The sequence below is a fragment of the Glycine soja genome, chromosome 18, assembly GCF_004193775.1.
Source record: "Glycine soja cultivar W05 chromosome 18, ASM419377v2, whole genome shotgun sequence".
In the NCBI taxonomy this organism is placed as follows: domain Eukaryota; kingdom Viridiplantae; phylum Streptophyta; class Magnoliopsida; order Fabales; family Fabaceae; genus Glycine; species Glycine soja.
This window is the reverse complement of record NC_041019.1, coordinates 54387655-54445956: the sequence shown is the minus strand read 5'-3', so window position 1 is coordinate 54445956 and position 58302 is coordinate 54387655. Positions and strand designations below refer to the sequence as shown.

Genomic DNA, 58302 nt, shown 5'->3' with positions numbered 1-58302 from the left:
AGTTCTAATTAAACAATATACAAATGATATAATACAAATCGTGTAATTAATTCATTCTAAATGACGCGTCTTCCCAACAATTTGGGGTTAATATTTGCATATTCGACTTCTTACTACCTATGGATTAAATCAATGACTAGTATGACACGAAATTAAAATAAGCAACGCTAAACAGGAATTCAGGAACCCAAAAATTACTAGAAGGAAAGAATCACACACTTAGGATAGGAAAGTTATAATTATTAGCTTTTAAAAATCACATCCAAAATTATATATATATATATATATATATATATATATATATATATATATATATATATATATATATAATGCAATCAAACAGGCTAGTAATCCACATTTTTAGTTTTAGAAGACAAAACCATTTATTATGACATTCCATGCCTAAAGGCTGCACTGCTACAGGACATGAATATAGGTTTTTCCTTTCAAAGTTACTTACATATACAGTTACATAGTGTTTGACTCCATTGTTTAATATAGAACTTTTAGAAGCTCCTTTTTTGCATGTGTATATGATGACTATTATGGGTCTTTCTTCATCATTATAGCTTCAAGTTGCAGAAATTGACAAAGGTTAATATTATTGGTCGGGTCTCATGTTGTCCAGTGCCAAGACAGGCTTCTCTGAGTTCTAACCTTTGATGTTACGTTGTTAAATAAAAAACTGCTAAGTATCTTTTTTGCTTACTATTATGGTAATTTATTGTGATAGCAGGAACATGAATGAATCCAACCAAAAAAGAGACTCATATTCTTATTCTTTAATTATATTTTTACTAGTCGGAGGGAAACTAAAGAATCCAAATAGAGACAGAGGTAATCACAGCGGGGAAGGAAACGTGCAAAATGAAAATATATAGCTGTGGAAGAGGGATCGGGTTATTTAATTATTAGCTAGGTTTAGCAGCAACCAAATTAAACCAATTGATAAATTGTTCATTATTTTCTAAACTTTAAACTCATCGCCAATTTGATCACTATAAAGTATAAACTGTAAAGCTTTGACACATACTCCAATTGACACAGTTTAGCGACAGACAATGATTTCATAACTAAATATGGCACACTCCAACTATACAATTTAGAGATCGACAATTGTTTAGTCCCTAAATGGTACAAAATCATACGCTATTTTGAAACCGACAATGATGACATAGTAATGAGGAAAGAATGGAATGACAAAACTGTATAGGGTTGGGGTTTATTATCATATACGTGTCAAAGGTTCATTCGGTGGTATAAGGAAACCATGATTATTTTGTAGGAAAAAAAGTCTTTTAACACTCAAAATCAATTGAAACCTTAAAAGAAATAGAAAGAGATGAGAGAAAAATATTGATATAATAATTGATGAGATGTGATGAAAAAAAAAATAGTGAAAAATTAATTAAGATTGTTGGTGAGGTATTTAATATTTAGAAATGTTTGATATTGTGTATTATGTTAAACGACATATATGTAAATACAAAATATAAGCAATTAGTTGCGGAGTGTTTTGTGAAATTTTATTGCACAAAACACTTAAGGGTTTGGGGTACTTGGTTGGAGTATAACTCATATCTTTAAGGAGGTTTTATTGCAGCAGCCGATATGGGATAAGACTATGCATTTTTGCTTCGTATTTGGTCTAAAATATAACTAATGCTCAGACAGCTAAAGTGGTATATATTATGTATAGCATAATTACCTTAGTTTTTTCATAGATATTTTATTTGGAAGATGTGTTGAATAAGCTGCATGTCTAGGTAGAAATAGAAAATATATGACTCTTTTTCTCATCTAAACTTGGCTCCTCAAATTTCATCAAGAAATTGCATGTTTTCCTTTTCAACTTTTTCCTTCTACCTTTTTAAATATTTTATGTAAATGAAGGCAAGGTATTGGAAAGATAATGTTAATTAGTGATTTAGTTTTGGTTCCTCATTGAAGCATGTGTATGTCTTATGAATTTCATTTACAGTATATTTGTTTCTTTATTTGAATTTCAACTATATGTGTTGCTTACTTTGTTTTGGTAAGCTACTTTTTATGTATTTTCTGAACCCCCTCTTCTTTGGCTTGATTGAAAAATGAACTATCAGAGTCAATTTTTGTTTATTCGTATGTGTTTGTGTTTCTTCCCTTATTCTTGTGTATCACCATCAGGGAAGTGCCATTTTTGCAAGTGGGAGCCCATTTCCTCCTGTTGAGTATGAGGGCAAAGTGTTTGTGCCTGGCCAGGTCTATAATATAAGCCCCTGAGATTTTAACTAAACATTTAAAAAAATAAAATTACCTCAGCAACAAGGTCCAATTTGGACATTTTGCTTGTTTGTTCATCAGGCCAATAATGCATACATATTTCCTGGATTTGGTCTTGGTTTAATAATGTCTGGGACCATTCGAGTGCATGATGACCTGCTTCTAGCTGCCTGTAAGTACTCATGACACTTGTGAAGATTAATTTTAAATCTATGTTTGGGACAGGTCAAAATGGGATGATGGTAGGAATGAAATATACATTTTATTATAATCATTTGAAATTTAATACAATGTCATATTATTTTGTGATGGACCAGCTGAGGCTTTGGTTGCACAAGTGAGCCAAGAGAACTTTGATAAGGGACTCATATACCCACCATTCACCAACATAAGAAAGATTTCAGCACACATAGCTGCCAATGTTGCTGCTAAGGCTTATGAGCTTGGTAAGCTATTAAGTTTAATTACCTTTTTTAGCTATTGGAGGTTCTATGGTTGCACTTTTTTTTTATTTTATGTTAAGTCTTTTAAAATTTTGAAAAAAAAAATGTTATGACTTAAAAAACTGAGTTTGTGTTTTTGTGTCAGGCTTGGCCACTCGCCTTCCTCAACCTAAAGATTTGGTGAAGTTTGCAGAGAGCTGTATGTATACCCCAGCCTACCGAAGCTACCGGTGAAGCGATAATAAATAGCCTATTTTTCTTTTTCCTTTTCGTTTTATCATTTTATTGTCAATTTTTTAATTTTTTTTACCTTCTTTCTGTTGCTGTTCTGTTCTTGTAAGTTATTTGTTGGGTTAGTAGGTTAGGACGGTGGTAGTTGGACTAAAACGGTAGCTTGAAAATTTGTGTTATGCTATAAATGTTATGTGACAGTAATCTAAATTAGAAAAGGAAGCACCTTCTCAATCTATTGCTGCAACAAGATACTCTTTGGTTATGAATTTTGATTGTTAGTAAGTTTTTTTAATTTTGTATTCAATCACATAGCTTTTGTCTGTTGTCCCCTTTGTTCTATAAGCAAAAGTATTCACTTTGTATGTGAAGTTCTGTTATTTGATATGGAAAATCAATAAAATCTTCTTACACTATACATCTAGTCCTTTTTGAATGGAATTGTGACAAATATTGTGTACTATGTTTTTCTCTCAGGTTCATGAAATGGCAATGGTCTCTGCTGTGTCCAAGAAGCTCAGAAGGATAATCTCAAGAGTTTCAATGATTATATGATGAAAGTATTAGAGGTTAGTGTAATGATGTCTTTTATGGTATAATCGTTTGTTATGTTTTCTATTATCTTCTTGTAATTTGAGGTTTGGTTTCTTTTCATATTTTACTGGAGATATCTTTTGCAATAGGCCTTGGCTAAGAATCCTTGGCATAGTATTAGTAAACCATTTTTTTTTTGCATATTTGATGTGTTTTTACATTTCCCTTGCATTGCTGAAAATAATAAATTTCTCCTATATAGTTATATTTGCTTTTCTTTTATTTGTTAAATTGTAGTAAAATGCCTTGAATAAAAAATACCTTTAGATTTTTATGCCTTTTAGGACTTGATTATGACAAAGGGATTGGATAGATTTATTGCACTAATAGAATTGTTTATTTAATTGTTATTTTTTTTGTTTTGTTTTTGTGTCTTTGTTAATGAGGATATCTCCTTTTTGGGTGAAGTTAACCTTCTTTGTAATCCTTATTTACCCTTTCTGTTAAAATTTCTCATTGCTGCTAATAGCAACATGGGTACCCTCTCGGGTCAGCTTGCATTTGAGTCTTCTACTTCACAAGTCTCTTCTGGTATGCCTAGCATGGAGATTGTTCCTCTGACTGGCAGACCTATTGGGGAGAAAAAGGCATCTGTCTATGCTGAGGTAATGAAAAAACTGAATAAAGCAAGGGAGTCTGGGTCACCATTTAAAGTACGTCCCCTACTTTCTCCATCTCTTAAATTTATAATAAGATTTCTATATCAGATTGAAATCTATATTGTGTCACCTGTTTAAAGGTCAAGCCTTTACTAATCAAATATTAATTGACATGAAACTAATGTTTTCAATTTTTAATTCAATATCATGTCGAGTCTTCATTTTGGACATAAAACTAATGTCTGCTGATAATTTTTCTAGTACTTTTTGTTTTTTTTTTTTTTGTTAATTCTTGCTTTGTTGATTGTTGAGTCCCTGCAATTGCATGCTATGCTTTTGAGGGATCCTTTTGAGAAAAGCTTTGTCAAACTTTGTTGACTGCTACTTCCCATTGGTTGTTCTTTATTAATATAAGACAACACATTTGGATTTCTTATGTTTGCATGCCATGGTTTTGAGGGACATGCTTCAAGAAATAATGAAATACTTTGCAAGCTTCTCTCAATTTTTTTTGTTTATATTTGTTGTTCTTTGTTTCATAATTCATATAAGAGAGCAAGCATGAATTTGTTTTTGTCATCAATACTTAATTTATGCTTGCTTTTTTATCTAATGGTAGGCTGCTCTTGGTGTTGGGAATTTGCAAAGAATCCGTGCCTTCCTTCGGGTTTGTCTCATTTTGAAAAATGTGTCTTATAGATAATGCCATGCATTTAATTCTCAAAAGACTTCTGATTTTAGTTATTGCTGTTTAGATTCGGTTGAGGGATTATGGTGTACTGGATTTTGATGCTGGCGATGCTCGGCGGCAGCCTCCTGTTGATACCACATGGCAGCAGGTCTCAGATGCTTTATCTGATTATAAAATTAGCTATATTAGATTATTTATTTTCTTTTGATGTTTTTTTCCTTGGTCTGGCTCAGTTCACTGATATATATACTTGTTTTTTTGTTTCTTGAAATCAATATTGATGATGGGCTAAGCTTGCATTATTTTATTTATTTTGGTAACAAATATATTTTTGCCTGAGGTCTGGTTATTACCATGAAGCAAGAAATGTTGCCCAATCATCACATCAATTTGCTCCTTTGGTACATACTGTGGTCACTACTTATTTACTAATTTATGATTTAATCTTTCTTAATAATTTACTTATTTCTGACAGTTGACAGAGTGGATTAATAAAGGAGGGATGGTACCAGAAGAGATTGCAGCTGCCGCAGCATCTGAGGAATGTGAAAGAATATTGATTCTCATTACCCATTGACTTATGAAATTCAAGTACATAAAAAATTTAAACAAAAAATATAGAAAATAATGTTTAATTTCCAACTTTCAAAGTGTATAAATTGTTGGTGGTTTCTTATATTTTAAGTTTCAATAATCCTTCTTTCAATTATATTATTTTTTCAAAGAAAAAAAATATATTTAATTAAAAATTATAATCAAGAATGTAATTAGGAATTAGTTTATTATTATTATATGATATTTACTTACAGAAGACCGTAGATTTAAGTAAATTGACTCTTACCTACAATTAGAAATTATAGGTATAAATTAATATCTTTTACCTACACATTTGAAATTGTAGGTGTTATTTATAGTGATGGTCAAATTTGACTGTAGGTAAAAATATATCCTTTAATAAAGCCTATAATGACAGATTATTAATTGTCATTATATATCCCCTCAAAATTAATGTCGAAAATGTCTGAAGAACAAAGTCCTTCATACATCTATTTACTTAGATTTTAGACTTTTAATGATAGATTTTGTCTATTGATAAAAGTTATTTTCCTTGTAGTGAGAGATAGACATATATAACTAGTGATATGATAGATAAAAACAGAAAGAGGAAATTAAAGAGAAGTGTTAATAGAGTATTTGTATTATTTGAGTGAGTCCATGACTTTTTTTATGATATAAAGAACTCTCTAGCCCACGTATGGATTGGTGGTTTTGACAGTAAGATACGTGTTTCTGTTTTGTCCATAAATTGTATATATACCGGTGCCCTACATGTGCAATTAAACACCTGGTCTCATGGAAGGACCATCAGGTGTGAGGAAAGGCGCATGGAGTAAATGTGAAGACGACCTTCTCAAGCTTGCGCGTGCAACTTTATGGAGAAGGAAAATGGCACCTTGTTCCTCAAAGAGCAGCTATATATAATATTAGGGCATTTATTAAGAAATTAAAAAAAATCATTAGAATTTATAAAATTACATTATTCTTGACTTTTTTTATACTTTTCAATCATTTTTACAATAAATATTATGATTAGCAAGACCCATAATATTAATATATGCATGTGTTTCTATTTGTTTATTTTCTCTTTTCGTTTTCTTGAATATGCTTGTGACTTGCAATGATATATATATATATATATATATATATATATATATATAATAACTATGACATATATCCTCATAAGTTGTAATAAATAATAAACATTAATATGCGTCTGGTATACGTATAGGGTTGAACAGATGCCGCAAGAGTCGTAGATTGAGATGGCTGAACTATCTAAAACCAAATATTAAGAGGGGAGATTTGAGTGAAGATGAGGTTGACATGATGATAAGAATGCATAAGCTTTTGGCAAACAGGTCTGTATATGCTATTAATTACTATCACACTGAGTGTAGTGACACCTCTTGCAAAAAAACAGCACGATGAAAAGCAACAATAAAGAAAGATGCTGTATATTTATTTGATATCTGAATTCACATTATATTTTAAAAAAAGTTGGTTTGTAATTTGTATATGCTATAAAAGAGTTATTTAGAGACTTTAAAGAAGAGCAAGGAAACAAATTTTTTTATTTACTCTTTATTATACATCAACGTATAGAATGATTTTAATTTTCAACCTAATTATCTTACATATGAGGCATGACTCTAATCATTACAGAAGTCAACAATCAGATTGTATATGATAAATTTATTATTAATTACAATAGAAAATATTATTACACAGTAAGTATCTGTATATCCTAACTAGATTTAATTATAATATGATATTACATGAAAGTAAGTAACTTTTCAATAGCATTTCATTAAACAATAACTTTTTGTCGATATAGATGGTCCCTGATTGCAGGTAGACTTCCAAGAAGAACTTCAAACGATGTGAAGAATTACTGGAACACCTACATGCGCCGTAAAGTATACTCTCACAAGAAAGACAACAACGTAGAGAAGCAAGCTGAGGCCAAATCAACAGTGAAACATCACGAAGTGATAAAGCCTGTTCCTCGAACTCTATCAAAAACATCCCCATGGTTGCAAGGGAAATTTTTTAATAGTTCCAAAGTTGGTGCTAGTGGAGAAGGTGCAACTTCTATATCAGGGTCTGGGAATTGGTGGGAAACTTTGTTAGATGACAAGGAAGACAATGAAGGTAACATTAATAACACGTGCTTCTTTGGTGGGGTGGAGAGCTTGACCTTTGGGATGAGGAGCTTAATCCAATTGCTTGTGACTTTCTTGCTGAAGGTGAAAATTGGAGTGAGTTTCTTCTTGACCTATAGTAGATTAATGTGTGTGTGTGTGTGCTTGTGTTTTGTGTCTTTGTTTTCACAGGTTGACATCAAGTTCTAAGATCTTCAAACTTCCCTAGCTTTTGAGTTTGCTCAGTAAATATATTCTTTACTAGCTTTCTGTTCGTGAATGTATACTCATCTAGTTATGCATAGGTAACGAGACAAGATGGATATGATAGTAGTGGGTTTAAAACCCTAGATCAGTAGCGACAATTTATTTTTAAAAAGTTATTATTATTATTATTATTATTATTATTATTATATACACATGAAAATAAAACGGATCGAGATGAAATGAAATGAGTAGTTAAATCAAGTATAAAAGTATCTAATGAGATGAAAAATAACAAAACTTAAGAAAGAAATTATTTAATAAACTGGTTTAGAACAAATAAAAATCGGAATTGAACCAATATAGAGAATCAATCTTGAACCGTTTTTTTTTCATTTTTTTAATTTTAGTTTTTGAAATTTTTTATTTAATTTGAAAATTTTAAAATAAATAAAAATACATACTTAAATATTTCAAGCAAGTATCAATTATAACTATTATTAATTTTTATCTTATAAAACATAATTTAATCATTTATGCTTATATTTTTTATATCCGAATTTTTATAATTTTATATTATTTCATCCATTGATTTTTTATATCCGGTTTTTAAAATATTAAGCTAAACTCTCTTGACATTTTCATCCATTGATTTTTTGATATTTTCTTATTAAAAATAATTCTTAGTGAAATTCTATTTACCTTCCAACAAAACTTTATAGATTAGTTAGAGTTTCTTTCCCTCGATACACAAAATAGTTAAGATAAAAAAATTGTTTTCTAAAACATTTTAAAATTCAAATACTTAAAGGTATTGTTAGAAGTTTAAATGCTTCTTTGGACTAAAAACTTGGACACTTTACGTGTCATTCTTTGACTTTTTCTCTTCGTGCCAAAAAAAAAAAAAAACTTTAACCAAATAAAACGCTTGTTTTTTGCGAAAGATTTGATGTTTAGGAAATTTTAAAAATGTAGAAGTTTAATCCAATTATAGCAAATATAGTACTATTCCTAAAATAGAGAAGACGAGACAATGTAAAATTCCCAAAAGAAATCCTCCATAATTATATTTATTTATTAAAAATAATTAAAAAGTTCATTAAAAATATTTAAAAATTACTAAATTAAAATTTGTATCCTATGAATTAGCGTAAAATAAACTAGTATAGAATATGTATTATATGGTTTAATTTTACTTAACAACCACATAAGTAATATAGCAACTAACACTTATACAACATCTATGCAAAACTATCAATTTATCATCACATTTTATCATTATTGTACTCCAAAATTAACATTTGATATTTCAACTTTTTATATTTAATATATTCATAATTTGATAATGTTCATCACAAATTATAATTATTTAAGTTGTTAGATTAAAAATACTGAGAATTTAACAGATTTTCTTCATCGAATAGAAACCCCATAACAATTTACCAAATTTTTAATATGTATTATTATCATTCATCATAAATTTGCTGTACTACATAATGTAATTATGAATGTAATTTTAAGATACTTTCATTTTATATTATTAACTAATTAAAAATCTCAAATTCATAAAAGAAAAAATAGTATAAAAATCAATAATTTTACCTCGATGTTATTGTGTTGGTCCCTTATATAATATTTTGCTAATGCCATAGTAATAAAAATAAAATTATTTTAAGAAAAAATAATTTTATTTTTAATTGTATAGAAAATTATTAAATACTATCAATTTATATTAATTTCCTTAATATATAATTAAAATTTTATTCAGTTGATATCAATACCAAAATGTAGCTACACTTCGGAACAATAAACTTTAAGACGGTATCTTCAACTTCAAGTCACCAATCCAAATTTTGAAACCCCAGTTATTTCCAATTCCTGGTTTGTAATGGACCATTTTAATTTTTAGGTGTAAAAATGGTACCATATTATCCAAAGAGCACCACAGCAACACGCTAAATATGCAATTCGAATTCGGTACGAGGGATTACTTTTTGGAATATTAGACGCTTCAGATATTTTATCCATAAATTAAACAACAGTCACAGACATGATATTACCTAATCACGTAATCAACTATGAACAGAACATAGCAAAAAGGAAAGATTGAATTTGGAACAATTTGCAACTACTTTGAAACAAAATTAAAACAGCTCCAATGGACCAAGGTAAATATAAAGGACAAACACCCCCATTTTTACCAGAAAACATGATCACAAAAGCTTCAAAAAGAAATTCTCTTATATATCCTGCCTCAAGAATTCATTTTTCTTTTAATATTTGTAGGAAACGCGGGAATGAATATCAATAGAGGTTTCAATTTCAACCATTCATCACAAGTTTCACAACATCCAAATTAGAAACCATTCATCTAAACACAATTCCAACAGAACATTAGACGATCAAAATTCAATTGAATCGCCAGATGCGATAACGAAAAGGAACATATAACACGATTATTAAAAGAAAAAAACATGGGTGAATCAGGAAAACTGTCTATATAGCTTCCAGAGCTTGCAGGACATCAGCCTTCAAATCCTCAAAATCTTCAACTCCAAAGCTGAAGCGAACCAGGTTGTCATAAATCTTATACTTGGCCCTTTCTGACTGAGGAAGATCCCTGTTGCACAATATGTTGAAAATTAAATTAAACATACAACAACCACCACCAAGCCAAATCTAAAAATTAACAAAAGGACCAGCTAAAGATGCTTTCACTACAGGGTCACATTCAAGTAGAGGACCATTCCCCGAGTAGTGTCAAATCATCAACATGACAACTTAAAACATGGAATAAAAATGAGTACCAGTAAGACAAAATAGCAGGTTGATCCACAATGCTCTCACAGCCACCAAACGAGGCCGCAATATAAGGGATTTTCAGTGAATCAATAAACTTTATTGTGGTATGTAGATCTCCATCAATCTGCATTATTGGCAATTTAATTATCAAAAATATGCCATATGATGGTATCCAATACATCATTCTTGATAAAAGAAAAAAAAAAGTAATTGTGTTATTAGGAAACCACATATTTGAATCGCAACTTAGCAAATTCCCACCTCAAAACTGACAACACCACCGAAACCAGTCATCTGCCTCTTGGCAAGCTCATGTTCAGGATGACTCGGCAAGCCTGGATAGTAGACCCGCTTCACCTGCCAATAATAGTATGTAATTAAAGCCACATCAGATACAGGACTCAATCATGAAAATGTTTACATACTGAATCTGTAAAATGATAAAATGGTATAAGAATATGCCTTTGTTAATGACATCAAAAAGAAGAGAAAAGATACAAACAACTGATTTGACAATTCAAAAAGTGGAAAAAAAAAAAGGAAGAACCTAGAGAAGAATACAGTTTTGTTTCAAGAGAAATTTTATGCCACAAAAATACTTAGGCTTCCATCCTAAAAGCTACTATCAAAAAAGTAATAATACTTAATTACTTATTATCATTAATATACAAGATAATAGCAGATGAAGGGACTCCCATTTAAGAGCATCACAACAAAAAAAATTCAAAAGAAACCAGCATCTGCTCTCTTGGCACAGCTTAGTAAACATTATCCATTATGCTACAACCACATACATTTTAGAGTACATAGGGAGCAGTGCACAATATTCCAACATAAGTATGCTGTTGATGAACAAGATATGACATTTAACCATACACTTCATTTTTGCGTAGAACCCCAATTCAACCATCATTATACACAAATATACATAGGGGAAAAAAAGTTTAAAAGACAGATCAGCAACAAAAATAAGCTGTCGATGAAGAAACAAGTCATGTGTTAACCATTCATTTCATTTTTTATATATTTGAGTTCAATTGAATTATACACAATCTCATTTGACAACTTTAAAAGTTTCAATTAACAAAATAATAAATTATATTAAATAGCATGGAGACGAGGCATGACAGTGTGCATGTCAAAATGCCATGATACCTTGGGATGTGCCTCTAAAAGTTCGGCCATCCTCATTCCTGTTGAATTCTGCTGCTGTACACGGAGATGCAGCGTTTTCATGCCTCTGATGAATAGGTATGCAGCATTCTGCGGAAAAATTGGCACTATGTTATCCACAATAACCAATTACGATATCCTTCCATGGAGGCTCAGCTCTATAGAAAGCACTTACCGGGTTAAGTGTACCACCCAAAACATGGTGCAAAGTCCGAATTTGCGAAACCACCTTAGTTGAACCACTTATGCAACCACCAAGGGCCTGAAAGAGGAAAAATGCTCCTTGACGCTTAACTCTGAACAACTGAAATGTAACATATTTGTGTTGTTTTTCCATCAAACTAAATCTTGAACATGCCAACTTACATCATGATGTCCACCCATGTATTTTGTTAAGGAGTGCAGAATCAGATCAGCGCCAAGGGCAAGGGCCTTCTGGTTCAATGGTGTTGCAAATGTACCATCAATACAGAGCAAAGTCCCCTTCTTGTGGCAAAGCTCTGAAACCAGCTTAATGTCAACACATCTCAGGAATGGATTGGTAGGCGACTCAGTGAAGAATAGAGACACCTGAATGATTGTATCATACCATGTTAACTCAAGACCATCTATTAACTACAAATAAATCAGAGAAATCCATAAAAGAAAACCAACTACTTTCTCCAACACTAACATTGTGCTGCTCCAATGCAGATTCCAAGGCTCCAACATCTGCTGGATCAATTACAGTGGTCTGTTCATCAAAGGGAAAATATGTTACATATATTGCAAGCACCCAGGACAACAGTAAAAATCTACCAGAAATAAAAAATTGAAAATGTCAAAAGTCCACCTTATGTCCTTACTCAATCAACTGACAAGAAGATTCACATTTAAGATATCCATTTCAAATTTCCAGTTGAAAACCAAGCAAATTTTCAGCAAGACATTTATATCAGGTGTCTCTATTAATCATTATATTCCAGGAAAGACTACAACAACATCAATAGCCTCATTCCACTAGGCGAGGTTGGCTCTGTGGATCACACATCGCCCGCTATTAGACTCGGCCAAAAACCATATTCTCGGCAATATTATTCACCATGAGATTTCTTTTAATAATTTGAATAAAATTTATGTATGCACAAATATAATTTTGAACAACAGGAAAGAAAATAAGCATTCTTACAACAGGAAAAACTACTTCAAATATATCATGTTCAATGTAAAAAATTCAAATTTTAAATAAAAAAAATAAAACAAAATTATTAGTTATATATGAGTTTGTGAAGGCTTTATTTTAGATGAATAAAAATGAAGCAATTAAATAGGTAAATAGAGTAGTGAGTACATACATTGAATAACTGTGTGACGGATAAAAAGTAGTGAAATAATCAAATAGGATAAATTCCGAAGTGCTCCTTCAACTCCTTTTCATTTAACAATTTAAACTTATGACCATTCAATTTTTCATGAGAATTGGAGAAAGAAAAGTTTAAAAAATAATAATAAAATAATGAATCACATGTTGAATGTGTGATTCATATCAATGATAATTCATTCATGTACCGTAAGATACAAACTCATTTAAGATTCATCTTATGATATGATTTGGTAAGTAGCCAAATAGCATTGAATCATAAGAAAATAAGCATTCTTTCAAAATCCAAACAAGTTAAATAACTCTTTAAGCTAAAGAAACGTGACAACATAAGAAGCAGTTTCTGCCCCATGCAACAAATACAAAATACAATTAAACCACCAAAAGAATGGGATAGTAGAACATTTACCGTGATCCCCATCTTTGGAAGAAAAGTCTCAATGAATATTCTAGTCTTCCTGTAACAATCCGTAGTGGTCACAAGATGTCCACCAGCTGGAACCAGTGCCATAAATAGGACTACGCTAGCACACATTCCAGATGCCATTATCACAGTTGATTCAGCCCCCTCCAATATACTGGGGTTAATAATGACAACAAACCTCATCAAATGACCACCACACTTAAAACACATTACAAGTTAATAGTAAATAACAAAATCAAAACACACAAACCTTATCTTCTCCTCCAGAACCACAGTCGTTGGGTTTCCATAGCGCCCGTATTCATAACTCACTTGACGATTCTCCTGCCAAATGATGGAAAAATTTAGCCACACCAATAACTGACATTTATCCACTCATTATGTCATGAGGCGAATAAATCTTTTAACAATCCAACCTTGAAATCAATGAGATCAGCGGTTTTCTTAAAAAAGTAGGCAGAAGTGTTCAGCACAGGGGTGGTAATTCCATCAGTCTCAATACCCCTACCCAGTCTTTCAGCTGCATTGCCAAAATTCAGAATTCAAAATCAATCAGCTTCGTAAACAACATTACCATCAACAATAACATCCAAGGATATTAAAACTAACTGAATTAAAATCCATACAAATTAACCACGAAACCTACTTTAAATCTTAAATCAAACGTCATATAAACTAATAAATATAAATATACCAAGACAGACAGGCAGGAAAAAATGATTAATTATGTACAGTACATATAAAAAGCAAGAGAAAATCTCTTTCTCAAGCAAATCACATCCAAATGTAATGAATAATGAAAAATCTAACAAAACATAAAAGAATTGAAAAAGTACACTTAAAGAAACATTATCCGAGAAAATCACATCCAATTTAGTTCAAAAGTAAACGAATCTTGGAAAGTAAAACATGAATCACAATTTATGACGCAAAAAAAAAAGACAAGAATTTTACGTACCGGCATGAATCGTTTTGCTTGCATCGGATTTCAAAAATGAATAAGAACTACTGTTTAACTGTACAGTCCCGTTCTCGGCGGCCGCGGCAGAGACGACGACGTCCTCGGCGGCGGCGAGGTCGACGGGGAGAGGCACCGTGGCGGCGTCCGCTGCTGTGGCCGCGGGCGGCGCCGGAGCCCCGGCGGCCGGAGAGTTGTCGCTGTTGTTCGACCACGAAGCGGCGACAATTTGCGCGACGCCGATGTTGCTACAATTGCGGCGCGCCTTGGTGCTGAGCTGGCGCTGGAAGTTGGGAGGGAATCGGAGGATGAGGGAGGAGATGCCGTGAAACGCCGCGCCGGATCCGGCGGAGGAGCGGAAGTTACGGCGGCGGAGGTTGTCGAAGGACGGCGGCGGTGGCGAGAAATCGGGATCGGAGCGGCACTCGAAGGTGAAACGCATGTGCGAGCTCGAAACGGCCATTTCCGTCGTCGTTTCAAGGATTTGTGTTTGGTTTCTCTCTCCTCTATCTATATACCTACCAAAACGAATCTCTCTGTACTCTTCGATTTGCGATGGGGTCCTTCAAGCCCTTTATATAAGAGTATGAGTATAGAATTAAATTTTTATAGATTGTATAATAAATCTTTATCATAAAAGACGTTAAAAAATCTAATAAAGAGGATCGTTGAATTAAAAAAGCCCTTTAAAAAATGTTCTAAACATCAGCAACACTTTACACTTTACAGTGTTTACAATTTACATGGCAGTAAAATAATATTAAAACATAATGGATGAAAAGTAATATTAAAAAAAATCAAGGTTCATTTATTAAAATAAAGATGAAAATGAGTTACATAAATAATAAAATTAGACGAGATAAATATTTTACACTTTATCTCAATTTAAATTCTTTTTAATTTATTTTTATTTCATTTCATTCCTTTTTATGAAACGGACTCTAAGAGTCTATTGGAAAGAAATGAAAGGGGAAGAAAAAAAATATGTATATTAATATTTTTTTGTTTTGTTGAGAAAAAATGAAAGAAAAATATAAAAAAAAATTGAACCTAAACCAAGAAAGATTATGCCTGATTTTATAAAATAAAAAATTATACTGTTGTGTGAGCTTTTTGTTTTTATGACTGTAAATATTTTGCATTAATAATACACGTCTTTCAATGAAAAAATTAGTGCCATTTTTTTTAAGAGTAGTGTCCATTTATTGACCCCTTATAGTATGGTATTTTAAATTATAAATTTTCATTGAGTAAAAATACCTAATAAATCTAAGCTAGATTTTGACGGAGAATCACTGGTATTACCACGTTATAAGCGGTATTTTTTTTGGGTTTATTTTTTCATATTGCTGAATCTCATATTAAAATGTGGAAAATACCAACAATCTCACTTAGTGACGATTTAGCAAGCGGTAATTAATACATGAAAGGTGTGAAAATTGTGCATTGGTGTAAAAATGTGTTCAGTAGTTAGTTTTTATGTCCTCCACTTTTCTAGGATCATTTGATTCATTTCAAACTCGAAATGAATAAGTTCAGGGAATGAGTTGGTGCTTTTTTGCTACGTTGTATCCAATCCCGAGTTGAACAAAATCTGTTTTGAGTTTTGACACGCCATTTTTTGTGTTTTGCTAATCCATACAACGAGGAGTGGTTATTTTTTTGCCATAATACAACTTACAATTAAACATATTGTTATTGATAACACTTGTGCAAAGTCTAATTTGGTAAGTGTGTACTTGGATAGTTTTAAAAAATCGTGATATATCGTGATGATATGAGTTAATTTTGATTTTATCAAATTTATATGTTTGAATTGTTTTTAAAATCATGGTATAATTAGTTATGATTAAAAAAATTATGATAAAATTAAAACAAGTAAAAGTATTTTCTACTTGTATCAAAATCAATTCTATAATAATTAATTGTGTAAAATTAATCTCATTTAAAATTAATTTTATTACCATCAATCCAAATACAAGCTAATTAGAGTAACGATAAGGTAAACCAAAATCAATTATAAAATCAAAATAAATATGAAATACCATATAATTATTTTAGAAGAATCATGATGACACATTAATTTTGATTTTAATATTATGATTTTAAAGGGTATTCAAATATGTTATAAATTATTTTGGGAGATCGGAAGATGATAGAAATTGTTCTTTTTCTTATCTCTGCTGTTTACTTAAATTCTGAAAAGTTTAACTGCATGAACATGTTGCTAAAGTAATTGATGAATGATTCATTACTTAATTAAAGGATTTGCTTCCCTCTCTCTCACACAATTTTGAATTTGAATTGGTCATTTGGTCAGTGACTGTTACAATTGTAAGTTAATTACTTATTTAGAAAACCAACTATTTACTACTATACAAATTATGGTTAACCCTTATTGTAGTAAGAGACATATTCTCCATACCATGTCTCAATTGGTGGGAATTAGCTAAGCCTGTTAGGCGTTTCAGAAACAATGGAGCATGAAACTCGATTCCACTAGCAAACTGGTGTGGTGTGACGTAGTGCAGAACGCCAAACAAAGTAAAGTAGATGTTAAGAAAACTAATTGAAAAAAATAGAAGTGGACAAAATTTTAATAATAATATATTTTATCATATTTTTAATATATATTTTTACGTGATTTATAACAATAATTCACTATTTATTAATTTTTAACTAATATTTTAAGTACATTGATTAAAACAATTCTACAAAAAAAAAAGAATAACAATTAGTAATAATAGCATTTTATGTATTATATAAATGTTTATAAATATACGTGAAATATTAAAAATATATATATCGAAAAATTATTCTATTTGTAATTAAAAATATTAAACATTTATTTTTTTTTAAGAGAAAACATTTAACTTTTTAATTTTAAAATAATTAAAAATTATTTTGACTAATAAAATGTTATTATAATATGATTTACAGTATATCTCATTAATTACATTTAACATTTTAATGTTATATAAACAAAATTAACTATTAACCATATATTTTTGTAAAATTACATATGTAGCAATACAAATGCTTCATGAACACTAGCTAGTTCCTCTATACACGTCCTTGTATTTACGTATAAATATTAAAATCCATAACAAAAAAAATCATAACTGTTTCCGTGATTTAATTTTTCTTATTGTATGAATCTTAGGCCATTTGGGATCATCTGAAATAAGATGTTTTAACCTTATTCTTGCAAAAGAAAGAGGGTAACATAGAAGTTATGAGTCAATTTTTTTATTTTATATTTCTTAATTTTTTCTGTAGAGGAATCAAATAAAACCAAAGTTTCACCTTCGATTTTGAGTTAGAGACATTAAATTACAATCAAAATGATGAATTCAACTATAATCTCTAGTCTTTCAAGCTAAGAATGCGGATTCAATTTTCGTTACCCCTTATGTTCTCTATTTATTTTATTTGAATTTATCATTTTTCTTATAGAGTGAATCTAGAATTTGTAATTAATTTGTCAATAATTTATTTTAATTTCTTAATTTAGTTTTAGATATTTATATAAAAATTGAATTTTATTTATTTTCTATTTCCAGTAGTAGTGTCGTAAGAGTTGCTTAAACCCAAGAAATGGTTTCTTTTTTTTTTTCCTCCGTTGGAGGTGGTCCAGATGGCAAACTGAGTATCTTAAAATTAAGCACCTATCTTATATGAGAAATAATTGCTTAAGAATTAAAAATTAATTTATTTACACCTACAAGCATCATTCATTGCAAAGAAGAGAAAAATGTTCTGCACATGTCAGACCTCTTATTTATTTGGGACTACCAAAAATCAATAAGAATTGAAAGGCATGTAAGCTCCTCCCATAAGAGATGCCTTTATATGTATCAAAAGATTTAATTATGTAAGCTAAACATCCTTGGTTGCCATTTGATTTTAGAGTAAGCTCATACCCTAAAAAACTACAATAAAACTAAAATACTATATCCAGTCCATCATAAAATATATATATAACAGCCGTTAATGTTAAAAAAAATCTTGCAGATATAACAAATTAAAGTTATTGATATTCTAATAATTGAAATCATTCACAGTTATTAATTAATTCGAACATTATTTTTTTTGAAATTGTAAATTTTTTTATAATTTTAGAGTTTACAAATTATCAGAATTAAAATGACGGGGATTAATTTAATGAGTTACTCACTAGCATAGATTGTGACTATAAATACATATAAAAAAAAAGATTGCGATTATAAAAAATACATTCGTCAGGGATTTAGCAGTAAGCAAAAGAGTCAAGAAACTGTGATGACTACGTTTAACCTCTCTGAAAATATGACTAATGATGATCGATGACTAGGACCACCATAACTATGTATGGACCCAGCATTCACCACAACAGTAGTAACAGAAAGACAAACTACAAAAAGGAGGATATGTGCATGTATGTGGCTGCGGCTAAGTGTTAAGGGACCAATGAATATATATATATATGGCTATCATAATCATTATTCAGCATAAAGCAAGAAAGCATAAGGGGACCATCTACAAAAATCAATTATGACATTTACCCTACCCGTTTTTTTTCCTGGTCGAAAGACAACATTAAATTTTAAATACAAAAATCAAATGTGACATTTTGCCTTACCCTTAAAGGAGTGACATCAAAACAATGGAGAGTGATAATGATGTACATATTCTTTTCCACTAGCTAGTCAGTTTTAATCTTACAGATTTTTTATATGAAATCATGTGTATCTTTTTTTAAAGAAAAATAGATTACAGTAAAAATAGCTCCAAATTCAGAAAAATTAGAGCCATTTCTATCTAGACAATCAACAACATATTTGCAATCAAGTTCAATAATAACATGTTAAATGTGAAGTTGATGAATCCAAGGGAGAGCTTCCAATGGTGTCACCGCTTCTGCTTCATGTGCTGGAGGTTTCCTAAATGCAAAACAAACTCGACAGCAACAAAATCTCCTCTATAATCACGAATTCAGATACCAATTCCATATATTGATTGTGATCATTAAAGTTTGTTGTATCTACATAGCACTTGAAATGACCTTCATTTAATTGGCTTCTCCCAAACCGCACGATATGTTCTTGACACAGAATACAAAACCTGTTGATTGTTAATTTTTCGACCTCAAAAATAACATCAACAAAACTTTCAGCATTTAAAAAATGACTTTTGACAGTATTATAGATAGGAGAATGGAACTGGAGTTATTACATGTGTATCTTTTATGAAAAACAATTTTGTGCAAGTGAGATAGGAGTAATCATATTAGCAACAAATTTTTCTTTTAAAATATTTAAAGCAATTACATATTTAGAACTTTAACTTATTAGGATTATTGATTAAGCTTATACAACACCATGTTAATTAATAAGGTGAAACAAAGTTGAAAAATTGGTTTCATTACCAATTAAATGGTACAATAAGAAAACAAATAGATCAGGTTGATCAAATGTTTTATTTCTTTAAAACCATTCATGAACACCTCTTGATGGTGTGATAGAGGAAGAATGTATTTGATCATTTATTAAAAAAATGTTTTTTGGGTTTTGTTAGGGTGAAAAGTGGCAAAAAAAGAAGGGGAAATTAGACAGAAAAGTTACATGTTTTATTATTTGGCAATGAGAAAAGAAGAAGAAAAAACGAGAAAAAAAATCAAGTAGATAGAATATTGAAAAGACAAAATAAAAAATTTACCCAGTACTATTTCATTAAAATTATTTAATATAAGCATATTTTCTTTCCACTCACTTTTCTTCCTACATAAACAAGAAAAGGGAAAATTGTTATTATTTTTCTCTTCATCTAAACAAATAAAGAGAAAAATAATTGTACTATCTTCTCTTCTCTTCATTTTTTTTCCTTTCATTTTTTTCTCTATTTAAACAAAACACAAATTATTTTTTAAGCACAAGATGCAATTCCAATCCTACATCTCAATTTTTTTACCTATATTTTTTATAAAATAAATAATTTAAGACATGTTTTGTTAGAGATTGCTTTTTATTTTTAAGAATAATTACAAAAAAATGTCATATTATTTTTACTTTGTTTGTGATTTTAAAGATATCTTTTTAAATGTTTCCTATGATAATTTGTGTATAGTCTAATATATAAATATATTTTAAAAAATAAAGCGGCATATACTTAAAATCATAAAATCATTTTAATATAAACAATACTAAATAGATTAATACAAATTTACTGTTGTCGTTTGAAGTTAAGAGGCTCAACACGTGGGCAACAATTTGGACCATTTGGTTACGTAAAAGCCATGGATTGTTCTCACCAAAAGAAAGATAACCATGGATAGGTGAAAACATTGCATTGTCAAACCAAGGACAAATAATTGACAAGGAAATATGCAACTAGTATTTGGTATAGTGATACATTATTAAAAAAAAACAAAATGGTATAATGATACTTGAGTGTTGACCGTGGTGCATCAAGCAGATGGCGGCTAATGGTGGTGAGTAACACGTTTAAGAAGTACAATTAGAAAAAAAAAAAAAAAAAGAAGAAGGAAGATTCAAAGTAAAAAAAAGTGGACTTTATTTTGTTTTTTTTTCACCATGGAATTTAAGGTAGGTCAAGCCCCTCATTGCTGACCCACTCTAATTTGAATGATAAGAGCAATTATAACCTCAATGGAGGTTCTTAATGACTTTTAAATGGACCCTCAGTGATATGTAGGTTTTAAGAAGTTTGAGAATTTACTTTAGTGTTAGAATCTAGTTTTAAGTTCATAATAGGTTAACTTTAGTGGGTCCACCATATTTTTTATTTCTCCTTTCTCTTTCTTCTTTTCATTGAGCGCACCTAACCCTTCCCTTCCTTTTTCCCCTCTCTGTTGAGCGCCTCACCCTCCTCTCTCGACCTACGTGATCACTCTTCCCCTCCATGTTGAAGATCTCCAAAGCATGTCTAGTAGTAGATATGATGAAGAGGAATTCTTGAGCTCAAGAACCCAGCTGAAAAATCTCATTAAAAATGTTCTAACTTTGTATTCTTGGAAATTAAAACTAAATTTTCCCTTATACCAACTTCCTAAAGAAAAATCAATTAATCCAAACAAAACCCAAATTTAAAAGGTGATGAAATGGAGATTATACAGATGAATCCTATAATCAAAATCTAGAAGCCTAGAAGTTAAAGGAATCAAATAAAAAATTAAGGCAATGAAACTCAAAAACGGAAATGTACTGTATGCTCCATAACAACATAGACCTTCTCTAGCTAAGAACCACTAACTCCTCATAGTGTTCAACTTGCTTTGCTAACTTTTCCATGTAAAAAAGCTTGTGGAGAGGGAGGAGTTGTTGATGGAACAAAAAAAGGAGAACATGTTAGCTAGTGAGTGGGAGAAATGAGCACCACCTTACATAGTTAGACATCATCAATTGTGCTCCATCGTGACCTGATGCAGCTAGAGATCATCACACTCTGTCATTTGTTTTGGCAGCTTTGCAACACTATTCTTTTAAGCATATACTTATTCAATGAATTAAATTTGAACGGGTGGATCACCATGGCAATATTAACATCTCTCATATCTATAGAGAAGCTAACCATTTGTGCGGATGTTCTAGTTAATCAAGCTTGTAAGATGGAGGAGGATTTTGTGATTTTTTAGTAGAGTTCAACATTTCTTAGGCGACTACTTCTAGCTGATACTTTGAGAATTTCTTCTCCTAGGGTTATCCTGATGTAATCTTTTTTTGGGCTTAGGCCTCGTCCACTATAAAAAGGAATACAATTGAATAACTTTTTCAAATTTTGATATAGCAAGAATGCAATGTTTGCCTTTTAATTACAATGAAATATATTTTCATAGCATTTTTTTTAAATATGTGCGTTTAGCGATAGTTAAAAATTGCAAAAAAAAAAATAGTATTATTTGGAATTTAATGAAAATATGATGAATGACAAAATTTACAAGATTTTTAGAAAAGGGGATAAAATGTGGTAGAATAATTTGTTGGACACAAAATTCGCTAAAAGATTTTAAAAAATGAGGATAAAAAATAAAATTTAGAAAAAAAACAAAACTTAAATATGAAATTGTTTTTCTCAACATGAGTACCATATAAAAACTACTACACTAAAAATAAAAGTTTAATTACTCATTTAGTCTTTATAGTTTCACGATTTATATTTTTTAAGTTCTTATAGTTTAAAAATGATTTTTTTTAGTCTCCGTAGTTTACATTTTAATTATGTTTGAAAGTGATTTTTTTAATCCTTATAATTTTAATTTTAATTTCCTTTTAGTCCCTATCATTTGAAAGTAGTCTTATTAGTCCCTATACTTTATATTTTAATTTTCTTTTAATCCTTATCATCAAAATATGAGTAATATTATCAATTACAATTAACTATAAGAATATTATCAAATAATTCGTAACTAATTTATCATAAGATAATTTATAACAAAAAATAGTTGATAATTTATAACTAATTTGTAACTAATTATTTTTATATATATGTTTTTAGTAAAGAATAAAAGGCAATTAAAATACAAATTATAGAGACTAAAAAGATCATTTTTAAAAGATTAAAAGAGAATTAAAATACAAATTATAAGAATTAAAAAAATCACTTTTAAATCCTAAGAACTAAAAGAGAATTAAGAAGATGTAAAGTATAAGATTAAAAACACCAACTTCAAAATATAGGAACTAAAAAAATATGAATAATAAAATTATAGGTAACAAATGAGTTATTTGACCAAAAAGAAATATAAAAAAAAATTGCTAGTGCAATCTGAGCCGTTGTTTTCGTCTCGAAGATTAGCATGACACGTGTTCTCAAATTAATCATTGAATTTCCATCAAAACCTTATCCACCATTGATCCTTCTCACGGACCCAACTACAGTCTGTGTGAGTTTCCATGCGATGCCCTAATTTCATTGCTCTGCTCCTATAAATTCACACCCTTTTCCCATCCTTGCATCATTCTGTCACCAGAACTTGTTACTATGTTCACGGCCGCTCACAATTATGGTAAAGAAAGTTACTTTTTCTACTTTCACTTCTGGGTTTTGAGAATTATGCAATTTCATCATTTAATTTGATGCTTTTTTTTTTCCATTATTGGGATTTCCTCCCTTTCCCCCCCATCATTTTTGGATGATAATGTTTGCTCATGTTGCATTTTCAAATGAAAAATCTTTTTTTTTTAATACACCCGCGTGTAATCCTTTTGTTTGCAGATGATGTACTGGGACAAAGATTTTTTCTTTTTCATTAATTAATTTTTGCACATTTTATTTTTATGTGATTTTGAATGTTTGCGAGTGTGTGATTATTATTTAATTGTGCTTTTTGTATCCGGGGAATTAGTTCTGTGATCTGCAGTGCACTAGTACTAAGGCAATGTGACGACTTAATATCACGAGTTGCCTAATGAATAATGTGCAAAAAAGAGTTTTGGGCACCGCTTTGCAGATCTGACTTTCACATGTTTGGGCTGCCAGTATCACCCATAGATAAGTTCCATGTTTAAATTTTGATTCTCATTTTGTTTGTTGGTGAATTGGTGGTGCCTTCTTTTTGTTTCCTGAATTTGGTTTATTCTGTGCCAAGTGACTAATGATTACATCCTACAAAAGGGGTTGCAATGGAGTTGTTAGAGTGCTTATTTAACCTTACTTTTATTTTGTTAAGTTTGTCTCAAATCTCAATAATACTTAGAAAGAATAGTGTTTTGTTTTAAAATTTAATTTAATTTAATACAAATTGGGCCTTAACAGTTAACATAATAAGGATGGTGTACTTGTGTAACCAAGGCTTTGTTTGTATCTAATGGGCATGAAAATCTACAAGATTGGTACATAGCATGTGTTTATGTCAATTTTGCACTCCTACGAGGCCCCATCGTCATTTATCAATGGAAGCCTAATCTTAACGTGCATAAATAAATATTGGGAATTTTGAGATTATGTTTGGCACTTTGAATAATCTCGTGTTCTGCTGCCGCAAGTTCCCTTACATGTCTGCTATGAAATCTATCTATTGTCTATTGACTTGAGAAATTATATTTGTTTTAATATATTTCTTCTATTTATATTATTGGATGTATAATCTTAATGTGCAGATGAATGTTGGGTCGGAATTTTGCATTTCAGTATAAGCACTACATGTCCTTGCTGCTTCTAGTACCCTTGCATATTGCATCTAAGCAAAGTTATTCATAGGCGACTTCATTTGATTACAAGTATATTCTTTTGTAATACGGTTATATTGCACACCTACGAGGCTCCATTACAATTATATTATTGGATGCTTAATCTTAATGTGCATAAATAAATTTTGGGATCTGCATATGGATGCTTGCTCAAACTTAAGTTTTTTGCTAGCTTGCAGTAACCCCCTTACATATATATATCTGGCAAGTTTCATCTTCATGGAATGTATCTAGTAAAGTAAAGTAAAAAAATGTCAGTGAAACCCCATCACAATGTGCATAGCAAGAGAAAAACACTTTTTTTTGTAAAATTTTCTCTTAACAATATTTTTATAATGTTAATTCATAAAGAGGAAATTGAAATTTGATTGATTAATAAATATTGAATAAATCAGTGGTTGAAAGGCAATTCGCAAAAAAGAAGTTTTCGTTATAAGTACACTTATTATTTCAATCCTTATTTACTCAGCATTAGAGTGATGAGGAATCAGATGTTTCCTTCCCTTCTCATGTACATTCGTGAATTAAAAAACATTGTACGTTGTACAAAAAAGGCTCTGAATTCGCATTGTTTGTTTCATAGTGTGTTTGGATAACATAAGAATTAATTTTACTCCACAAAATCACGGTGTTATCATGAAAAAGTAGAAGTAATTATTTGTTATTTTGTTTTTATCATGAAAGTTTTATTGATTGTTTATCACCAAATTTTAACCAAGCACACTATGAATCTCGTAAAGTCCAAAATGACTATGGCTAAGGACCATCTTAACGAATTAAAAGACTTCCAAGTATAAAAAAATCCAACTAAAAAAAAGAATGAAAATAATTTTGTGATTGAAAGTTAGTAACGTAAGCAATTGGAACCTTTGAAGAAAGACATTTTAAGTCCATAAAGAGATTGATTATTTGCCTAGTTTGGATTCATTTCTAGTTCAATTCAGTTTGAATTTATTTCTCATTTGGAATACTTAAATCTTGCTCAAAATTCTGTGGTGGGTTCAATCCCTCCTCAACTTGGAACTCGATCTTAGGTACAATTCTTTTTTAAGGAAATCTACCATCCTAACTTGGGAACCTTTCAAACTTGCAGAAGCTCATAAGATTGAGGATGAGAATCATGCTGGAGATCAGTGGCTGTCTAATTCAAGGTGGAATGCTTAAAATTGGTTCCAAATAAAAACATAGGAATAATCAAATGGCTAGTAACAAGTCAATAAATAAACCGATACAATAACTAACTAATGGAGAGTGCTTCAAGACAGAAAATTTTGATCTTCAGTCCTCCTCTTCCCGTTCATCCTCAACAATGTTGAAGTATCTCAACTCATAAACATTCTGGTCCTTGTCGGACAAAATCAAATTTTTGTTGTGTATTTCAATAAATTCTGTCGGATGCACATGGAAAATATGTTTATGTTAAGAATATTTTGATAAATATTTCGTTAAAAGCAAGTGACTTTATCAAAAAAATTTAGAATAATAATCCACCGTTAACTATGGGTAGAAATAATGGAATAGCGGCCCCAAAACCCCTAGGCCGAAGCCCATCTCTCATATTCAAGGTTACCCACGCATGTGGTGAAATGCTACGGGGTAGTATTTTTTAATTGTTGTTGGGGTGGTTCATAACTTTATATGATAAATTGAGATGAACTTGTCTTCATTTTTAAATTAATTATTTATCTGGACTTTAACTTATTTTGATAAATATTGAATAAAATGTGGGATGAGATCTAGTTAATTTGATAAATTAATATATATATATATATATATATAATTAAAAACAAAAAATTAAAGCATATTTTATAATATATTTTTAAAACAAACATCATACACGATGTTCGGCCTAGTTTTTTTTATTGCTTATAAATTATTTTTAAGAAAAACTTAGGCCAAACACTTTTAAGTATTTGATAAAATGAATTAATAAGATAATTGATAAATATTAAATGACATATTTAATTATTTAATTATATATAGAGGTCCATAATATTTTTTTATTTTATTTCTGATCCCCCAAACATCATTTAAATCACTTTTCAAATCTAAACAATCTTAAGGACCAGACATAATAAAAAAATTATGAAAGATCACAAAGTTAAAAAAAAAAATCATATGGGACCAAATAAAAAATTTAGTCATTCATCAATAACTACAAATATATTTAAACATGCTTAGACTTCTAAGACATAATATACTACAATTTATACTTAATAATAGTATAAAATATATAATAATAATAATAATAATAATAATAATAATTTTGTAAGGGCTTGTTTAGACTTGTACACCTACTTAAACTTATAAGGTTTTTTTAAACTTATTTATAAGCTGTATATGAAATAAGTCACATATGAAGAATTTAAAATCAAGTTAACTTAACTCATAAGATTATTAATGTAATACAGTGTGAAAGAATGATTTATTTAATTGAAAAATTTATGCTTAATTTTTTCTGTGTAAAACTTCATTGAATTGACGGTGATTACTTACTAAAAATAAAATTAATTTTTAACTCAATAAACTAATATATATATATATATATATATATATATATATATATATTTTATGATCCAAGAAAAAAAAAATCAACTTACAAACGGACTGTCAAATCTTAAAAATGACTCAATTTTTTTTACTTTCAAGTTAAATCAAACTCAAACCTACTAAAACCTAACTGATTGTATCTTATTTCCACCTTTAATGCAAGAACGAGGTGATGCATAAAAAAGTAGTATGCATTGCGTATTCTTTTAGCAAGACATGCCCTATTCTGAACTTTCAATTTTTCGGGGGGCTGGGGTGGGGCTAGCTAGGGGAAAGGCCACCCAAGTATATTTATAGCATTTCCTGCATATAAAATTTATGGACCATAATTTTTCTCGTCTCTTTCTGCCAACGTTCAAAAGCCAGCTACCAATTTGAATTCGTGAGGAGTTCTCGGAAGCAACCTCTAACTGCTATCTTTACAACAAATAACATTAACAGAAAAATATTTTAAGATGGAAGCTATCTTACTTTCTTACTTTAGCCTGAAAAGTTTAGATTGAGAGTGTCGTCGATCGTTCCTCATTATTTATTAGAATAAATAATCCATGCAGACAGTGAATGTCAAGACTTTTGTTTACACTGTCATTTAATAAAAAAAATGTTAAAATATAATAAAATTGTTAAATTTTATAATAATTATTTAAAAAGTTATACCGACATTATTTTTGGAATAAATTACACTAATTATTTCTGAAGTTTTATAAAATTAGATAATTTCACTCTGTACAATGTACCGGAAAAAATGTTAATAATACAAAAAGATACTTAATTACCTGTGAATACTCATCTTTGCAGTCGAGTGGCAGTTACACTATTAAAGAAAAAAAAAATATTAAAGCATGCTCGTAAAACCTCACTTGAAGTATTTATTCCATGTGATTTCTCAAAAATTAATGTTAACGACTATAATAAAAAAAAGTCACTAGTGTTACTTATGGGATGATGTAGATGTGTTTGATTTATATATATATATATATATAAACTTTGTTTTCTTCTGGAGCAATCGAAAAACAAATTGAGTCAAAAAAATTAACTGTCATATTGTGGTGTTGCTCCTTTATATAGCACATGACAGCCAAGCAAATGAATAGAGAGGAGCCCTAATAAATACAATGAATGAAAATTTTTGAATAGGTAGATTGCGACATAAAACCAACAGCAATAAAGTCCATACTAAATACTTCTATTATTGGATATTTCTTGTATACAATTTGAAACAAAGGGTAATTACTAAAGAGTAAAAAGTCATTCAACTCACGCACTACTCTATCATCCATTATCCTCAGTGTCTTCAGAAACATATCCTCAACAAGGAAACAAACGTAAAAATCAAGTCAAATCCAAAAAAATTTAATAATATGAACATTTGATTGATGCACGTACGAAGCGACACACACTTAATTTTCTATGTGAAAGCATTGACAAAAATAAAAACATACTAATCGGAATCAACATTTTCCCGTGACTATGCTCTCTTCTTATGGCAACATTCTGAAGAAAATCAATGGCCTTTGATTTTGTTTGATGGAGAGATGCCGCAATTCACACACTTCCAAGTTCCAACACAAGAATTGACCCTCCCTCCGGTCTTCTTCGTAAGTAACGTTGAAATTTTGTATTTATTTCTCTCTATGTAAATTTTAAACAAGCCCCACATATTTATAGCATCTAACAGAGGGCTGGTACAAGAATTTAACATGACAATACATGTTTGATCAAATTCAAACGTGAAAGGATTTATTTACCTTCCAATTCCAAAGCAATTTAATCAAAACATGGGTGAATCCGAAGGGGAAGAATAATTCATCAAATTAAGAATGTTGTTCCAATAATTCTTGTTTTCTTCATATAAGTCAGCATTGCTACTACCACTGCCACTGTTACGAGCATTATCGTGACAATTATTAGACTCTCCACCGTCCTGTGGCGACAAACTCCGGGCACCGGAGTTAGCATTCAGCAAAAGATTGGTGAAACAACCCTCCTCAGCAACATGTGCATGTGCATGTGCACCACTAGTGCTAGAACCCCACGTGGTTGCCATGGTCATTGTCAACTCATGCAGACTAGACGTGAAAGGCATTGAATTCTCCTTGCCATCTTTGTATTCTCCCAAATGGGTGAAGCTTTCATGATAACCTAATTTGTTCCACTCTTGCTCTCCCTCTTCCTTCACCGTCCCTCTCTCTGAAGAACCCACAAACTCAATAACACTAGTAATATTAATTGGTGGTGCATTATTCTCAGACAAGGTAGATGTTGGGGACTCAAGATCACTAACCCTAGTTGCATTAACAGTAGTACTAATGCTACTACCATTGTTCCATGCATGATCAAGAGAAAGTGATGATGGGGGTATCATTGGAGCTGAAGAAGATGATGATGATACTGCAGAGGTACCAATTAGGGTGTGGTGCAATGATGATGATGAGTGTGAAGAACTACGTAGTTTTGATTCTCTGACCAGTCTTGCTTCTGCTTCGAGCCTGGCACTCTCCCACTGAGCCATGTGGCTAAGGTTGGCAGCACTCTTGGAAGGGCCTTCGGTGGAGACAAGGGCATCGTTCTTGGGCTTGTGGGTCACAGGGTCAATGCCCATTTTGTCTAACCTTTTCTTAAGATGAGTGTTCCAGTAGTTCTTGATCTCGTTATCTGTCCTCTTTGGTAAATGTGTGGCTATTGCAGACCACCTGAGTCACAACACAACATAATACTGAAATGTCATAAAAATCAATGAAAGCCCAAGAATACATCTGTAAACTACTTCTTGAATAATCGAATAATGACACGTTTGGACACTTGCTATAGTATAAATACTCTATTGACGAGGATCGTTAGCAATACAATCTTTAACTCATTTCTTGTAACACAATCTTTCATTAGTTAAAATTTATTTGGCGAGAAAGTCATTAAATAAGGTCATAAAACTTACTAAAATATATAAGGACAGGGATAATGGAAAGAGCAAGTGAAATGATAGAGAAAAAGAGAAATTGCTATAAATTAATAAATTCATACTAAAATTATTTTAATATTTTATTGGTTGTATTTTTTGGTTTTAAAAAAAATACAAAGTACAACATGCGATCTTTGTTTAATTAATATTGTCTATAATGCAACATTAAGAAAAATGTGTATGGCAGGTCCAAGAGAGAAATGACATTTCATTGGCCACCATTGATTTAGCTTGGCGGTGAGGAAGAAGATCCTTTTGTTGCGTTTAAGGACCATCTTGAACAAACTATTGCGTGTCAGGGAGTAAATTTATGACCATGGCAAAGAGCACAATTAAAGTTTTGTGTGTGTTGGAAATGTGGGATAGAATATGTGGTTATAGAAATTGAGATGCCCTCGCATTTAAGACATTCTGCACAGCAAGTGAGTTGGAAAAGCAAAGAAATAAGTAGTTGCTCCTAGTTGTAAAATGACTGAAACTTATAGTAAGCGTTTGTGTCATACAATAGTAGCATAAATTATACGACTAGTACTAGTAATTTTCAAAAATGAAAATATTTTTACGGGAGTAAGGCAAAGATATCACAGTTTCTCATTCAAATAAATAAATAAATCTTGCTGAGTTTTCTTCAAATCCTGTACTCATACTCATTAAAAAATGTTAAAATAATCAAATGAAACCCCAGTAATTAAACCAAACACAAAAACCTGAACACTTGCTACATGTTAAGGAATTATTATAACCTACTAATCAACACATATAGAGAGAAATTCTATTGGGAAACTTAAGTGCTATAGTAGTACTATTTGTGAGAATGAAATTCTCTCTCTCTCTCCTTTTTTTTCTTTCTCCCTTGACATACCAAAACTACTAAAACTATCTGTACCAAAACTTTTAGATTTCTCTGAGTACTGCAGCAACAACTCTAAAATTTAGATAGACTTGAAAAAGAAACCAAACCTGTTCCCTAAGAGAGCATGAAGTTGAATGATGGTTTGTTCTTCTTGCATACTGAATTTCCCCCTCTTAATATCAGGCCTTAGATAATTAGTCCATCTCAATCTGCAGCTTTTGCCACACCTCTGAAGTCCTGAACACAGTAGCCAGCAACTAATTCACTTCACAAATTACACGGCAAGTTTTACTTTAATTACAAGATATTTATATATCAACATGTATATAAGATTATTTACCAGCTTTTGCTGGCAAAGCACGCCAGCTTCCATGGCCATGTTCTTCAATATAAGCCAAGAGCTTCTGATCTTCCTCTGGCGTCCATGGTCCCTTCTTCAAACCCACCTTGTCACAGCATGGTGATCTTCCCATTTTTGGAGAAAGTGGGAACAGTGATAAACACTGGTGACTTTTCTACTTCTTTATATAGCACAAAAGGAGTTAGATATAACACTATGAACAAAAGAGAGAGAAAGATATAATGAACAATATTGAAGAAAGGTCAGCGGCATAAATGGGATAAGAAACTAACTTGAATGACACAGACTATGTATGTATATGTGGATTATGATTGTGATGGACGATAATGCCCTTGACATTACCTACAATTGAATGCTCCATGATGTAATATTTGTGAGTCTTTATGGAATGAGTTATGAAAATTTAGTGGTTCCGTTGTCTTTTCATGGTATATGGGCTATAGAATTTTTAAACCCTATTGACAGCTTTTGAGCTACCAAGTTATTGCCAACATTATTTTCTGTGACACGTCACTAGGAATTTAATTTATGGTAGTGTAGCTAAGGACGAGTTTTAATTATTTTACATGGGGGGAGACTTTGCGTGCGTGGACCTTATTTAACATTGCTCAATGCTCATCAATGAGTTCCGATATATTTTGGGAAAAAATAAAAACGTCTTTATGATTTAATTTTTTTGAAGTGTTAATGGGGGACCCTACACGAAAACACACTAGTAAGAGCATCTCTAATTCTTATGTAGTTCTTAAGTTTAACTCATTGTTAGAAGATGCTAACATAGCTTCGAGCTATAAGAATGAATTACTATTATGCAGACAATACATTCGTTATGATACAAAATATTCTCTGAAATAAGACGTGAGAACATTTTAAGTTCTTAGATGATTGTGTTGTTGGAACAAAAAGCTGTTAAAGTTTTTAAATTTAATGTGGCGGATTAATTAAAAGTCAGTTAAGGAGTTTCACCTTAAGTATTTCATTGGACTCCAGTAAAAAAGATTAATTACTACTAACATTAATAATACCGCATATTTGGGATGACATTATTATTATGTGCTTCAGACTAAAAAAATTACGTCAAAATTGATAAAAAAAAAAATGCAGAAACTACAATCATTTACTTCTCTAAGATGCAGAAACTACACACACGTTTTATCAATGATTCTGTTGTTTTACAAAGATAAGGAATATTGTTGGCAAGCTATGATCTTATATTTCCTTTCATTTTCACCTTATACTTAATTTTACTTATTTTTTTTCATTACACTATTGGTTATATTTATTACTTTGTTTTCTTTTTATCTTTTTAACAACGTCAACGTACAATATATAGCTAATTTAAGCAAAGGTTTCATGCTAATTAAGCTTAGTTTCAGCTTGTCGTCTTTAATGGACTTAAGTTTTGTTTACATCAAATCATTTTTATGTATTTTGTTTTTTTAGATTTGGACCATATTAAAGTTGATTAAAAATTTATCTTTTCTGTTCCTAGATGCTAGATATCAATGGAATCATGAAAGCGATGAAATGTTTCTGCCAACCACGAAAGATGCATAGAGGTTGACTACAACCTACCGAGATATCAAAGAATGATGATAGCTTCCTGTTCTGGTTTTGAATACTTTTAGTTACTTTAATACGAAATTTTAGGAGAAAATGGTGAGCTAATAAGCTATAATAAGAATGTAGTCCCTATTAATATGATTCGTAATTCAAAAGGCAGTGGCTAAGTCAGTGTTGGATATTAATAGAAGTCGCTTTTGTATGCAAATATTTGGAACTCATTCTAATCTTTCCCTCATGAATCTTTCTTTAATTATGATCAGCAGAATGAAAATTGGATTATCGAGTTTAAGAGCGAATAGGACTTCTGGAAGAACTCATTTTCTCTACGTTTTCTCTGTCATTAAATAAAATACTTTTATTAATTAACTAAGTACATAATAAAAATAAAGCTAACTAGAGATGCACAATTGGTTAATTGACTCTTAGGTATCAAGACTCGATTGCTGACTATATATTAGAAAAACTATGTAGAGAGACAATAAAACTTAGTTCGATCAACAATTTCTACATCTTAAATGAGATTAATCTTTGACCATAAGCAGAAGATATTCTTATTACACACCTTAAAACTTTGGTTATATTTTGACAGAAGTTCATTAGGCCACCGAAACGAATGGTGATTACATCATTAACACATCATTTTTTTCAGGTTATCTTAACTAAGTGTCTTTAGATGCTAGAATGTTGAAATATTCTTTATCTAGTACTACACGTATTCTTAATTCAGGATACACTTATTCCTAGGTACATGTTGAAAACCAGGATGGACAATCTTTTTTGGATTAAACTTAGTAGGTTTGGTTTCAGGATTACATAATAGGGTGGAGGATGCAATATTTTCTCCTTGTTCTTTTTGGGAGTTTTAATTTAGTGTATTTTCTGTTTTATTTGCAAGAACTGGATACCCTTGTACCCTATATCAATACTATGATTTTCTTTGCTGATAAAAAAGAATTAATCACGTATATATCCTTAATTTATAGGGATTAGATTTTAGTGAGGACTTCTTCATACATAATACTAGTACTTAATGAGACATGTATCATATAAATTATTACTTTTGTTTACAATAAGGGCAACAAGAATTGAATTAGCATCTTGTGTAAATAGTCAAACACCCACCATTTCTCAAATAATACTTAATCAGACGTGCTTCATTATGAAATATATATTGACGTGTTTGATTATGAGGTATTTGATATATTTTATTAAATATTTTCAAATATCTGTTAATATATGTATTAAATTACTTTATGCTTTAATACTGTAAATAATCTCCTCTTTATATATATTTTTTCTTTCCAAACTAGTATTTAAGACAGTTGCTAGTATTTGCATTTGTCTTCATTATCCTTTTTAATTTCACTTATAAACTCACTTAAAATATCATCATTAAAAGACAATGTTGGTTTAATTTTAATTTATTAAAAAATGAAAGAAAAGAAAAGTTAGTAAAAAAATTAAATGAAGCAATTAAATTTGAAACAATTGTACATAAAAGGTTTTGTAACAACTTTGTGAAAAGAGTTTAAATATTATATATATATATATATATATATATTAATTTCTTGCTTTTTCAGAAAAAATAGTTATCCATAGCATGATATATTAGTAAAAGAAAACTTTTCATCGCTAAGAGAACGGTGTATTACTCTAATATATAACCGAATGAATTGAAATCAACGCGTTACATCACGACGGCATTGAAGGCGAGCGATGGTGTATTATTACTTTTAGGCCTTTGCAATTACTATACTTACTAACTCAAGATCTCATGTTGCTAAAAAGTGGAGGCATACCCGTTTCTCATAATATCTTTTATTGTTGCATTAATTTATGTTCATTAATTCTCCAATATCACATAAAAATGGTCCCAATCGAAAAGTATCTTTTTATTAAATGAGCAACATATATTTGATGTAACATTAGGATTAACATGAGATACGGTGCAAGCCTATCCAATTATTTATTGAGTAATTTTATACTAGAGTCATTCATTAATCTTTTTAATAATACTTTTAAAGAATTAACTAAAAAATAAATTTATTTAATTTTTTTCTTTAAAAAAATTACCATTTTCATCCAATGAATAAGAGAATTTATAAATAATATTATTACAAAAAATTAGTTATTATTACCTTTTTTTAATTATTAGGGGTTTTTGATTCCTTAGTAGGATAGTCAGGTATTTTACAAGTTGAGGACAGATTTGGAATCATCTATAGTTAAAATTCATTGTTTATTATCAAATATCAAATATGTATTTTACAATAATTGAACTTGAGTTCTTCTCCACACACTTAATTGGTGTGTATTGATAACTAAATTACGAGTAATTATTTTTATTTATGAAGTCTATTGTAATTAACATAATATGTCAATTTGGTTTACCGGTCATCTGTTTTTTCCTCAACAATTATTTCAATGAATTTAGAGGAAAATGAACTTAATGATACTAGTGTTGTAAATAATTTAGAACAAAAAGTCTTACTTCATCTTAAATCTATTTTTTAATTTTTTATCAACAAAGGTTAATTAATTATTAGTTTTTGTTAATACGAGAATTAAATCTACGATTTTTTTCTTTCTTAATAATTTTATATGTCCAAATATTCATTGAAGTAATTATCATGTTAGGATGAAAAAGCACATGATCTAGCTAAACCAATTAAATTGGCATCCACAAGAACCATGATGATTCATATAAGTGTTCAACCCAAAAAAGAAAACGCTTCTGCACGTAGGGGTAACCGTGTGGTTCACTAAAGAACTTCCCTAATTAACAATTGAAGGTGAAGATCATTTTGGTAATTTGGGAGGTGCAGGGCAATTTATGGGAGTGGGGCTGTAGGGTTGGGGTTAGGGCTTCTTGAATGATTTGGTGCGTGAAAAGACAAAATAATTAAGGGCCCCGTGATGAAAATAGGGGCTAAAATAGAAAACTTAAATGTGGGTGTGTGGTGTGTGAGGGAAAAGCTTCATAGATCCAAGACTTGCATTGGTTATATAAGGGAGAATGGGTACACACCCTTAAATTTTCCTTGATCAATGCCAGCTCTAGAATTGTAATATGGTCCAGTCTAGTTTTAATTATCCTATTAAATGATGAGTGCCCATGCATGGCACATGTCAAAATAATATAAGTCCAACGTGGTCAATGTCTAAAGAAAAGAAAAAGCAAATAAAAAAAAGTAGTATATATATAGCCTTCAAGATGAGTAAAAGTTAAAACCTAATATAAAGATTAAATTTATGTAAGACTCATTATTATAAAATTTAATAATGCAGTTCAATAATACGTTTGTAATAGTACAATTTTATTGCATATAATATTTGTTATATATACAATCGTACAACAACTGTATAAGCTTAAATAAGATTATTTTGTTAAAAAAAGCTTAAATAAGATTGCAAAAAAGTTTAATTGTATTTTTTTATACATTTAATTAATTAATATAAAGTCAATAATTTACATACAAAACGTGATATTTTATTAAGTACCCAATCTCATTTTAGTGTGTGATTGGTATCCCATTGTGCATTAATACGAAAATCCACGTCAAAATAAGTTTTTTTTTAAACAATCAAAATAAGTTTATAATCGTAAAAACTATAAATTTTTACTTATGAAAATCAACTCACGTAATGAGATCCTACATATGCACTTAATAGACACATTGGTGGAATTAATCTGTTTAAATGTCTTGTTTTATATTCAATGTATATTATGTTGAGAAATTTAAATAAATTAAAATTACTAATACATACATTTATTAGAGTGCTAACTGAGTTAAGTATCATGCTAGGTATGCAACAAACTTTTTTTAGTATTAATTGAATAGAAGCTGAATTGATTTTTTCCCCAAGTTGAAAATGCGAGAGATTTACTTGATATAAAAATTAGTAGAGAAATAAAATAGTTTATTTGTTTATAAATATAATCAAGTCAGAATTTTATGTACAAATTCTATTATAAATAAAAAGAGAAATATATTTTTGCAAATAATTAAAAGTTGAAATCATGTAAACCTTTTCAATTCAAAATAATTTTTTACCCATTTTTTACTATGAAACCCTCAAAAACATTCTATTTATACAATAATAACGAAAAAATATTTTGGCATAAGATTTAGAAAATGTTTAAATGAGTTTTTGTAAAAATTTATTTTAAACTTATAAAAGTGACTTATAATTTCTAAATGTTGTTTTAAATACTTTTTATTATCATATTTATTAATAAGTTCCATTTTATTTAAGTTATTTATTTAAACATTTCCTTGAAAACAGATTGTACTTAAAACAAAAAAAGTCGATGTTGTACTTGAGCTGGACCCATTCTTGTAACTGTTTTTGTAGCGAATGCGTCCAAATAGGGAGTTGCTATTCATGGTACTATAATACAATTCCCACCCACTACTTTTCGAAAGAACCTAAGAAGACAACTCTGCCCTCCATTCATCTTCCCTACACCTCTCCCTCTTCCCCTTCTCATTTGCACGCACCCCCTTACCTCTTCATTCCTCCTTCAATTAATCTCCTTCCTATTTGGAGCTATTTTGTACGTTTATTATGCATTTTTGAGCCCTTATCCTCCTATTCTTTTCATAGTTGTTTTTTCTATTTATTTTAGTCAACATAAACTTCATTATGTTGTAGTTTCTCATAGGAGAATGATGATTTTATTATTAGTCTTCCAGAATCACAATGAAAAAATATATTTTCTTTGTTGTGTCTGAAGATTGTATCTTGCAAGATACACAAAGAGAATGTATTTTTGTTGTTCAATTTTTATTTGTTTTAAAACAATTTTTTCTAGATACTAATAATTTTTTTAGGTAATGTTTATTAGAATTTTATGTTTTTCTTATTTTTTTATCAACATGAACTTTTTAGTTAATGTTTTTTTAAAATTAAAGTTTCTTCTTAATTTTTAATATTTAATAATTATGTTTTTTAGTTAATGGTTATTGAATTTTAATAACCATTAACTAAAGAAGAGAGTAATGTGTGAATGTATGTATACATGATTTTGATGATGCCAAAGAAGAATCAAACAAGGTTGCTTTAAAGGATAAACATTGCTTCAAGATTAATATAAGATTACTACAACAAACAAAGTCTTGCTTCAAGATTTCTTTAAGATCAAACATTGCCTCAAAGCAAAGTGTTTCCAAGACATGAAAGACTCTGGTAATCGATTACAAGGCAATATAGTCGATTACCAGAAGACAAGTTTGAAAAATAGTTGTTTAAAAGGATTTTGAATTTGAAATTTGAACCTGTAATTGATTACCAGATATGTGTAATCGATTACCAGCAATGAAACTCTTGAAATTCAAATTCAAAAGTCATGACCCTTCAAAATATAACTGTGTAATTGATTATCAAAAACATGTAATCGATTACCAATGAAAAAATTCAAAAAAAGTTTTTTGAAAAGACACATCTCTTCAAACCATTTTGAAAAGGCACAAAGGACCTATATATATGTGTGTCTGACTTCAAAAAGCAAGAAACAGATTTTCCAAGAGAACTTCATTATCAAATGCTCTCTCAACAACTCTTGGGTAAACACTTGCAAATCTATTAAGAGTTCTTGGAACTTCAATTGTAATATTCTTCTCTTAAAGAGAGAATTCTTCTTATTCAAAGAGATTGATTAAGGGATCGAGGGTCTCTTAAGTTATAAGGATTTCTGAACACAAGGGATGAGTTATCCTTGTGTGGTTCAAACTTTGTAAAAGGATTTTTACAAAGAGAGTGAAAAATCTCAAGTGGGTTGCTTGAGGACTAGGCGTAGGCACGGGAAGTGGCCAAACCAGTATAAATCGAGTTTGCATTTTTCTCTTCCTTTATCTCATTTATATTACTGCAATCAATTTTGTCTTACATGTTTAAGGAATATTATTAAATTGATTGCTACTTCTACTTCTGCATTTCTGAGTCTATCATTTAGAAGGGGGTTAAAAGTTTGTTAGTGGAAAATTAATTCATCTCTTCTTAAGATAACTGTGGTCATTTGTCCAACATGATGTTGGTGAGTTGTTGAGTCATCCAAGTCTGAATACATGACAACATCAACACTTGCAATAGATGCTCAACGATTAGCACGATAATGTCAGCAACAAGAACATGATGCAGAGGATGTGCAGGATGATCTTGAGGTACCATAGGCTAAGCCAAATGTATTGTATGTAGATCGGATCATTGGATAATCATTTGGTGGAGTTCTTATGGGTTTGACATTGCTTGGGTCTATAAGGACCACATAGCTAGGCGGGTCTGGATTTGTGAGCCTCGACCAAAGCTTAAGTTGGTCAGCCATGGTGGGCACTCGACAGGTGATGGATTGTCCTACCCATTCGCAAGTGAAGACATTCATGGATCACTAAGGTCTTAGGGGCCTTTGTGAGACATGGTACACTCCTATGAATAAAGGAATGGTGAATGCCTTTATTAAGAGGTAGCATTAGAAGACATCCTTCTTCCACCTATCAGTTGGAAAGATGACCATCACCATTGATGATGTGTCTTCTCAATTACATTTGTTTATCACAGACACGATGTTGGACCACTCCACCATCATCGAGAGGAAGGATATTAGATTATTGTTGAGAACTAAGTTGGGCATTAGAGTTTGGGTATGGATAAGGAATTCCTCGGCAACCACCTGCTTGTCCTCTCCTTGATAAGTGTAATGAGGTGTGGGACAAGTAGGAGAAATACTTAGTTGCCTTGGGCAACGTTGTGCTTGTTAAGGCTCCATGGAACTACACTTGGAGTACCTGCCTTGGTATTATTTGTATTCACATCTATATGTGATTCCACTAGTGTGGCCTTATACAAATGATTGCAACAAATTTGGATAGACTGTTGCACTTAAGAGTGATACTATAGGGCATGGACAACCATGAACCCATGCAACAAACATTGATTATTAAACAATAAGGCTCAACAATTGGGTGCAACACTTAGGGATGGAGACAAAGGAGGAATGGCGATGACTATAGAGGCGGTTGATTTCTGTGAACATTTGTGTTCATTATTACAATGTATGTAACTTGTGGAGTTATACGTACTTTTTTTTTGTATGAACTTATATTTTACAATTAATGTTGAGACCAAATTACATTTTTTTATCAACTACTTAAATAATACATACCTAAAACAAACAACAACAACCAACATAATAACACTCCTACATAAAGTTCCTAAAACAAACAACAAAAATCAACATAATAGCACTCATATATAGATTTCATAAAATTAGACCTCATTACTACAAAGATTTATCTTTGTTAGAGCTACTTATTACCATTGTTTCATGCATCAAAGCAAGGAACTCTTCGATAGATCTTAGTTTACACACCAAGGCAAGGATTCTTTAGGAGATCAATCAAATGTTGCACATAACTCAATCGATCCTTTGGAACAAAATTCCCAAAAGCTAAAAAAATATTTTAGACATCATTGTCATCTTTAAGCTCCATATAGATGTACTCAACACAACTGTTACCTATATATACCTGTTGATGGTAATAAATGCCAAGTGATATTCTTCTACCTACGATGACATTCGTATTTACTTTTCTTAAAGCAGCAAGCGATATGTCCTCACTCATTATAATAAATTTAGGACCATGAAAATATTCAAATAATATACCATTAGAAGGTGATGTCATGTCACTATCGTAATACACAATAGCAAATAATCCCTCCAACTTTTTAGAAATATAGTAAATATGAACACACTTAAATGAGTTGCCTCATACCACCATTGATGTTTTATATTAGAGGATGTACTATTCACTCTTCAATCAATTATCACACTCTTTGTATTGTGTTTTAGAAAAACAACGATTAAGATTGCATCAATTAAATATACGGTTTAGATTGCATGATCTTTACAAGGGTATTGTCCAGTTGTCATATCATCCTTAATATGATTGTTTTGTGTAGCAGAAAAAGAAACAATTTAGATTTGCCCTAAAAAATCAACGATCCATATCACATCGATCCATGCACATTAATTATTCAGGTGTTAGCCAATAATTAAAATATCAAATATTTAATATTGATATTTTTTCAACAAATCCCTTCAAAAATAAAAAATAAAAAAAATTAAAAAGCACAATTAAATCATGTTTTCGTTGTGTATAACAATAATGAAATCATATTTCCATATTAAATGTCACAACACAAACATATTTCAAAAAAGTATTTAAAATTAAAAGAGTATTTTAAAAAAGCAAAAAAATAAGTGTATTTATTAAAAGGAAGAATCTACTTATTTCAAGAGTGTGTTCAAAGTTACTTTTCATCTTATCCCTTAATTTTCTTTAAATCTAACGGTCTATAACATTTCACTAAAGTGGGTCACGTGAGTGACTTATCTTCTTCTGTTCTCACTTTCCTTTACTCCTTCTTACGTAGTTTGCAAAATGAATTAATAGGGTTAATTACGAAAATGGGCATTTTTTAAATTCTTTTGTCATAATGGGTATTTTTAAAAAAAATTACAAAAATGGGTAAATCACACTTTGATATACGATTTTACAATGAAGAAATCATATATTAAAGCAGGATTTCACTTTTCATTTGTTTAAAATAAGTTTTTTTCTCTAAGAACTGAAATCATATATTAAAATACGATTTCAGTTTTCTTTTCTTTTTTTCTAATGAAATTGTAAGGTAGGGCATCATTTCTATATTTTTTTATTTTAAAAAAATTGAAGATCGTATTGTAGTGCACAATTTCAGTTATGTTTTTTTAAAATGAATTTTATTTTTATGTTAATTTGTGATTTTTTAAAAAGAAAAACAATATATTAAAAAATTTATATATGGATAAAATTTATAAGTTGAACAATATATAGTAATTAATTATGCTTCAAAGATTAAAGATTACAAAATATTCGACATAGTCCATTGGCTATATGGATAATTACCAGATGATGACCTTCATTTCGACACACTGACATTTCTTCGACCTATTTGAAACTGGTTCATCCATTTCACTATGTATGCGACTAATAGTTGACTTACTTGATTAAAATTGTCGCATGTTAGGATTAGGAATAAAATTTGGACTCCTATATTAAGACCAATAATCCTTATTTTCAAGGGAGTGAAGCTGAAATTACAACTTGTACATAATGTCAACAAACAAGTCAATCTGTAGGTGACAATATGAACAAACTATATAATAACATGAGAGTAAATATGAACAAACTACAATAACATGAGTAAGATAGTCATGTTTAAATACACGATTTCTTAAATAATTAAAAAAAACAAAATCATATTTAAATACATAATTTCTAAAATAATAAAAAAAATATGTTAAAATCATATGTACATATATGAATTCAACTTTTAATAATAAAAATTATTTAAAAACTAAAATCATATATACATATATGATTTTAGTATAATAATTTTCTGAAAAATAAATTGTGCTTTGAAATACCATTTCTTTTATTGATAGTGAAATCTTACATCAAAGCACACTCGTGATAGAAGGTGAGAATCCAAACTTGGAGAACAACTTACACTATCTGCATCTTTCCTCTTAACGTTTTATCTCAAACCGAGCTGAACACAGAATTTCACTTCAAATCCACAATCCATGCGATAGTGTCTGAAATTTGGGATTTTCATCTAAACTTTTCTCCCAAACTGAGTTGAACACGTAGCAAGATCCTTTCCCAGTTGGAATAGTTGCATTCTAATTTGGGAAGAATATGAATTGGCCAATATTTTGGGAAAAAAAGTATTCGTAAATGTTAATTGTTTAGGCTTTTCAATTATCAATCTGGTAAAAATATATATATTTCTTTAGGTGTGCGGTCGTGTGTTGCTTATAAAAATCCCACTAAATACTCATTGTGTTACCATTCTTCATTGACATTATCACAATTCGAATATTCCGAATATGTTTGCTTTTGTATTAGTATCGTATATTGTATAAACTTTTACCACAATGAGTATTTAGTGGGATTTTTATAAACAAAGAGAAAGAGATTAATTTTATTAATTAATGAATTTTTGGATGTAACTGGTTTATAACTACTGGAAGTGATATTTCCTTTTTTTCATATTTCTTTTTCATCACCCTCGTTCTCTTTTTTTCCCCCAATTGTTCTACTGCTAACCCGCCAGATCTAGAGGAACCAATTGAAACAAAATGAGGTTGCCAGTGTCTTCAACTTGGTTTAGGAGAAAGGTAGAGGAAAATCCTAACTTGCTGACTTTGTTGCAACAATGGCAGCTTCAAGGGATATTCTTTGTGTTCAACTTGGGTTTGAGAGGAAGGATTAAGAGGAAAGATGCAGAAACATAATTATTTTTCGAATTTCAAATCTCACCTTCTATCACCTTGTTACTATTGGTACTTCCATATGTGAGCCTGTATTTCTTCCAATTGCAAATAACCTACAAAGGTGTCACAACCATTAGATTTAAACAAAATAAAGGAACAAGATAATGAAATAACTTCAAATACTTACTTACTCTGCTGGCAGCAAGTGGATCTCTCCTCATGTATTAATAAGAGGTATAAATGTCATTTTTTTTGTTACTTAGTATAAATATCATTTGCAACTATGGATAATATATACTGGGTTCAAACTTAGGGGATTCCAGTTTTTTTTTTAAAAAAAAAACTTGGGGGTGCCCAATATGGACATAGTTTAATTGATTGATCTGTCTATTTTAGTCCAATCCAGCTTAATTATTTGCAGTTAATATTTTTAGTTAGTCAGGTGTGGACTGACGCCATTTTTATGTATTTTTCTTTCATTCATATTATAGTTGTTTGTTGTTAATTATTTGCAGTTAATATTTTTTTAGAATGATTTGTAATTAATCTTTGAGTTTGGAAAATGAACAGAATATGAGTTAATATATTGAATTTGGATTCAAACATTTTAAAAAGTAAGATACTTTTGTTTTAAATTCATAAAAGTTAAAGATAAAAAATTATTTTTTTTAAAAATGAACTAAGAACAAATTATTAGTCCACAATTCATAAAAAAGAAACATACTACTGAACAAATAAATTGATAAAAAAAAAATGATCCAACACAACTCAAGTAAAAAAATTGACGTTGGATCGTTTCGAATAAATTAAATTGACCAAAATTAACAGCTATTCAACTGTATATACTGAAGCTCTTTCCGGCTTTCCTCAGGTTGCAAGTAAATGATGAAGAAGAGATAATAAGAATTTGAAAAATATTTGTTTGAAAGTTATTTTTTTAATCGTTTATATAGATAAAGCTTTCCGGAACGCACGTAAAAGTGAAGTGGATATAACAAGGATAATATAAAATAATCAAGATTTTAAGAATATTTTTAACAAAAACTTGTCTTATATATTAAAATTAATAATTAGGTATACATGATATGTGATTTCTCTAGAAAAGGAAGACTTAAAAAGCCGCAAGTCTTGTAATTTGTGTTATTTTTTATATTCTCCACTCGTGTCGAGTTCAATGTAAAAGGTGGTTGTTTTATTTTAAAATTTATTTTTTTAAAAAAAAATATCCTACTACAGACGATATAAAGCGGAAACAAGACTTAAAACATAATTATTTGACTAATAAGAAACGCACGTACACTTTATATTTTAAAAAGGACTAAATGCCTAGCTATCACTAATTCTACATCAATAGCCACTAATTGGTGGTTGTTATTTCATGTCAATATAAAAGGTGAGGTTGGGATGGTATTAAGAGTTTTTTATGAAGTAATTAATTATGAAGAACACGTACCTATCAAATAATAGCCAAGTCTAATTCTTCTACTCATGAACCAATAACTAGATGAAACCCACTTCCAAGATTTCACCAAAACTTGCAAAAAATGATCATATGGAACAGCATCATCATGTTTGCCCATACCATGAATTATTGTTATGGCTGCCTATGGTTACCAACTAATGATGCTGTAATAGACAGCTAGCACGTAAACAACGTTTGGAATAGCTAGTTGTGAGGTATGTAGTTCCAAACTCACAGTGGGGTGCTTTGTCTCTTCATGCACTGAAGATAAATGTTCCCTTTTAACTTTTTGATTTTTTTAAAAAAATAGATGAATTGAATCTTAGAATTTATATATCGGTGGCGTGTGTCAGACTTTCAAATTCGAAGAGTATTTATAAAAATATTTAAAAATCAAATTTAAGATTTTCTGTGACAGCAGAATTTAAATTCGTATTACCAACAAGATTAACTTTCATTTATATTTAAAATTGATTTCTCATGAAAACAAAACTAGTTAACAATAATTATGCGTACTCGTGAGATAGCTTAGTAAAGAGAATTGGGTTTAAAGATGGAGGAAAAATGGATTTGACCAAATGGGGAAAACATAAATATATTACATAAATTAGTTATTTAAACTATATTAATATCCTTAATTTTAATTAATTGTTATTTATTTATTTCTCGTTTGAATTTTTCAACCGCTAAAATATCATTTATGATGATTGAGTTTGCAGACAATTTAGTGACGTAGCTATTTTATATATCGACAGAACTCTCATACCAACTCTTAAAATTTATCTTTAGTTGTTTTTAGGTCGTAAATATCTACATCAAGTTTTAAAACAGTATTAAAAGGGTATTATGATTAGGGGGAAATAGTAAGAAATTTTGGTTTTTTGCCATGTTTTTCATGTGGGATATTAATTTATTGATAGGATACTTTTAATCAAATAAGAAATTATGACACCAAAACTGCAAACAGCTAATCTAGTCAACCATTCACTCCAATACAAAAAATAAAAGCTAGAGATTAAGATAATCTTCATTGCTATAACCTTTGTAACACAAAAATTAAACTATTAATGCAAACATCATGAACTTATACCAATAATATGATTTGTTAATATTACAATCAATTTCTTTGTTCAACATAATTATTTATTGTTATAACACACCTTACTTTTAGTATAGTTGTATATAATGTCAATATTTACAAATTAATTAGAAAAACCTTCCTTTCAGTACCTTTTTATGTAAAAAGAAAAATACTAAGAATTAAAGGAAAATTGTATATATGTACGTTATATTTCTATTCAATAATTTTGTTCTTGTTTCTTTTGTTGCCACATGCTGAATGAAGAAATAATAGTCTTGCTTAATTTGAGGAGAATTACTACTAAAAAAATACCTCTAGCATCGTATCAAATTAAAGGATAATATATGTTCCATGAAACGGTGGTAACAAGAAAATTCTTGAGTAGAAAAAGAAAAGAATTTTATTGTTGATAGAAGAAGAAGAAAAACGCCGTATCACCCTATGAAAAATGTCAAACCGAAATGAATGATGCAATCACTATACTCAGAACACAATTAATTGTGACTGTTTTTAAATTGGCTGGAGACCTTGCTAACCGAAGAAAAGTTCATCATTTATTTTATCTGTATAATGAAAAATAAAATAAAAAAATTTATAACAATCATACACATTACTCAATCAATTAACCATGAACTAGATCCTCTTTATAAAAAAAGTCTATCCATTGAAATTACATATATCATATATTTGTATCAGTATTACATACGAAGAACTAAATATTTGCACCCATAAAAAATAGAGATTGCAATTTTATAGGGTTTGGATATATGGTAACTATTGAATTTGAAATTTCTGCTTCATAAAGAGAAAAAAAATACTTAAAAAACTTTGGTGGCTCTGACTTTTGACAAAAAGTTGAGTGGTTCTGTGTGATTCGCCATGCACCTGTTCGTTTTATCTTTAGTTGTTTAATCATTCATGCGAGTACGGAATACCGGTTGGTGGCCTAACAAAGAGAAGAGAGAGAGGAGATGACGCAAAGTGATGCAAATCATCACTAACAAATTTTTTTTTTGGTAATAATCATCACTAACTAATACTATTTACCAATGAAAAATAATATTAAAACTTATTAGGTTTGAAAGGGGAGCTACTAAATTCATGGCGTTTTCAAATGATAACATGTGTTATATGTGAGTAGACTTTAATAGCAAAGTAAGGTTTCTTTATTAGGAAAAAAAATTAGAAACAATTATTTCGTTGATAAGATATTCGAGGAATCAGTTAACAAAGAATAATTATATGTTAAATGAATATTGGTTTTACTAATCATTCTTCTAAAGTGATAATTTATTATTTTCATGGCTCGAACTTTTCATTTACATAAATTAGTCTTTTGAAAGATGAAATTATTTATAGGTCAAGAATCTTAGTAGAGTATATTTATGCTAAAAAATTAAGGGAGTTGAAAAAAATATTTTATTTAGTTCGCTTTCTATTTTTAACGTTAACATAGGAATTAATGAAAATAATTTTTTTATTATTTTTACTAGTACACATAAAAAAATTAAATACAAGAAAAAATAAAAATAAAGTAGTATCATTTTAATAATAAAAATAAAAATAATTTTTTTCTCTAGTCAAATTTCGCAAGACTAATTTGTTCGGACATATACTTTGAGAACTAAATTAAGTTGCCACTTCAAAAAGAGCAAATTATATATTTAACTTTAAATTGATTTAAAATAAATCACCCCTAACATTATCTTGAGTAAACTGGCTATGAATATGACCACATTATCTAAAGCAGATGGTAACCCAAAAGTTGCACAAACAAGTCCTAAGAAAAGGTGGTGGTAACAACCTGTAATTGGGCTGCAATGATGAAAATAAAGATTAACAGATCATATATAACATATGGACTATTCAGCACTAGTTTTTATCAAAGTTATCAACCAGAGGGGGGAAATTCAATTTCATGCATTTCCCATAATTCCTACAATAAGTTCATGAAGTTGCAGGTAACCAACCTGTATGTATCATATGAATATAAATATAATTAACATATTTTCTGTCTTAACACTAAATAATATTCCTTAACCTTCAGTAATTCCATAGGAAATCAGTGTCCACAGGCCCTGCAGAAGCTGATGAAGAACGTTCTTGATTCCCAAACATTCTGTTTATCATGTCACTGCTGTATATCATAGATGAGATATCTCCATCAAAGTCTCTTCCCTCAGGAAACTCTTCTTTCTGAGTTTGCTTCGCACAGGGTTCATGGTTTTCCATCAGCATCCTCAACATGGACGGTTCTTGAGGCGCATAACAATAATCTGGGAACTGTGAGTCCCCAATTTGGTGTGCAATCTGTGCTGATTGGTTTGAGGCTGAAGAAAGGGTTGCTTTGGCCAAAGTGGATGCATCATCAGGCCTTGAAAAGGGTGAGAAGTTCAAAATAGGAGTTTCCATGCTATCAACAATGTCATCATGTGTGTTGTTCTGATCCTCAGTTTGATTTGGATCAGAGAAGCATGTCACCTGAGACAACTCCCCAGCAGTGGTGGTTCTTGTTTCACTGTTGTATGGAGAAGAATCCATCAAAGGAGGCAATAGAGAAGCACCTGATGATGGTTCCTCTCCAAAGGGGTTGTTGAACCTCCCACACTTTGGAACATGCATTTTCTTCCCACAACGACTCTTCTCAAAGACTCTACAAATCACCCATTCACTCTATGAAGAGGGGGGTAATATCAAAACAAAACAAAACAACCTTAGTTAATTACAAGTTCACCTTGAGTGAGAGAAAATAAAAATAAAAAATAAAAAATCATTACATGGTCTGGAACCTCCACGTGACCATAGTCCTGATCAATCTCATCTGGATATATATATATATATATATATATACACATAGCAGTCTGAAACCATATAATTATTTCTTCAAAATAACAACAGAAAGTACACAAACTCAACTATACCTTTCCAGGTTTGGGTTGATTATGTTTCCCTTCCAACCTATATTCATGCATAACCCAGTTTGTCTTTTCACCTTTAGGAGCTCTTCCCTTGTAGAAAACCAAGGTTTTCTTCATCCCAATGAGTGCATTCTCCATTATTATCTCCTTGTCTTTTCCTGTGGCTTTCCAATAACCAATATCAGTGGCCCTATTAGTCCTTATACCTGTTGGGAATTTTCTGTCCCTCACACAGAAAAAATACCACTCAGTTTCACCCATTTTAGCCAACCCTTCAAAAACCAAACATATATGATTGTGAGAGATATCACCAATTCACCATAAAAGCAAAGATAACGTAAGGATTCAATTCATCAAAACACAAGAAAATGAGAGACTCACCAGGCAAATCCCATGGCTCACACTTGTTCAAATCAACCTCACCAATGGCTATAGCACAGAAACAGTTGTCAACAACCTTCTTTGTGAGGTATTGATTTATGAGTTCTTCATCTGTTGGATGAAATCTAAAACCCGCTGGCAATTCAAATTTCGGATTTTCCTTCCTTGGTTTGGAAGCGTTCTCTATCGATCCCATCCTACACCAAAATCCTCTGTTTCATCAAAGAAGCAAGTGAAAAACAAAAAGATCACAATTCACAAACCCGTCAATTTCAAAATATATGTACTAACAAAGAAGATAAACCAAGTTTCAAACATAGGTGCATGAATTGAAGTGAAAATATAATAATGATCAAGGGGACAAACCCGTTAAAGAATGAAGCACTAATGTGTTTGCCGCGAGGAAAAACAAAAAGGCTTTTGTGGGGGGGGGGGGGGGGTGTTACAGAATTTTCGGCATGTGAATTATGCAACGGAAGAGGGGGAAAGGGTGTAGAGGGAATGAACTAGAAGGTTTGTTTTTTGAAGAATTCGATGAACATGGTATTAAGGAAAAATTGTGTTGCATAAAAAAAAAACAGAACTCCTTAAATACTGATTTTTTAGGTACGCAGAACCGTGGCTCACATGGTAACTTGGGGAGGTTTCATGCTTATAGCTTTGTGCATGGTGGAGTATGTCAAAAGTCGAAAGGTGAAAATCATGAAATAAAAACAATAATTTAATACTCTGGATTAGAAAAATGTAATTGTCAGAAAATTTCATTAAAGAGGATCACTTTTGGATTGAAATTAATGATTGACAAAACTTATAATATTTTAATCTTATAACATAGTAAAAGAAGAAAATCTTGTTTGACAAAGGTATAAATTAAAATGTGCATAAAACTAGCCTAAGCTTTTTGTTGAGTGATTAGAAGTTGAGAGCTTGATTGAAAATCATTTCACTTTATAACACTGATTTTCGCACCTTACCAATTGTGTAGAGTATTACCTTTCGTATGGTAACTAGGAACACCTCACCGGTCACCAAGTTAGTCTGCATGTAAATGTTAACGTTATTGTACTCTTGAAATTAATTACCTCATTCTTTAACAGGGATAATTTAACTTTCAGCATGATATGTGACCAAAACTACAAAAAGAGTTGATAGTTTTGTGTGTGTGTTAGTCTGCATGTAAATGTTAACGTTATCGTACTCTTGAAATTAATTACCTCATTCTTTAACAGGGATAAGCTGAGAAAATGATGGATTGCAACATGGTGCAAATAGGAAATAGAGAACCCTAAGTTTAGAAAGCAGAGCGAAAATATGTTGGTGGAAAGACATAATATGTGTCTAATCTAAAGAGAAAGGAATGAAGAACAAAACACACCGTTTGAAACGTGATCCAGTTTGTGCCACCGCAAGAGATGACTAAAGTGACGATGAGAAGTGTGTTTAACGATAAGCGATTATACATGTGAATTTAAAGACTATTGTGGGTTGAGTCGTTGAGGTTCAAGCACACAAATTTGTGGTCCGAGCACATGGATTTGTGGTTGGAGCACGCGGATTTAGGTTTATGATAAAGTTGCAAAAGAGTATCACGACAAAACGCATACACTTTATTGAGTTCACTACACTCGTTGAGTATAAATAGCATTTATTTTTATTTATAACTTTTATTCCTTTTAATAACTATTATTTTATTTTATTTAAATTTTGAATTTTGATGTAATATACCAAGTCAAAAGTATACAATTTTAGATTAAACAAATTGTAATATTAATGTTAATCAATCCTAATTAATTATACTTTAGTTTTAATTTTTAAATGTTTACATATCACATCAATATAGATTATTTGTGTTAATTTAAATAATTTATTTTTAAACTTTTATCTCTTTAATTTATCCTCACATATTAAAATAGAAAAAAAATATTATTAATAACCAAAATATCTATTTTTTTATTTAATTTATATTTATTTCAAAAATTTACTTCAACTTAGTTTTTAGTATTTTTAGTAATAGAACAATACTCCTATATGTGTCTAAAAATGAACTCATTTTTAGTTTTGTGACATTTGGATTTTAAAAGTTTCTTATTAGAAATTATGTCGGATCCTTGCAGATCCATCCTTTCATTTTAATTTCTTATGTTTCTAAAACAGTAGAAACGAAACTTTTTGTCTCTAAAAGTAACTTTTTTCGTCTCTAAGTAATATGAAGATGAAATTAGAGACACACAAGTACAATAATAAAGGGGGAAATGAGAATGGCAGAAGGGAAAAACAAAAGAACAAACAAGCTAAGAAAATGATGGATTGCAACATGGTGCAAATAGGAAATAGAGAACCCTAGATTTAGAAAACAGAGCAAAAATATGTTGGTGGAAAGACATTATATGTGTCTAGTCTAAAGAGAAAGGAATGAAGAACGAAACACACCTTTTGAAACGTGATACAGTTTGTGCCACCGTAAGAGACTGTTAAAGTGATGGTGAGAAGTGACTGTTTGACGATAAAACAATTATACATGTGAATTTAAGGGCTATTATGGGTTGAGTCGTTGAGGTCCAAGTGCATAAATTTGTGGTCTGGGCACATAGATTTGTGGTTGGAGCACACAGATTTAGGTTTAAGATACATAAAATTGCAAAAGAATGTCACGACAAAACGCACACACTTTATTGATTTCACTTCATTCATTGAGTATAAATAGCATTTATTTTTATTTATAACTTTTATTCCTTTTAATAACTATTATTTTATTTTATTTAAATTTTGAATTTTGATGTAATATACCAAGTCAAAAGTATACAATTTTAGATTAAACAAATTGTAATATTAATGTTAATCAATCCTAATTAATTATATTTTAGTTTTAATTTGTAAATGTTGACATATCACATCAATTTAGATGATTTGTGTTAATTTAAATAATTTATTTTCAAATTTTTATCTCTTCAATTTATCCTCACATAGTAAAAGAGAAAAAATATATTATTAATAACCAAGATATCTATTTTTTTATTTAATTTATTTTTATTTCAAAAATTTACTTCAACTTAGTTTTTAGTATTTTTAGTAATAGAACAATACTCCTATATGTGTCTAAAAATGAACTCATTTTTAGTTTTGTAACATTTGGTTTTCAAAAGTTTCTTATTAGAAATTAAGACTCATCCATACAGATCCATAAACTTAATTAACTTTACTTGCATTGATTTAAATAAAAAAATACAAATTAGTTCAAATATTCAAATTAATTTGGATAATAATTATTTAGATGAGTATCAAATTATACACTTTCAAACCCATTGCACCCCTTTTAAAAAAAATATTTTCTATTCTTTCATTTTAATTTCTTATGTTTCTAAAACAGTAGAAACGAAATTTTTTGTCTCTAAAAGTAACTTTTTCCATCTCTAAGTAATATGAAGACGAAATTAGAGACACACAAGTACAATAATAAGGGGGGAAATGAGAATGGCAGAAGGGAAAAACAAAAGGACAAATAAACTAAGAAAATGATGGATTGCAACATGGTGCAAATAGGAAATAGAGAATCCTAGATTTAGAAAACAGAGCGAAAATATGTTGGTGGAAAGACATGATATGTGTCTAGTCTAAAGAGAAAGGAATGAAGAACGAAACATACCTTTTGAAACGTGATACAGTTTGTGCCACCGCAAGAGACTGCTAAAGTGACGGTGAGAAGTGACTGTTTGACGATGAAGCGATTATACATGTGAATTTAAGAACTATTATGGGTTAAGTCGTTGAGGTCCAAGCACACAAATTTGTGGTCTGGGCACATAGATTTGTGGTTGGAGCACACGGATTTAGGTTTAAGATACATAAAGTTGCAAAAGAATGTCACGACAAAACGCACACACTTTATTGATTTCACTTCATTCATTGAGTATAAATAGCATTTATTTTTATTTATTACTTTTATTCCTTTTAATAACTATTTATTTTATTTTATTTTATTTGAATTTTGATGTAATATACCAAGTCAAAAGTATACAATTTTAGATTAAACAAATTGTAATATTAATGTTAATCAATCCTAATTAATTATATTTTAGTTTTAAATTTTAAATGTTGACATATCACATCAATATAGATGATTTGTGTTAATTTAAATAATTTATTTTTAAATTTTTATCTCTTTAATTTATCCTCCCATAGTAAAATAGAAAAAAATAATATTATTAATAACCAAAATATCTATTTTTTTATTTAATTTATTTTTATTTCAAAAATTTACTTCAACTTAGTTTTTAGTAATAGAACAATACTCCTATATGTGTCTAAAAATGAACTCATTTTTAGTTTTGTAACATTTGAATTTCAAAAGTTTCTTATTAAAAATTATGACGGATCCATGCAGATCCATAAACTTAATTAACTCTACTTGCACTTATTTAAATAAAAAAAATACAAATTAGTTCAAATATTCAAATTAATTTGGATAATAATTATTTAGATGAGTATCAAATTATGCACTTTCAAACCCATTGCACCCCTTTTAAAAAAAATATTTTCTATTCTTTTATTTTAATTTCTTATGTTTCTAAAACAAAAACGAAATTTTTTGCCTCTAAAAGTAACTTTTTCCGTCTCTAGTAATATGAAGACGAAATTAGAAATACACACATCCATCTCAGATCTGATTGTCTCTGTTTTCATTTTCAGGCACGGATTATTTATGTTGTCTCTGCTTAAAGACAAAAAAACATCTTTTAATAAAATTTGTCTCTAATATCTGGTTAAAAAAAACATTCATCTCTGATAGACACCATAATATTCCGTCTCCGATAGATGCCCAATTTGGACATAATGCTTATTTATTGGTTTTACTATTTATTTTTCATTCAGGCTGATGCTTGTGTTTCAATTTTATTTTTTTATATGTTTATTTTTACTTTTTTTTATTACATGAGGAACTGGTTAGAACAAAAATTTAGAAATAATTTCATTCATAATTAAGTAAAAATATAATCTCAAACAGAAAAGAAAAAATACATTAAAAACAAGAGATAAATTAAATACGAAGAAAAAATAAAAAATAAATCTGAAAAAGACATACAAAATCATCACAATAAGTGAAGGAATCCGGATGAGCCAACCGTGACCAATCTTCTGTGGCATGGCAAAAGAAATTTGAAAATATTATTAAATACATAATTAATCAAAGAATAAATTAATAATATATAAAAATCTTTAGTGGTATTTAATTAATTTGTTGTTCTCTACATGCATTCTGCTTGAAGATGAAATGACACAAATTGATCTATGAATATGGAACACCCGAGGTGCGACTTATAGCATTGCAGTCAATCATCTACTGTTTGATAAAGAAAGGATTAGAAATCAAAATTCGGAAGGATGCAAAAAATCCCAATTTTTCTTTCTTTCTTTCTTTTGTCTTAATGTAATAATAAATCTATTTAAAGGTTCTAAGAAATTAAACCAACTAAAACTCAAATTCGATGAACATGATTTAAGTGCAAAAGACATCAGCATGATTAATTTTAAAGGGGAGTGCTATTACTACACGTTTTTAGGACATGTTTTTAAGACATCATTATATTCTTGCTGTATATAATAGCATTGCTCGTTGTTGCTTTTAAAAATGGTTGTTTAGCTACTACAGTACTATGAACAAAGCTAAACAACCATTTCTTCATACTTTTTCTGAAGAATTTGTCCAGATTATTTGTATTTCTTTAGTTCCAATGTATGCATCCCATTGATATGACTTTACTGTATTAGCCTCCACTCATGCAAGTGAAAAGTGTAAGATATCACCTATCATTTTACAAATGATTAGAATTTCATTGAAAGAAATGAAGTTTTGTGAATTCTAATTATTAAGTAGACGTTTGATTTTGAGATGAAGAAACATCTATGAAGTAAAAGTAATTTTGTCACACAATCATTATCTTTACTTTAGTTTTCACTTTTGTTTTCATTTTACTTTTATATGTTAAATTTGCATTGAAATATCTGCACAATATTTTTAACTTCAATCTAAATATATACTAAGACACAGTATCTTTATCCAATAAAAACTGCTTTTTGTTGTCACTTTCGGTCTTGTGAGCAATTTTTCATTGAGTGATTAGTCAACCCATTATTATATTTGATCCCTGCAAACTTTTTTTTAGCATTTTTTTTCATAAACAAATTAATTTGAAGGAAATATGATAGTAGTGTTGGCTATACAAGTGGTGCCTTCAATACTGGTAGAACAAATTTTATTATTCATAGTAATTCCTTACAATTTGGAACTTTTACAAGCATAGTCTTCATGTCCATATTCATGTAGTTTTAACAAACTCCAATGGTTTCTTATGAAAAGAAAAACTCAACTGCAGCCACCAATGTTCTAAGTACACTAATTAGCAAAACCCTATAATATAACTCACATAGTGGAAAAACATTAGTTTGGAAATATGATTAGAAAAAGAAGAGGCAGAAGCACCATTACGAACGTTGGAACCCTCAAACAGATTCACGCTTTAATGATCGTTAACGGTTTAACTTCCAACGTTGGTTTCCTCCGAAAACTCGTCCTCACCACCGCCATGTCAATGGTGGGGCCCAATGCAACCTCCGCCGTGATACGATATGCACTCCAAATGTTCGCTCAAATTCCCCAACCAGACACCTTCATGTGGAACACCTACATCAGAGGCTCTTCTCAGAGCCATGATCCAGTGCACGCGGTTGCACTGTATGCCCAGATGGATCAGCGTTCTGTGAAGCCTGATAATTTCACTTTCCCATTTGTTCTCAAGGCTTGCACCAAGCTCTTCTGGGTCAACACTGGTTCCGCGGTTCATGGCCGGGTTCTGAGGCTTGGGTTTGGTTCAAATGTGGTTGTGAGGAACACCCTTTTGGTTTTTCATGCTAAATGTGGAGACTTAAAGGTTGCAACTGATATTTTTGATGATTCGGATAAGGGGGATGTGGTTGCTTGGTCTGCACTCATTGCTGGGTATGCCCAAAGAGGGGATTTGAGTGTCGCACGGAAACTCTTTGATGAAATGCCCAAGAGAGATTTGGTGTCGTGGAATGTGATGATCACGGTGTACACGAAGCATGGGGAGATGGAGAGTGCTAGGAGGCTTTTTGATGAGGCTCCTATGAAGGATATTGTTAGTTGGAATGCATTGATTGGTGGTTATGTGCTTCGCAACTTAAACCGGGAGGCATTGGAGTTGTTTGATGAGATGTGTGGAGTTGGGGAGTGCCCTGATGAGGTGACAATGTTGAGCTTGTTGTCAGCTTGTGCTGATTTGGGAGATTTGGAGAGTGGGGAGAAGGTGCATGCCAAGATTATCGAGATGAACAAGGGAAAGTTGAGCACACTGTTGGGGAATGCTCTTGTTGATATGTACGCCAAGTGTGGAAATATTGGGAAAGCAGTTCGTGTGTTTTGGTTGATAAGAGATAAAGACGTGGTCTCGTGGAACTCAGTCATTAGTGGGTTGGCCTTTCATGGCCATGCTGAGGAGTCACTGGGTCTATTCAGGGAAATGAAGATGACCAAGGTCTGTCCAGATGAGGTCACCTTTGTTGGTGTTTTGGCAGCTTGTAGTCATGCTGGGAATGTTGACGAGGGTAATCGTTATTTTCATCTTATGAAAAATAAGTACAAGATTGAGCCAACTATTAGGCATTGTGGGTGTGTGGTGGACATGCTAGGGCGTGCTGGACTTTTGAAGGAAGCGTTTAATTTCATAGCCTCCATGAAGATTGAACCTAATGCAATTGTTTGGAGGAGTCTGCTTGGAGCTTGCAAAGTCCATGGAGATGTGGAGTTGGCAAAACGAGCAAACGAGCAGTTGCTTAGAATGAGAGGGGACCAAAGTGGGGACTATGTATTGCTGTCAAATGTGTATGCATCACAAGGTGAATGGGATGGGGCTGAGAATGTAAGGAAGTTAATGGATGACAATGGTGTGACCAAAAATCGTGGCTCTAGCTTTGTTGAGGCATTCAGCTGATGATCATGAAGTATTATGCAGTAACATGAATGTTGATCAATTATTGAAATATAATTGTTTATTCATTTTGGCATAACACCAATTAATAGGTGAGTTTAAAAAGGGTCTACATCCAACTCAACTAAGATAATTACAATAAGAAACCTCAAAGTTGCAGGACAAAACTAGTTTTGGCATATTCATGCAAAGGTCAATTTGTTTCTAGGGATTGAACATGATTGGGTGGAGATACATTTGATCTTTGGTGCTGCTAAGATGTTTGGGCCTTCAATGTTTTCAAGTCATATGGAGTATGGAATGTATGAACCAATCAAGTTACAGAGTTGCATAAATCTCAAGATTTGAATTCAAAGCCTGGATTAGTATTGAGCCAAATCCAGTAACCGGAAGACTTTGCTTTGGAGCTTGCATAGTTAATGGAGATTTGGAGTCGGCAAAACGTGCAAAATAGGAGCTGCTTAGAATGAGAAGGGATTAGAGTGGTGATTGGTGAATATTTACTGTTGTCAACATATATGTTTCCCAATATGGGTGAGATGGGGTTGAAAAGGTAAGTTGGTTAATGGATTGCAGTGGTGTGACAAAGAATCCGGGCTTTAGCTTTGTTGAAGCAGATAATAAAGCTCTAATGCATTATTTGTTTATTATTTGTTTTGAATCAAAATCTAAGTTGAAAAAAAAGAAGTCAAATGCCGCTGCAAGGTGACTATATGTCATCACATTCTTGTAATATGTTGTCATTCTAAAATGAATTATTTTTAAGCATGGGATAGCCATGCTTAAACTATAACTATTTATGTGTGGCAAAATTCAATGTTCGAATAGTTTGCTTGTCTAGTGGGATGCTCTGTTATTGTTGTTGAATGGTTTACTTGCCATAATATATAGTTCTTGCTTTTCAATTGCTAGTGCACCCCAGATGAATATAATGGTGCATATGTATGGCGGCGCATGGGAATGGATTCTTTTCAATGACATTAACATTGTAAGATTATTAATATGATATAGTTCTATTATAAAATGGAAATTTAAAAGAATTAACAGTGAGACGTTAACATTTGACCATCTCAAAAAAAAATTCCACTTGAGAGGATCTCTTCCCATGGCGGCATGACTGATTTTTCACCTGGATAATAACGACATCTGCTCTATATAGTATAGACAATGCCAAAGGCAAAAAACCAAAAAAACAAAACAAAATGCTTCATTTCAGA

General features: G+C 30.5%; 5 protein-coding genes, 1 long non-coding RNA gene and 1 pseudogene across 14 annotated transcripts; 4 read left to right on the top strand and 3 right to left on the bottom strand.

The window, feature by feature from the left end:
* The first annotated feature begins 2169 nt into the window (after nucleotides 1-2169).
* Nucleotides 2170-2966, top strand: LOC114394411 (NADP-dependent malic enzyme-like). The gene is made up of 4 exons (XM_028355983.1): nucleotides 2170-2241; nucleotides 2344-2434; nucleotides 2580-2708; nucleotides 2851-2966. Exons 2-4 carry the CDS (start codon nucleotides 2389-2391, stop codon nucleotides 2937-2939), a joined length of 264 nt encoding a protein of 87 aa, XP_028211784.1. The 5' UTR covers nucleotides 2170-2241; nucleotides 2344-2388; the 3' UTR covers nucleotides 2940-2966.
* Nucleotides 2967-5831: 2865 nt separating this feature from the next.
* Nucleotides 5832-7753, top strand: LOC114394833 (annotated as a pseudogene).
* A 2271-nt stretch (nucleotides 7754-10024) lies between these two features.
* On the bottom strand, nucleotides 10025-15004 carry LOC114396266 (cystathionine gamma-synthase 1, chloroplastic-like). Its single transcript, XM_028358167.1, has 11 exons — nucleotides 14444-15004; nucleotides 13902-14005; nucleotides 13736-13809; nucleotides 13471-13639; nucleotides 12375-12434; nucleotides 12068-12271; nucleotides 11877-11963; nucleotides 11684-11791; nucleotides 10790-10885; nucleotides 10534-10652; nucleotides 10025-10346 (listed from the first exon to the last, which is right to left on the bottom strand). The coding sequence occupies exons 1-11, from the start codon at nucleotides 14904-14906 to the stop codon at nucleotides 10223-10225; spliced, it is 1608 nt and encodes a 535-aa protein (XP_028213968.1). The 5' UTR covers nucleotides 14907-15004; the 3' UTR covers nucleotides 10025-10222.
* An 8299-nt stretch (nucleotides 15005-23303) lies between these two features.
* On the top strand, nucleotides 23304-24855 carry LOC114395296. Its single transcript, XR_003662990.1, has 2 exons — nucleotides 23304-23447; nucleotides 23787-24855. It is a non-coding gene; the product is annotated as an uncharacterized LOC114395296 (long non-coding RNA).
* A 3490-nt stretch (nucleotides 24856-28345) lies between these two features.
* On the bottom strand, nucleotides 28346-31598 carry LOC114395601 (transcription factor MYB16-like). Its single transcript, XM_028357425.1, has 3 exons — nucleotides 31333-31598; nucleotides 31100-31229; nucleotides 28346-29873 (listed from the first exon to the last, which is right to left on the bottom strand). Exons 1-3 carry the CDS (start codon nucleotides 31463-31465, stop codon nucleotides 28952-28954), a joined length of 1185 nt encoding a protein of 394 aa, XP_028213226.1. The 5' UTR covers nucleotides 31466-31598; the 3' UTR covers nucleotides 28346-28951.
* A 16061-nt stretch (nucleotides 31599-47659) lies between these two features.
* Nucleotides 47660-52888, bottom strand: LOC114395830 (NAC domain-containing protein 100-like). Of its 9 annotated transcripts, none has more exons than XM_028357689.1 (5): nucleotides 52726-52888; nucleotides 50076-50120; nucleotides 49083-49294; nucleotides 48705-48973; nucleotides 47660-48456 (listed from the first exon to the last, which is right to left on the bottom strand). In XM_028357689.1, exons 3-5 carry the CDS (start codon nucleotides 49276-49278, stop codon nucleotides 47827-47829), a joined length of 1095 nt encoding a protein of 364 aa, XP_028213490.1. In that variant the 5' UTR covers nucleotides 49279-49294; nucleotides 50076-50120; nucleotides 52726-52888; the 3' UTR covers nucleotides 47660-47826. The 9 variants fall into 9 exon arrangements, with proteins under 9 accessions (XP_028213490.1, XP_028213496.1, XP_028213492.1 ...); XM_028357695.1 differs by having other exon boundaries at nucleotides 49083-49279; XM_028357691.1 differs by lacking the exon at nucleotides 52726-52888 and adding an exon at nucleotides 51513-51651.
* A 2390-nt stretch (nucleotides 52889-55278) lies between these two features.
* On the top strand, nucleotides 55279-58022 carry LOC114395771 (pentatricopeptide repeat-containing protein At5g15300-like). Its single transcript, XM_028357616.1, has one exon. The coding sequence runs from the start codon at nucleotides 55532-55534 to the stop codon at nucleotides 57086-57088; it is 1557 nt and encodes a 518-aa protein (XP_028213417.1). The 5' UTR covers nucleotides 55279-55531; the 3' UTR covers nucleotides 57089-58022.
* The last annotated feature ends 280 nt before the right edge of the window (nucleotides 58023-58302 follow it).

Bases quoted from the DNA above. Each gene is read 5' to 3' on its own strand.
- LOC114396266 (XM_028358167.1), bottom strand. From the start codon at position 14,906: ATGGCCGTTTCGAGCTCGCACATGCGTTTCACCTTCGAGTGCCGCTCC. The intron at 11,964-12,067 runs GTAAGTTGGCAT...TTCCTCTTTCAG, and splicing joins ACATGGGTGGACATCATGAT to GCCCTTGGTGGTTGCATAAG. The intron at 10,653-10,789 runs GTGGGAATTTGC...CCAATAATGCAG, and splicing joins GTGGTGTTGTCAGTTTTGAG to ATTGATGGAGATCTACATAC.
- LOC114395771 (XM_028357616.1), top strand. From the start codon at position 55,532: ATGATTAGAAAAAGAAGAGGCAGAAGCACCATTACGAACGTTGGAACC.
- LOC114394411 (XM_028355983.1), top strand. From the start codon at position 2,389: ATGTCTGGGACCATTCGAGTGCATGATGACCTGCTTCTAGCTGCCT. The intron at 2,435-2,579 runs GTAAGTACTCAT...GTGATGGACCAG, and splicing joins TGACCTGCTTCTAGCTGCCT to CTGAGGCTTTGGTTGCACAA. The intron at 2,709-2,850 runs GTAAGCTATTAA...TTTTTGTGTCAG, and splicing joins TGCTAAGGCTTATGAGCTTG to GCTTGGCCACTCGCCTTCCT.
- LOC114395601 (XM_028357425.1), bottom strand. From the start codon at position 31,465: ATGGGAAGATCACCATGCTGTGACAAGGTGGGTTTGAAGAAGGGACCA. The intron at 31,230-31,332 runs GTAAATAATCTT...TACTGTGTTCAG, and splicing joins TGCTTTGCCAGCAAAAGCTG to GACTTCAGAGGTGTGGCAAA. The intron at 29,874-31,099 runs GTTTGGTTTCTT...GTTGTGACTCAG, and splicing joins CATGCTCTCTTAGGGAACAG to GTGGTCTGCAATAGCCACAC.
- LOC114395830 (XM_028357689.1), bottom strand. From the start codon at position 49,278: ATGGGATCGATAGAGAACGCTTCCAAACCAAGGAAGGAAAATCCGAAA. The intron at 48,974-49,082 runs GTGAGTCTCTCA...TGGTTTTTGAAG, and splicing joins TGAGCCATGGGATTTGCCTG to GGTTGGCTAAAATGGGTGAA. The intron at 48,457-48,704 runs GTATAGTTGAGT...CCCTCTTCATAG, and splicing joins ATCAACCCAAACCTGGAAAG to AGTGAATGGGTGATTTGTAG.